We start from the raw sequence: 71,334 nt of genomic DNA, 5'->3' as shown, positions 1-71,334 counted from the left end.
AAAATTATTGGCATTTTTCATGATTGAATTAGTAGATCTATATCTTTTATGGTGGGTTTTCTGCTTATTCCTTTTATTTATGGAACCCTTAGTGTCTGGCTTCGTAATTTAAATGAACTCTACAAATGATCCGTCTATTGTTTGCTATACTGTTCAGTGGGGATATTTTTTCCCACTGTGTTTGCCTAATTTTACATAGCTATATTGCCAAAACTATAGCTCTTTGGGTTTATCTCATTCATGGATTTTCTGTGATCTGAGTTTTAAAGTCTGTCTCCCAGAATTAATTTTTTTGTTGTTGTTTTCTGTTTGTTTTTTCTTTTTTTCTGTTGTTTTCCATCCCGAATCAACATCCTTGGAGTTAATTTTGATATCTGATATGATATATGTCTGAGTCAATTTTTTTCTAATTGACAATTGGTTACTCTAGAAAATTTATTAGTAATCCTTAACTTTAAAAATTGATTTGAAATACCTTTTTAACCTAATAGCAGGAATCTATTTCTGGGCCATTTTACTCAATCATTCATCTTGCTGCTCCTTGGTTATTACCACATTGTTTTGATCATTGTAGTTTATTAGTGTGTTTTTATATCTTATAGGGCTTGTTTCATCTCATTTCTTTAGTTTCTTCTGAATTTTCTTCCATATTCTTGTCTTCTCTATCCTATGTTGGTGTTACAGATACTTTCTTTTTTGCTGTTTGCTTTATTTTTTCCTTTGGAAACAGGGTCTTGCTATTTTGCTTAGGCTAGGCTCCAACTCTCCATCCTTCCATCTCAGCCTCCCGAGGAGCAAGGATCACAGCTATGCACCACCTTGCCCAGTTACTCAGATGAGTTTAGAATTTTCTTGCCAACGTCCTATCTTCTCCTTTGGTGGGGGATGCCAGGGTGGGCTGGCCCAGGTGTTTTGGTCCCTAATGTCCCTAATGTCTGACACACACACACATATGTGTGTGTGTCAGACAGGCCTGCGCAGGCTGGTCACCAGAACAAGAGGTTTGACGTGAGTGTGCGTAGAACCGAGGAACAAGCTCCAAAACAGGGGCTTCCAACCAGAGAGAGGTGATTAAACCCGCCTTAGGGTGGGACTGGGTTGATTAAATTAAGGAGGTTGCAGGCATGGGTGGGGCTAAGTGGGACCTATTTAAGGCCTCTCATCTTCCCCGTTCTCAGACTAGTGGCTTAAAGCTCTGACTGAAGCCGTCTCCAGCTCTGAAGGGTCTCCAGCTCTGAAGGGTCTCCAGCTCTGAAGGGTCTCCAGCTCTGATTCCAGTGGTTTCCAGCTCTGATTCCAGCAGTTTCCAGCTCTGATTCCAGCGGTTTCCAGCTCTGCAGCAGTCTCCAGCTTGTAGTGGTCTCTAGCTCTGCAGTGGTCTCCAGCCCTGCAGAGGTTTCCAGCTCTGACTCCAGTGGTTTCTAGCTCTTCTGGACTGAATTCTTTCCAGGTATGAAGACCAATGCAGGGTATCTGGAACCTTCACCACAGTATAACTAATTTCTTCAAGTTCTGGGTGGGCAAAGGTGGTCTCTGGGGAGGTGGTGAAGGCTGGGGTGTCAGAGCGTCGTGTGGGGCTTGGAGTGATGAAGGAAGTTGGGGTGACCAGTCAAGGAGGTCCCCATTTTCTGGCCTGGCAGGCTCTCTGTGTGTTGTTGGGAGTGGAGCAAGGGGCCAGTCTCTGTGTCCAGTGAAATGAGAGTGTGTCTGTGTGTCAATGAGCTCCCCATGGGGCCTGTTGGAGAGCTTGGGTCTCATTTAGGAGATGATGTTCACAGATTCTTGCTGAGGCTTATGAGAGGTTGGTAGAGTTGTGAATCTGGTTTGAATCCTGAGTGGACCAGAAACTTGGGCAAAATCTAAACTCCCGAGCCCGACTCCTCATCTGCAAAATGGAGATAAAATTACCGACTAATCTAGGGTTGTTGTGAGAATTTAACAATTGAGGCCAGGCGTGGTGGCTTCGGCCGGGCATGGTGGCTCAAGCCTGTAATCCCAGCACTTTGGGAGGCCGAGACGGGCGGATCACGAGGTCAGGAGATCGAGACCATCCTGGCGAACACTGTAAAACCCCGTCTCTACTAAAAAATACAAAACTAGCCAGGCGAGGTGGCGGGCGCCTGTAGTCCCAGCTACTCGGGAGGCTGAGGCAGGAGAAGGGCGTGAACCCGGGAGGCGGAGCTTGCAGTGAGCTGAGATCCGGCCACTGCACTCCAGCCCCGGCGACAGAGTGAGACTCCGTCTCAAAAAAAACAAAAAACAAAAAACAAAAAACAAAAAACAAAAAAACAATTGAGTATTCAGGCTTTTGACGTTTATTGGAGACAGGGTCTTGCTTTGTTGCTCAGGCTGGGGTGCAGTGTTGTGCTCATAGCTCATTGCAGCGTTGGTCTGCTGCTCAAACAATCCTCTCACCTCAGCCTCCCAAATAGCTAGGGTCCCAGGTAGGCATCTCCCTGCCTAGCTGATCTTTGAACTTTTTGGAGAGGCAGAGTCTCCATATGTTGCCCAGGCTGGTCTTAAGCTCCTGGACTCACAAAATCCTCCCACCTCTGCTTCCCAAATTTGTGAGATTACAGGTTTAGAAATCAAAAGTTAAGAGATGAAAGTTTAGGCTGGGCGTGGTGGCTCATGACTGTAAACTCAGCACTTTGGGAGGCTGAGGTGGGTGGATCACGAGGTCAGGAGTTCAAGACCAACCTGGCCAAGATAGTGAAACTGTCTCTACTAAAAATACAAAAAAATTAGCTGGGTGTGGTGGTGTGTGCTTGTAATCTCAGCTACTCAGGAGGCTGAGGCAGAGAATTGCTTGAACCCAGGAGGTGGAGGTTGCAGTGAGCCAAGATCGTGCCATTGCACTCCAGCCTGGCAACAGGAGACTCCATCTAAAAGAAAAGAGATGACAGTTTAGAGGTGAAAAGTGATAAGTTTTGACATCTTGGTTTTACCATCTGATGCACGTAATCTGCAAAATGTGGATAATGGAATCCAGGGTGGTTGTTAAAGTTTTAACTTTTAAAAACTCTCTTGCTTTCTTCATCTTAAATTCAGTTTATAAATATTTTGTACTATTTATACATTTACTAAAGTTTAAACAATGCATTTTAAAACAATTATATTTTAAACTTCATTTATACTTTTAACATATTTAGTTTATTTTATAAATTATTGCAATTGTCTAATATAACAAAACTTCCAATCTATCTGAATAATTTTTATAAATCAAATGAATTAAACCTAAAAATGATGGATCTGAAGTTCTCATCGGCGTTCCAACATGGTTTACAAACTTAATAAGATTTCAACTTAATCAGAGTTGCAATGCAGAAAAACAAAATTTTCAACTTTAATTCACAAGTCTAAATCAATTATTCAATTACCTATTTTAAATGAAAATCATTGGGTTAGGCCGAGAGTTGTGGCTCACACCTGTAATCCCAGCACTTTGGTAGGCCGAGGCGGGCAGATCAGTTGTGTTCGGGAGTTCAAGTGCAGCCTGGGCAACACGGCAAAACCCCATCTCCACAAGAATTAAAAAAATGTAGCTGGGCATGGTGGCATATGCCTGCAGTCCCAGTTACCGGGGAGGCTGAGGTAGGAGAATTGCTTGAGCTTAGGAAGTGGAGGTTGCAATGAGCCGAGATCATGCCACTGCACTCCAGCCTGGGTGATAGAGCCTGACCCCACCTTGAAAAATTTAAAAAATTTTAAAAAAAGAAGCAGGACAACCTGGGGAGGGATGGGGTGAAGGTGGTTCATCGTTTCTCTGGCAATCGCTCTCATCAGGATTGGGAAGCATTTGCAAGCTGGGAGGTTGACAGCTTCAAAGAACATTTGGTGACACAGAAAAGTGTTCACAATATAATGTAGGGAAAAATAGGGAAATCAAAGTTTCTTCATGAAATGATAGCAATTCCATGAACATCTCCATTGGCCATCTCATTTCCATGCCAGTGGTGCCCAAATAACCTTTGTTCGAGAGGTGCCCCTGCCTAGTGCCATGCTTAAGTTATTTTTTGGCTCAGATTCTTCCAGCCTGCAGACAGCAACATGAGAATAGGAAGCCATATTGAATCTGGAGGTAAAAAGTTGACTTGGCTTCAAGTAGATAAATCTTAGTAAAAGCCAGCTTTGGTTCCAAGTGGAAAATTCATGCTAATGCGCCATCTGGATAGGGTGGGGTGGGTAAGCCATGACACTCCTGATGGAAACTTCTCCACACCTGCCCTTCTCTACATTTAGCCCAACTAGACAAAGGCTCCTTGAGAGGGTCGATTGCCACCGCTAACATTCTATCACTTTTTGAAATCAGGCCCCCCGCACACCGCCCCACCAGCTGGAACCCTGTTAAAAGGTTCTGGTTACGTCAGCACAGTGGTGTTTCTGGTTAGATTGGTTTTGTTTTGCAGGTGAATATAAATGCTTTAGGGCGGGGCATGCCATTTTCACTTTGCCTCAAGCCCCACATTTCCCTATGAGTTAACATCTGGCCATTCCATACATTGTCCTGCTTGCACTAAAGGCATTGAGTTTCTTTCTTTCTTTCTTTTTTTAAATCATCCACCCAGCCCCAAGTTTCGTTTATTAAGTCAATAAATATTCAAAGTATCTATTGTGTTATCAGGCACTTATTAGGCCCAATGAACAAGAAAGCACCCCCCCCGCCCCCCTACCCCACCATCACCACCAGAGAGTTTATGGTAAGCAAACAACCGGAAAAGTTGAAAATACATAACAATGTTATAAGTTTGAAGAAAAGGAAAACAAAGCAAAGTAAGGGGTTACATGGCACCCAAGTGGTGGTCAGGGTAGAACTCCCGGAGGAGGCAACATTTGAACAGAGACCTGAGTGAAGGAAGTTGTGCAAATATTTTGGCCATCTAGGAAGAAGGACCAGAAAGGCCAATCAAGGGTCCTGAGACAGGAGCATGCGAGTCAAGTTTGAGGAACAGCGGGAACGCTGTGGACAGAGTGGAAGGAAATGTGGTTAGATCAGTTTGGTTTAGTCTTAGAAAGATTTTTTGAGATAGAGTCTCCCTCTGTCACCCACGCAGGAGTGCAGCGGCCTGACCTCGGCTCACTGCAACCTCCAACTCCCGGGTTCAAGCGATTCTCCTGCTTCAGCCTCCTGAGTAGCTGAGATTAGAGACACGTGCCATCATGGCCAGCTAATTTTTGTATTTTTAGTAAAGACAGGGTTTCACCATGTTGGCAAGGCTGGTCTCGAACTCCTGATCTCAAGTGATCTGCCTGCCTCAGCCTCCCAAAGTGCTGGGATTACAGGCATGAGCTACTGCAACTGAACCAGGAAGACTTTTAGATTGTATTATAAGTGGGATGGGGAGGCATGGGAAGGTTTGAGTAGAAAAGGACAGTCTATAGTATGTCAAAGATCTCTTTGGCTGCTGTAGTGGAGAATAGACTGTAGAGGGGTTGGAATGAAGACACTAGACATAATCCAAGTGAGAAGGTAATGGCCAGGCTAGCATGGAAACAGACAGTGAGAAGCGAGTGCATTGGGGATGCATTATGAAGAGAGACATCAGAAGGATTTTATGACATTAGGTGTGGATTTTATGACATTAGGTATAGTCTCCGCTACAAGCCGGAGACTGCTGTCAGAGGCTGGAAACTGCTGGGCAATCAGAGCTGGAGAACCACTGGAATCAGGAGCGTGGGAACCTTCAGAGGCTGGCAGACCCTTCAGAAGGCTGGAGACCTTTCAGTTCAGAAGTTTAAGCCCACTATCTGAGAACGGGGAAGATGAGATCCCGCCCGGGGCGGAAAATGAGAGGGCCGTTAAATAGGTCCCACTTAGCCCCACCCATGCCTTGCCAACCTCCTTAATTTAATCAAACCCAGCCCACCCGTAAGGCGGGTTTAACACCTCTCGGCGTGTGGAAGGCCGGCCTGTTTTGGAGTGTCCTCAGTTCTACGCACACTCACGTCAAATCTCTTGTTCTGGTGACCAGCCTCGCGCAGGCCTGTCTGACACACACACATATGTGTGTGTGTGTCAGACATTAGGGACAATTTAGGGACCAAACACACCTGGGCCAGCCCACCCTGGCATCCCCACCAAAGAGAAGATAGGACGTTGGCAGAGAAAAATTCTAAACTCATCTGAGTAACTGGCAAGGTGGGTGCATGGCTGATCCTTGCCCTCGGAGAGCTGAATGAAGATGGAGAGTTGAGCCTAGCCTAAGCAAAATAGCAAAACCCTGTTTCAGAAGGAAAAAATAAAGCAAACAGCAAAAAAAAGAAAAGTATCTGTAACCTAACAGTAGGGATAGAAAGACAAGGATTATGGAAGAAAAACTTCAGAAGAAACTAAAGGAAATGAGATGAACAAGCCCTATTAAATATAAAAACACCACTAATAAACTACAACGATCAAAACAATGTGGTAATAACTAAGGAGCAGCAAGATGAATGATTGAATAAAATGGCCAGGAAATAATTCCTGCTATTAGGTTAAAAAAGGTATTTCAAATCAATTTTTAAAGTTAGGGATACTAATAAATTTCTAGAGTAACCCAGTTGTCAATTAGGAAAAAATTGACTCAACATATATCATACAGATACAAAATTAACTCCAAGGATGTTGATCGGGATGGAAAAAAACAGGAAAAAATTGTAAAAAAACATTATACTATAAAACAACAACAAAAAATTAATCTGGAGATAGACTTTAAAACCAGATCACAGAAACGATGAATGAGATAAACCCAAAGAGCTATTAGTTTTGGGCAATATAAGCTATGTAAAATTAGGAACACAGTGGAAAATATCCCCCACTGAACATATAGCAAACAAGTAGACGGATCATTTGTAGATTCATTTAAAGTTTACGAAGCCAGACACTAAGGGTCCATAATAAAAGGGAATAAGCAAAAACCCACCATAAAAGAATAGATCTAGCTAATTCAATCAGAAAAATGCCAATAATTTTTGAAATACATATTAAAACCGTGGAATAGGACACTTCTTCCTGCTAGTACAATTTGTTTGAAAGACATTAATGTCTAACAGTGGTGAGGGAGAAATGTGATAGATATTGGTGATTCACGTCAAATAGAACCTTTGAGGGAAAACTGGAAATATGCATTTATTAAGAAAAAACATGATTTTTTATCCTTTGACTTTAAAATTATCATTTATGGATACCCCACACTGAAAAAATATTTATCCTTAAGCATGAAATATTCTATAAAGAACAAAGATAGGAAAGACACAAACTACATGTCCAAATGGGAGAGTGACTTGAGTAAGGTTGTGACCACCTTTCACTAGATAAGGAAGACTTTTGCAGTCACTTTTAAAAAATGGATTATGGGCTGGGTGCAGTGGCTCAGGCCTGTAATCCTAGCCCTTTGGGAGGCCGAGGCGGGCGGATCACGTGGTCAGAAGATACAGACCACCCTGGCTAACAAGGTGAAGGACACAGTCTATAGTATGTCAAATATCTCTTTGGCTGCTGTAGTGGAGAATAGACTGTAGAGGGGTTGGAGTGAAGACACTAGACATAATCCAAGTGAGAAGGTAATGGCCAGGCTAGCATGGAAACAGACAGTGAGAAGCGAGTGCATTGGGGATGCATTATGAAGAGACACATCAGAAGGATTTTATGACATTAGGTGTGGGGTGAAAAAGTCAAAGGGGTGCAAATTCAGGCTGTAAGATTTTTGATCCAAGCAACTGGGAAAATCATGGCTGAGAAGAGAAGCCTGGGGGAGTCGGGAGTTGAGTTTGGGGCATGTGAAATTTGAAAGGCTGGTGGGGTGTGCCCATGAAACACTCAGGAGAACTGTCCCATAGCCTTTGAGATTCAGGTGTAAAGCTCGGCTCCAGGCCGGAGATTATATAAAGTTGAAAGTTGTCTGAACATAAAAGGCACTTGAAGACATTTAGAGATGAAGGCAGTGCTTTTCAAGCTATAGTAGTAACCTATTACTGGCTTATGAAGTCGATTTCATAACTCAATGGTCCTCCTGACCATCATTTTTAAGAGTGAAAAGAAAGAAAATAGAAAATTTTAGAGTGCAGTTTACCTAAGGTTTGTCATTGTTTTGTGAAATGTTTTAATTGTGTTTGTGTGCATGTCCATGGACTTGGTCAGGATGTGAAATGTATTTCTTACTGTGAGTCACGGTCAGGAAAGTTTGAGAGATGAGTGGCTCTAGAGAGCTGAGGGCTGAGCTCTGGGACACTTTGATATGTGGAGGTCAGGATGGGACTGCAGTAAGGGAGGCTTACTGGAGGAATATCAGAAAAGCAGAGTGATGAAAGCATTTGAAGTCAGCGCAAGGGACTACAGTATTTGATGCAGTTGATAGGCTGAGTCAGATGACTGAGCACAGAGCTTGGGTTTAGCAACATGGGAACCAGTGACGACCCTTGATGGAAGCACTTCTAGTGGCACACTGGGGACAAAAGACTGGACAGAATCGGTTCAAGGGAGAATGAGATGGAGAAAAGAAGCGGAGAGGGAATATGGACAACTCTTTCAAGGAATCTTATTGTAAAGAGGACCAAGATAAATGGGACAGTAGCAAAGAGAGATGGGAGGTCAAAGAGGGTAGGGATGGCTTCTAAAGATGGGAGCAAATCCAACAAGTTGTTTGCCAAGGGAAGAACTAAAAGATGCAGGAGGTGGGGCATTTATGGGAGCACATCAGAGGGGCGAGAGCATCGTGCCTCTGTAAGTGTCTGTCTATGATAGGAACAGACCTGTTTGGCCAGGTAGCAAGAGGAAATGCAGAGTATATGAGTATATGGTACAAATTCAAGGAGATCGGTTCATTTGGTGGAAGGATGGGAAGGTGTCTTCTGAGGGCTTCCATTTTTCTCAGCAAGACTAGAAAGAGTATTGCTAGTCCAGAATGAGGAAAGGGGAATTTGTGATCTCTGCTACTTGCTCTACAAAAACCCAAAGTCATCAATGGTTTGTAGCCTGCTGCTAAAGCATGCCCAGCCTCCCCTCTGAGCTGTTGGAGAATGCTTGGCGGAGGCCCACTGTGATGGCTGTAACTCTGGCCTCACCCTGGCTCTAAGTGTAATACCACTTTCCTACCCATTTTTCCAAGGGTCCTGGATCTTTCACTTATGCATATCCACACTAACATGCAAGGTCACCGAAAAAGGGCAATTGTGGTTCAAAACAGAAAGAAACCAGACCCATGGTGTCAGCCTGGTATAAGCTGAAATCTGTGCAACTACATAGTACTCCACCATCAGTCTTCTGTAGCAATTAGGAGGAGATTCTCTGACTCTGATTGGACACAGCCTCAGGTTGAAAAATAATAAAACCCTCTATATAGAAAAATGTAAGAACTGGAAGGGCATGCAGCAGAACCTCAACGGTGGCTTTTCGTTGATAGTAACTGCCCCGTTTTTTGGAAATTTCAGTTTCCGCAATGACTATAGATCATTTTATAATAGAAATCTTCAATAAGCTTTTTTCCCCCAAGTAAAAGGGTGGGATCAGATTTTCAAACAGCAACTCAGGAATCCCAGAATCCCACAGCTTTCTCCTGGATATGCACCACCCACCCTGCCCTCCCCATCTTTGTAGGTTATGCCAGGGCAGGAAGGGAGATGGAGAGGAAGAAAGACCGTGATAGTGTGGAGGGACGATGAGCTCCAGCAATTCTGCTTTTGTTTCATCTGTTTGCACTGGAAAAAGTCACCAGGCTTGATGGTTTCTATGGCTTACTCCAACTTCAACAGTCTGCGCTTCGGTGTTGCCTATAAATAGTTGATGGTCGCAGGACTACACTTTTATCTGAACAAAGGTTTTGGCAGAATTATACACAGGATGGTACCTTACATGCCTGGAAGGGAAGAGAGTGTTTTGATAGGTTCGTGGTGAGAAGGGGTCAGTGGGTACCACTGATCTGGATCAAAAGGGGTTACTCAGGAAGCTTCTGGGAAGAATTGACATTTGACCAGACTTGTTGTGAGAGAAGAGACTGACTCGTTCATGACCCCAAGTTGGGAAGGCTCCCTTTCTGAAATAGGATGAGAGTAGGTTGTGTCGCCCTCCTGTGTCTGCCCACTTGCACATTCCTACGAGTCACACTCAAGGATCCCAGATCCTGCAGGTCAGGAAGAATGAAGGAAGTTAGCTGTAGCAGTTAAAAATGGCAAGCCTCGTCCGCCTTTCTTAGGGGTTACAATGCCTGTAGCAAGGTACAAACATACATCAATTTTATGTAGTTCCTTTAAGGTCAAAGAACCTGTATTGTTCCTGTTATCGAGTGCTGTTCCTGGCATGTGATCCTCAGGACACCTGGTCAGCGTTAACATGGACACATCAAAGAGATGAACAGCCCCTCCCGACCCTCCAGTGATGGGATAGAACAGGAAGGGTTTGGGGTGGGAATGCGATGTCTACAATCAGGTGGGCTCTGTTAGTGATCCCAGAACTTCCTGAGATGAACGAGGTTCTGTTAAAGGGAGGAATTAGCACAAAGACAGGCCATGGTATTGGTGGTTTAGGGCTGTCCTCTGTGCCATTCATTCATTCCCACAAATGTCGGTTGAGCTCTGCTCCAAGGCAGACATAGGTTTGGGGGACACAGCAGTGAGTAAGAGACAAGCACCCCTATCCTCATGCAGAGTATCTTCTGTCAACAAAAAACTTGAGCACCAGGCAGAGGTAATAAGCTGGCAAGCAAGCAGCTAGTGGGCTGCATTTAGCTTGACATGGATTTTGCTTGGCTCCTACAGTTGCCTAAAAAAAAAATATATATATATATATATAACCACACTTAAATTCTGAACATTTTTTCATTTATTTTTAAATTATTTATTTTATTTTGAGACTGGGTTAAGAGACTGGTTAATTTTTGTATTTTGGTAGAGATGGGGTCTCACCATGTTGGCCAGGCTGTCCACAAGTGAACTGCCCACCTCAGGCCTCCCAAAGTGCTGGGGTTGCAGGTGTGAGCCACCGTGCCTGGCCAAAATTCTAAAATTTTACCTGAAAGTCTTAATTTCTAGCTTCTGAAATGTGAGAAAAGTAGCAAAGCTTGCCCCAATTCCCAACAGCAACAGTCAGGCAAAGTTGAGGAGTGGCTGCTCCTTTTAGGGGAAAATCAGTGCATCAGTTCTCTACTCTGAGATCTTTTTTTTCCCACCTGGCCTTTTTCTGTTTTCTTTTTTGAGATAGGGTATCCTTCATCACCCAGGCTGGAGAGCAGTGGCAATTACTGCTCATTGCAGCCTTGACCCCCTGGGCTCAAGCAGCCCTCTTGTCTTAGCCCCCTGAGCAGCTGGGAATACAGGCGTGTGCCACCACGCCCAGCTAATTTTTAAAAAATATTTGTGTAGAGACAGAGGTCTATGTTGCCCAGGCTGATCTTAAACCCCTGGGATCAAGGGACCATCCCGTTCCAGCCTCCCAGAGTGCTGAGATTATACACATGAGCCACCACACCAGGCCAAGAGCAGGGGGTTTTAAGGGACCATTTATAACTTTAAAAAACTAATCTCTCGGCCAGGCGCGGTGGCTCACGCCTGTAATCCCAGCCCTTCAGGAGGCTGAGGTGGGGGGATCACGAGGTCAGGAGTTCGAGACCAGCCTGGCCAAAATAGTGAAACCCCATCTCTACTAAAAATACAAAAATTAGCCCGGCGTGGTGGCGGACACCTGTAATCCCAGCTACTCGGGAGGCTGAGGCAAGAGAATTGCTAGAACCCCGGAGGCAGAGGTTGCAGTGAGTTGAGATTGTACCACTGTACTCCAGCATGGGCGACATATCGAGACTCCGTCTCAAAAACAACAACAAAAAACTGATCTCTGCCAGGCACGGTGGTTCATGCCTGTAATCCTAGCACTTTGGGAGGCGGAGACGGGCTGAGGCAGGAGAATCGCTTGATCCCGGGAGGTAGAGGTTACAGTGAGCTGAGATTGCACCCCATTGCACTCCAGCCTGGGCAACAGAGTGAGACTCTGTCTCAAAAAAAACAAAAACAAAAAAACAGCAACAAAAAAACCTGATTTCATGCTGGCAAGATTCAAATGTCAACTGAAGTTTGAGATTCGGAGGCCCTGATTCATTAAACCGATAGTTATGTATTGGACCTACCATGAGTTGAATGCATGCATACAGTGTGGTGGGAAGGGTCTGTGAGCCCTGAGACGCCAGAGTTTGAGAGTCTGGTGGTGCTTCTAGTCATAACAGCCACATAATAGGAAATAAAAGGAATAGTATTTATCTACTAGGTACCAGGCCTATGATAATGCTTTATATTCACTGACTTACCAAATAACTTATAAACTATACAAACTTTATTATCAGGAACTGTTAGTTATATTTAATAACTCAGGCAAAATATTCACATACTGTTACTAGTACTAATAGTCATTACCATGATTGATCTTTTAGGCTGTCTTTGACATACAGAAATGGACAGTGTCGTACGGTTCCACCTAATAAGTAGCACTTACCTCTCCTCTGTCTCAATCTTACTTCCCTACGTTTCTCTTTGCCTCTTCTTTCTCACTTAGTTTCGAATCAGTTATACTTTGTCAATTTGTAAGCTGTCTTAAATCATTTTAGGAGCAGCATACAAATAGAAAAATACAGTCTTCCCTATCCCACAACCAAATATAACCACTAAGAACATTTTTGTGTGTTGCTTTCCAGTATTTTTCTCTGCATATTTATGTACATATTGAAGCCAGGTTGAAGACAGCCTGTAATTATGTCAACCCTGTGTTCTGTTCCGTTAGCAATTCTCCATTTAAACCTGACTCTTTGAAGTCTAGTGCTGTCTCACGAGTATGTAACACATTATTTGACTTTTCTGGAATTCTGGCTGTATCTAAGGGGATAGGTTTCCTGTCACGGAGCCTGAATGAACAATTCTGAGATTATCAACACTGCCATAGGGCCCTGAAGAAGCATCTAATGAATGCAAAAGTTCAAAGCAGTTTTGTTCAGGTGTTATTTTTGGAGACACTTTCTCTGGCTTTTATGATGCAATCCACTTTGTGCCCCTTTCTTGCAGCAGCTGCGACCAGGAAAAAAGCACTAAGTGGGCTTGCTTACTGGTCCCCAAGAGTGGGTACCCTGGGCAGGCCAGCCCGGAAGTCAGTTGCCTCCTCTCCAGGCCCTGCCTGGACAGCTAAGAGTCAAGCAGACAGTTATTCGCCATCCCTACCTCTGTTCTGTCTTCAGTAACTGGCAGGTTCATCCTGACGGGGAGTTTGGAATGAGCTAGGACTTTCCCATCAGTCTGAATTCCTGGGTTTTCCCAGGCCTGGTGACTTAGAGGGTAAGGCACCGAGCCGAGGAAGAGAAAGGAGAACCTGGACTCCTGGGTGCCTTTGTCTCAGCACACAATCACCTCCCAGGAAGGCTGTCATCCACTCACTCTTGTGGAATCTCTCTGCCACTTTGTTGTAAAGAAAGTCAGCCCCAGTGAAGGGTAAAAAGAAGTGCCAGGGGGCCGTGGGGACAAGACATATGCTGGTAGAGAGGATACTGGGGCAGGGTCTGGACAGCTGAGAATGTGTCTAGCACCGGGATGAAAATCAGTAGTTCACAGAGCTGCTTTGTTTGGCCTACTCAGTATTTTTTTAATGGTAAATTTCACATAAAGACCTGTATATCTGGCTTCCCCAGAAAAGTCAAGATCTGACAGCATCTGACCATATTTTCTCATGCAATATCTGAAGCTGGGTAGCAGCCGGCCCCAAATGGGGTGTTTCCTCTCCAGATTAACACAGAGCCCACCAACTTGTGAAATCTCACCTCAGGACAATAGGCACAATCATATACTGAAATGAGTTGAAAAAATGGTAATACTTTTTTGATGAAAGTATTTTTTTTTTTTAATTTTTTTGAGACAGATTCTTGTTCTGTCACGCAGGCTGGATTGCAGTTAGCTCTCACTGCAACTTCCGCCTCCCGGGTTCAAGTGATTCTCATGACTCAGCCTCTTGAGCAGCTAGGATTTTTAAAATATTTTTGGCAGAGACGGGGTTTTGCCATGTTGGTAGATGGGTTTTCAGCTCCTGGGTTCAAGTGATCTGCCCGCCTCGGCCTCCCAAAGTGCTGGGATTACAGGTGTAAGCCACGGCACCCAGTCTCGATGAAAGTATTTTAGATGTTTGTGTTTACACGTAAGGCTCTACGTTTGAAGTACTAAATGGTGATAGTATTTTGTATCTCAGATGGAATAACGATAGGAAAATGTTCTTCAGCAAATTGTACTCCCCCAAAGGGAGAGATTATAGAGTGATGAACAGACACTCCATCTACCTTTCCTCCACACTTTGTAAAAAAATTTACCATCCCACACTAGAATCAGATACCATCCCTGATCTGCTACCAAGATCTATACACATTAAGAGAACAACATTCTGTATTGAACCTGTTTTGCCTTTTTAATTGGAACATAAAAGGGATACCTTTTCTCTTTCCAAGTTTTAAAATTTTGGTCTCCCTCCTACATTCACTCCTTGTTGAAAGTGATGGAAAGGCAATTAGGTCTGTGTCCTACATGAAAGCCCACAGTCAGGAGGGGAGTCTCAGTGAGGTGATTGTCCCGTTAAGACCTGTTCCTGTGAACCTCCAAGCACAGGGCAGAGCAGGACATGAACTAAGAGCCAGGTTTTGCCGAATCCGGGTCAAGTTCACCAAGAGCAGTGTGTGCAGCACCCTTCCTCCTCTGCACCCTGGCAATAGAGCCCTTTCTCACTGAAAACCCAAGTGGTGTCTGCAGTCCGCCTTACCCAGGTCTGGAGGCAGAGCTGAGCTTGGTGAACAGGTGCCAGGGGATTCCTGTCGTCACTGGACTCTGCTTTAGAAGCTGCTTATTGCAAAGGTACTGGTTGATCACTGTCTGAGAGTTGGATTTGAAGGCCAACACCCGCTAGCAAAACCATCATCCCTCTAATAACAGCAACCCAAGCCGATTTGATTTCTCCAGTGAAGGTTCCAGATAGTCTAATCAAGGCTTCCCACCCATCTTCTCCCAACACCAGAGGTTCCCTGTGTAAACGATCATGGTTAACTCGCACTGAATACTATTTATATGCCAAGTACCATTCCACATTCTTTACATATTTTAGCTCATTTTACTCTAACAGGGACCATTATTCCCAGTTTGCATATGAGCAAATGGAGCCAGGGAAAGCAAGGGGCAGAACAGGGAACTGATTTCCCGGAGTTTGGGCCCAGAGTCAGTGTGCTTAACCACGGCCAACACCAGACCCAGAGAGCTCCAGGCTCTGTGGTTTCTGGAAGTCGTGCTCCCGACTCCTTCCCCTTGCACAGTGGGGAGAACTCGGTGTTGGAATGAAACTAGCTAATTCCAATAGAGCGCTTCGGCTGTTGTGAGGAGCTGGGCAACGAGTAAGCTCGCTAAGCCTCACTTTGCTCCACTATAAAACCAGGAGAGTGCAGTAGAGGAGAGGGTCTGGGTTTCGGAATAAGCCGCGGGTTTTCTTCCTGCTTAGCAAAACTTGGGTAATTGTATCAAGTCCCCTAACCCCTTAAACCTCAGCTAGAGAGGGAGCCACTCTAAGCCCCAGGGAAGGCTTTCGTGTGCTCATTGGAGACAACCTCTCCCAGCAGTGCCCGGCACAGAGCTGGGGCAAGCTGTTGTGATAAGCACGGGGGTGCACTCTCCCTGGGACAGATCCTGTCTCACAGCGGTTTGGAGAACTGTTGTATACACACGCAGGTGGCATAAGGCAGAGCAGGATGTCCGCAGCAGGCTTAGGACTCAGTGGTGATAACAGCCCCCTTCCCTTTCCTCAGCCTGACGGTCCCAGCCTTTCCCATTGCGGACCTAGAGCCCAGACTCCCAGGGCAGAAAGCTCCCCACAGACTGATAAAGCTGAACAATCCAGGCTTTGTTTCTGACAGCTTTATCCCTGACTTTCCAACTGGTTTTTATCTGTGTCTTCACGTCTCTGACCTCCTCAGCCTCACAGGAATTAGACTAGGAGGTTCAAGTTCTTGAGGAGAAGGCAGGAGCGGGGGAGCCTCGCTAGCCCCTACTTGCGGGAATCTCGTGCGGACCGAGTTGGGGCGGGAGAGGGCGCGCACCAGCCAGGCTAGGGCGCACGGGGCGCCAAGGGGCGCGGGGCCGTTCGGGGCCGTTCGGGCCCGTTCGCGCGGCGGGGCCCGTCGGAGCTTTTCTGTCGGCAGCTTGGTTGGCCGCCCGTCTTCTCCGCGCAGCGGGCGAAGTCTCGATGGGCTCATTAAGGCGGCAGGTAGGCAGTGCTCCGGCGGCGGCGGCAGGCGGTCCTGGAATGTGCGAGGGGCGTGATGACAGCGGCCGCCGGCCTTTTTGCGCAACACCTTCGCCATATATACCCGGGGCGCTGCGCTCCACCTGGCCGCCGCCTCCAGCCCAGCACCTGCGGAGGGAGCGCTGGTGAGTACCGCCGCCGGGGCAGGGGCGCTTCCTCGCTCTTTCAAGGACTTTGATTCACTTAATTCTTGTAAATACCCCTCGATGCTGACTTCAAGGAACTTGGCTGGCTTTGGGCCACAGAAGTGAAAAAAACAAAGCTTTCCACAATGTTCAAGCTGTTTTCTTCTTAATGTTACGGTTACTGATTTTATTACAGCTCTTACTGCTACACTCTTACTATTGACAGTGTTATTAATCAACCACACTTGAGGATTCTAAAATGATCACTGTTTTGAGAGTCGTGGTTTGGAAGAGAAAGACCCAAGGGATAGAAGGCTCCACCCAGGAATCAGGATGGCTAGGCTCTTTGTGGCTGGGTCACCAACTAGCCATGTGACTTAACGCTAGTCCCTGTGAGCCCCTGGGCTGCCGTCTTCCACCCTTTATAAGAAGGGGAATGAGACAGCTCAGGACCATGAAAATTCTAGGTTTGTGGTGGCTGCCTGGTGATGCGACACTGCCCCCCCACCCAAGTGTGACTTCCATGTGCTACAGTGCTTGTTTGCAGTTATTTAGGGTACCTAGGAGACAGCCTTTGTTTCTATTAGGGCCCGTGGCCATCAGCAAAGGGTCCGTCCTTCAACTATTTTGGAGAGCAAAGCCCACAATTTCTGTTTTCCAAGCCAGAAATGGGTGAGCTGGCTGGGGAGATGACTTACAAAGAGATGTGCACAGAAGTGGTTGGCTTCGGGGACTGCGCATCCTTAGGCCAGGAAGTAGGGGGCTGCATGGCATGGAGGTAGTTCACGTTCCGTGGAGCGATGCCTGCCACGGGTGGCTAGCACTGCACTGAGGAGAGTTGGACTCTCGTTTTCTTTGAGGAGGTCCCTTTCTCAAACATGTTAATTTCATGGAAGCAGCTTATAGATTTCATCACTCTGAGCCCCTCTTCCTGTTCAGGTGCCCCAGGGGGTGTATGTGTTAGCCCTGATCCCTCTGGGCCTTGCTGTTCTTTCCTTTTTCCTTCTTCCCTTGTGTGCTGGCAGTTCCTGTCCTGGGTTGGGTATTCTTGGAAAACTGTGCCCGTAGGAGTGGCCCTTGTTTCAGATTGTTAAAAAAAAAAAAAAAAAAAAAAAAAAAAGAAAAAAGAAAAAAAACTGCTTCTTTTGTCCCATGCCAGCTGATCATGATCTTCTCTGCTTTTGTAATTTGGGAAATGGGTGATAAGAAGGGCGTGCTTTGTAAAAGGACTGGATACTAAACAAATTGCCCCATCCAAAACTCTGCCCAGATTGCTCAACCGTCTCACTGAAGCAACTGCCCTGTGGTATGAGGATGAGCTTCTGATTGTTGCTGTTAGACACAAAGGGGACACAAAAATAGCCCGAATTCAATGTAATGAGGAAAACAGCCTCTCAGAATCAGAGTACTTTGGAATAAACTGGGCTTTAATAACCAGTTTCAGGCATCTTCCATCCCTCCATCCTCACCCACACCCCCACTTCCATTATGGGGACAACAGGGAGCAATCAGGACATCCAAGGGAATTTATTCATCTCAGTGAATTTTAAAAATGCAAAGATACAAAAAGAGGGCTATAAAAAGATTGCAGTATGTTTAAGATGTTTATATTTACAAATTTAACTGCTTTAACTCCCCCCAATACAATGCAGCATAACTGATATAGTTACAAGTTATTTACAGGATTTATTTTAAGATGTCAAAAATACAAATTGATAGTGCATGGTGAGGGTGAGGTTTGGTGACATGGCCCAAGTTTAAAGTGATAGAATAGGCCAGGCGCGGTGGCTCAAGCCTGTAATCCCAGCACTTTGGGAGGCCGAGACGGGCGGATCACGAGGTCAGGAGATCGAGACCATCCTGGCTAACACGGTGAAACCCCGTCTCTACTAAAAAAATACAAAAAAACTAGCCGGGCGATGTGGCAGGCGCCTGTAGTCCCAGCTACTTGGGAGGCTGAGGCAGGAGAATGGCGTAAACCCGGGAGGCGGAGCTTGCAGTGAGCTGAGATCCGGCCACTGCACTCCAGCCCGGGCGACAGAGCCAGACTCCGTCTCAAAAAAATAAAAAATAAAGTGATAGAATAAATGTCTTTAAAATTTTATTAGGGTGTGACATCAAAAATGTAAACTGAAGTTATCTAGCCATGTGAGGCCCAGGCCAATTGCTTCTTTGACTCCTCTCATCACTACCACCACTGTGTCCTTGAAGAGATTATTATTAACAGTAATGTAGGGACAGGGTTTCGCTATGTTGTCCAAGCTGGTTGCAAACTCACAGGTTCAAGGGACTCTCCCACTTTGGCCTACCAAAGTACTGGGATTACAAGTGTGAGCCACCATCCTTAGCCTATAGGGGTGATTATTTTTCCTTGTGATGGCTGTAAGGGAAGCAGAGGAAAAAGAGACATGACCCTCTTGGGAATTTTTGAAACACGGAGTCATTCTTTCAAAGTACAAGAAAGTTTTCCTGGGCGTCCTGAGAACATTGGCCTGCATGAGGTTGAAATGATCCCTGCAGTGTTTGGTGCCTATGTGATTTGAAGCAATTAACTTCTCTGTGGCTCAGCTTTTCCCTCTTTAGAATGAGGATACTGTTCATTCTAAAGGAGACTCTAGTTTACATAGATACATGAAATGCTGTGAGTAAATTTGTGCACCAATTTGCAAGTGCCAGGCACAAAGTCCTTAATAAACACTGCTGGCTACCATGTGCCTGGCACTGTCCTATGTGCTGTGGATACAGTGGCCATACTCTACTCCCTGTGCTGGTGAAGGCCACCATCTGGTGGGAGACTGTGTGTCCATGTCCTGGTTCCTCGCAGGACCGCTGCCCTGGGCTTCCTCTTCTCCCCATTTCTTCAGATGGCCTTGACTGCTGCTCTGAATACAAGAGGCCCCGGAACAGGTCTTGGTTGGAGAAGCCCAAACAATGCGAATGTAGGGGTTGGGTGATTGCCAGGTGCCCTACATTCCCCTGCTTCCCAAGTCTGAGACGAGTCAAGAAAGTTCCTCTCCTGGGTCTTTGAGAAAGAATAAGAGCTCTTTCTGGCAGTGGGTGCCCATGTGGTACAGGAAGAGGGTGAGGCACACAGGCAACTCAGTTATAGAGGTCAGTGTGGGCAGCAGGGGAGCCCCTCCCTGGGCTTTAGTAAAAAGCTTCCAAATGATGACTTCTCCCTTCCTCTGCTGCTTCTGGTAGGTGGCAAGAACGTGCTGGAGTGAGGCCTTGGGAAGGCTGGGAGAAAACAAGGCAGTGGTTGTGCCAGGTCTATGGGGGTAGGAGAAAGGCTTCAGAGGGGCTCAGAGCTCCAGGGTACATTCTCTGCCTGCACCATGTAATACCCACCCCCGTCCCACCCTCCTCCCCCCACCCCCAACCGCATGCTCCTGCTCAGCCATTGCAACATTCTTGGGCGGGCATTTCTAGCATCTGAATGACCACGTGGGAGTGATCTGCAGACATGCCAGTCTAGCCAGCTATCCGAAAACACTCAGAGCCCTCAATGTGCCTAGACCTAAGGTCCTTGGGTGCCCTGGTGCTTTGAGGGCTGGAGAATTCCTCCTCCCACCTCTGCCCCTCGCTGTGAGATCTATGGAAAAGCTTCTGGCTTTGGAGCCAGCAGTCTTGGGTTCATATCCTGACACCAGCTCCAGGTAGCTGGGGGCAAGCTTCTTTGTTTCTCTGTGCCTCAGTTTCTTTGTCTGTACACTGAGAAGAAAAACTCCTTCCTTATTAGATTTAATGAGGTCACAAACTGCATAGGACACTCCCCTGCCACAAAACAAATGTTAGCATCTTTCTCTCACAGGCTTTGGGTTCATTTATTCAAATATTGACTGAAATTCACTACCATGCTGAACATTGGAGATGAAGAGCTTATGGTGTAGGGTACACACAGTGCACCCACAGTGCATTTCCACATAATAAACACTCTTGTTTATTGTTCATGACACAGTGCATTTCCACATTGTGTCATGAAGAATAAACAAGAGTTCTGAGTGTTTATTCTGGCAGGCACCATGCTGCAGCCTCACCTACACTTATTAACCAATTAGTCCTCGTAACAGCTCAGTAAGCGAGATGGTATTGTCCCCATTTTTGAAATGATGAAACTGAAGCTCAGAGTGGCTCAGGGTTGCATGTAGTGAGAGGCAGGCCTCTGCAGAACCAGCCCTCCCCCACTGTGAGTCCCTCTCTCCAGGTATCACTGAGCCATCTTACCTTTGTGGGTTTAGGGGTTGAGTTGCATCTTTTAAAAGAATTTGAAAATTTTAGAAGAAAATTTTAAAAATCATCCACAGTCTCACCACCCACTTTAACCCCAGAGAACATTTCTGAATCTTGTCTGCCTTGTTGAGATGATGCTGCGAATGGGAAAAAGAAGTGCTTTAGATTCACGGTTTATCTAAAGCATTTTCCTATGGTTTTACGGATGCAGTATAACGTTTTTAATGGCATGCTCTTACAATGTATGGACATACTAGTTAGAAAGAGCAATTTCTCCTTTTTTATTTTATTTTTTAACACTGTAAATGATAGAGCAGCAAATATCTTTCTGGTCTACATCCCATTCATTCTGTCATAAATATGCCTGGCAGAGCTTAAGACCTTGAAGATGAAGTAATGAACAAGACAAAGTCTCCTTTTTGGTAGGTTTTGCAGTCTGGTAAGCAGGAAATAGGTTGAAGAGGAAAGGGGTCAGGTGGACTCACGCTCTAGAAAGCCCTCTTGGAAGAGGCGATCAGTGCAGTTTAGGTATTTCTGAGAGCAAATATTCCTAGCTTCCTGATTCCTAGAGTGAAATGACTGGATCACAGATGTGTGATGAATGTAAGGCACTTTGGACAGTTTGCTAACTTTTCCAGAGCTTCTAGCAGTGTTCAACTCATAACATCTTTTCCAGTATAGCATAATAAACTTAAATTCTTTTTGCTACTTTGATAGTTGTCACTGTTTTAATTTGAATATATTGGATTGCTTCTTTTTTTTTTTTTGAGATGGAGTTTCACAGTTTTTGCCCAGGCTGGGGTGCAATGGTGTGATCTCGGCTCACTGCAACCTCTACCTCCCAGATTCAAGTGATTCTCTGGCCTCTGTCTCCTGAGTAGCTGGGATTACAGGTGCGTGCCACCACGCCTGGCTAATTTTGTATTTTTAGTAGAGACGGGGTTCCACCATGTTGTCCAGGCTGATCTTGAACTCCTGACCTCAGATGATTCACCCGCCATGGCCTCCCAAAGTGCTGGGATTACAGGCGTGAGCCACTGCACCCAGCTTAGATTGCTTCTTTTTTAATAGACATTTTAGCCATTTGTTCCTTTTCTGTGAATTGCCTTTTTCCAGTCCTTTGGACTGCTTTGTCTAATGGACAAGGACTAATTGTCTAATGTCAAAGAAAAAGGACTGTAAGGACTGGAATGTGAGGTGTGTCAAGTGCCATGTAACTGAGAAAGGCTTTGTGAAGAAAATGGATTGTAGGAAGGTCTTTTTTAAAGGCTGAAAAGAATGTGGTTCTAACAAAGGATGATTAATCCAGACACCATGACATAGTAATAATTGCTGCTATTTATTGGATGCCTCCTCAATGCCAGTCACTTTCTAGACTTTTAATTTCACCATTAGTCTCATAACGCTGCAAGAACTGTTCCATTTTATAGATGGATAAACTGACAGTTTATGCTCAGAGGCATAAAGGGACTTGCCTAAATACACACCCACTAATAGGTGGCACTGCTGGATTTTAAAACCAGGTCCATCACACTTTTCACAGAAGCCCTGGGTGGTAGGTAAAACACGTAGATGGTATACAAACACTTGCATATATATATATATACATACACACACACACATATATATATATATATAAATTTTTTTGTTTTTTTTTTTTTGAGACAGAGACTCGCTCTGGATCCCCCATGCTGGAGTACAGTGGCATGATCTCAGTTCACTACAACCTCTGCCTCCCAGGTTCAAGCAATTCTCATGCCTCAGCCTCCTAAGTAGCTGAGATTACAGGCACCCACCACCACCCCCTGCTAATTTTTGTATTTTTAGTAGAGACAGGGTTTCAACATGTTGCCCAGGCTGGTCTCAAACTTCTGGTCTCAAACTGCCCACCTTGGCCTCCTAACGTGCTGGGGTTACAGTCCTGAGCCACATCGCCTGGTCCCTGCATATATATTTACATATACACTAAGTTGTATAAATCTGTTAAATTCCACTAGATAAAGTTTTGCATAGATCTGCAGTGCACTTGTCTTGATATAAGAAGTAGATGGGGTTCCATTGAAGGGTTATGAGGATTTGGCATGCTATGAGACAATAAAGATGAATGGGCTTGCACTCTGCCTTTTTTTTTTTTTTTTTTTTGAGGCAGAGTTTCACTCTTGTCACCCAGGCAGGAGTGCAATGGCACAATCTCGGCTCACCACAACCTCTGCCTCCCAGGCCTCCCAGGTTCAAGCGATTCTCCTGTCTCAGCCTCCCGAGTAGCTGGGACTACAAGCATGTGCTACCACGCTGGCTAATTTTTGTATTTTTAGTTGCCATGTTGGCAAAGTTGGTCTCGAACTCCTGACCTCAGGTGATCCACCTGTCTCAGCCTCCCAAAGTGCTGGGATTACAGGCATGAGCCATGGCACCCGTTGCTCCCTGCTTTTGACTGAAGGAGAGAGTCAAGACAAAAACAAGTTTAAGAGATTAAAGGTGGTGCGTGCAGCTCACTCAACATTGTAAGAAGTAGTTTGCTTTAGTGACTGGGTGAGTGAGGCAGAACCACAGAGGACTGAAGATGCCACACTTAGGGGGCATAAGTATGAAATCCTTCCCTTCCTTTTACTGCTGCCTCCCCCTCAACTCCCCACCGAGTAGACGCTTTGCAAACCGATGATTCTTCCTCTTATAGCATCTCGGTGCACCTCCTTTCCATGACTGCTACTTTAAACTGTTTTCTCATCCACAGACCATGGCTCCCTGGCCTGAATTGGGAGATGCCCAGCCCAACCCCAATAAGTACCTTGAAGGGGCTGCAAGTCAGCAACCCATCACCCCTGATAAAAGCAAAGAGACCAACAAAAGTAAGTGTTGATCGTTTGTCTGCAGATCGGCCTCTTATGAGGGGTCTGCAGGAGACCCGGTCTGATTCCTCATGACCCCTTTTGCTTGTTTCAGCAGATAACACTGAGGTACCTGTAACCAGGATTGAACTTCTGCCGACCTACTCCACGGCTACACTGTTAGAGGAGCCCACTGAGGTGGACGACCCCTGGAACCTACCCACTCTTCAGGACTCGGGGATCAAGTGGTCAGGTAAAAGTGAAGCCAGCTGAGACATTCAGGAAGGAAACAGGAAACTTCTTGTGGTTCACGGTGTCACCATCCTCGTGTCGCTCCCCCTTTTCATTGTTCTGATGCCCTTGAAGCAAGGGTCCTGGCTAGGGATGTCACCCTCCCATCTTCTTTTTTTTTTTTTTTTTTTTTTTTTTTTTGAGACAGAGTCTTGCTCTGTCTCCCAGGCTGGAGTACAATGGTGCGATATTGGCTCAGTGCAACCTCCGCCTCGTGGGTTCAAGCAATTATCCTGCCTCAGCCTCCCGAGTAGCTGAGATTACAGGCTAAATTTTTGTATTTTTAATAGAGATGGGGTTTCACCATGTTGGCCAGGCTGGACTTGAACTTCTAACCTTGTGATCCATCCGCCTTGGCCTCCCAAAGTGCTGAGATTACAGGCATGAGCCATGGTGTCTGGCCACCCTCCCATCTTTGAGGTTGAGTCAAAGCATGTTGGAGTAATTGGGGGTCACTCATTCACATTGTCTGGCTCCTTATGATTCGCTGTGGGAGAACAGTTTCCAGGTACTGGTTTGGAGATGCTGTGGATACAGTGATGAACAGAAAAGGCCCCTCTTCTCAGAGAGATTTCAGAGGGGTCCCCTCACCCAAATATGGGCATTAGGGAAGGTTTCTAGAAAAACAAAATATGCAGCCAGACAGCTGGGTGCAAGCAATCACTGTTTCATTTTCAAGTGTATGCAGGGCAGAAGGTCTGTCAGTGAACTAGACAGCAAGGAGGAAAAATGAGATTTGGATGTGGGGTGGGGAGGAGAGGTAGGAAGGAAAGAACTGGGAGGGGTAAGATGAGAACCATTTTAAAAGCCAGTGGAGTAAACAGCAGTTAACAATGTAGCATCCCAGGATGTATGATGCCCCAAGCCCTCCATAAATTGAGGCTGATTGCTGCTGTGCAGCTGCATTCTAGAAAATACTCTCTGCTGTTCAGAACGTGACAGCCATTATCTCCGACCCTGCACTTAGCAGGTGGCGAGTGCTGTTAACTGCCTCACTCAGCGACACTGTGGCTCAGTTGAGCATGGAGCCTGGTTTTTCTGTCACAGACCACATTGAACTCCTCCTCCCAAATGCAAATCCTTTAGAGGCACTTTACCAGGGGTTTCAGCTAAATGGACCACCGTGGTAACTGCTTTGAAAGCTACAGCGATGGCTGCGTCCCATCTGTAAGCCTCGCTAGACATAAGAACTTACGGCTGCCAGGCTGGGAAGGGAGGGGAGGCAGGGGGAGCTCTGAGCTCATTGCCAAACTTCTCAGTGTTTCCAACACTAAAAGTTTCATGCCTTTCTCTCTCTCCCCCCCACCCACCCCCCTGCAGAGAGAGACACCAAAGGGAAGATTCTCTGTGTCTTCCAAGGGATTGGGAGATTGATTTTACTTCTCGGATTTCTCTACCTTTTTGTGTGCTCCCTGGATATTCTTAGTAGCGCCTTCCAGCTGGTTGGAGGTAAGAATGAAAGACTGAGAGGTCTGGGGGCGAGGGGCGTTATCATGAAATGTGGTTCCGAGAAAAAAACTCAGCAAGCCCTCTCCAGCTGCAGCCTCCTGGAGTGTTTTAGGACTGGAACCCACCTCAGATCATTTATGAAGTCTATGCTTTCCGTTAGGGAAGAGAAAACCGAGGCCTATACAAAGGGCTATGACTTGGCCCAGGTGGCTTAGGCCAGGAACTGGGGCTAGAGCCTATTCCAAGCTATCAGCCAGTTGAGTTTGTCCACAAACCCCAGGCAGGAAGTTGTTTGACATAAAGACTTAGCTGAGGAATTCCTATATCCTCCCCACCAGAGAGGATTCTGGAATGAGAAAGAGTGCCCTTTCAAAGGTGGGACCTTGCTGGGGGAAGGACAGAGCCCCTTCTCTGGGCTAGAGGAATCTGGATCCATTGTAGTTACCTACACAGCCCTCAGGGCTGCATGTGCCCATGCAGTGTGAGAACCCAGAAGTGAAGTCACCATGTGCTTGGTTACCTTGGTACCTCAATGGTGACATCAGAAACAAACAGGTAGCACTCTGAGTGTCTACTGGGTGCAAGCATTTTTGGGGGCCCTCTATCAAACATTCTTTCCCAAAGCCCATTTACGGAGAGATCACGAACCAGCCCTGAGACTCACAGCCTGTAATTAGCAGAGTAAGATTCAATCTCAGATCTGGGTGTCACAAAGGACCATGGATTTCTGCAACCTTGGTGCCTCTCTTGGGAACCCATCTGTGTGACTTGAGACAATTGGGGAGGTGGGCATTCATAGGAGAGCATGAGGGGCAAAAATTTCCTGAACATTGCTTTTTTTTTTTTTTTGAGACAGAGTTTCATTCTTGTTGTCCGGGCTGGAGTGCAATGGCACGATCTTGGCTCACCGCAACCTCTGCCTCCCGGGTTCAAGCAATTCTTCTGCCTCAGCCTCCTGAGTAGCTGGGATTACAGACATGCACCACCATGTGTGGCTAATTTTTGTGTTTTTAGTAGAGACGGGGTTTCTCCGTGTTGGTCAGGCTGGTCTCCAACTACCGACCTCAGTTGATCTGCCCGCCTCGGCCTCCCAAAGAGCTGGGATTTCAGGCATGAGCCACTGCACCTGGCCTCCTGAACATTGTTTCTGGGCTCCCTGGTCCATGGGAACATCGGCTATGGGCTTTCCTGTCTGGTTATCTCAGACAAGTCACCTGCATCCTCTCGGCTTCCATCTTCTTTATACAATGGACTTGGGAATGCATTGATGGTCTCAGGCACACTCTTGAGGATAACTCTCCCAGCATTCAATTATAGGCTAGTGCTAGGGCTAAGGATGGATAGAGAGATCTACTCTTGGAGGATAAATCTGAATTGGGTATACACCCCAGAGACATCCAGGAGGCTCACTGGCACCCACTGGTCTCAGTACAGAGTTGAGGCTGGGTTCCTGAGCACAGAAGGGCTTGCTGACCGAGGAGTGTTTGAAGAGTGGGAGGATGCAGGGTGAAGGAACAAGAGTAACCAGGGGCTCACAGTGGGTCGGGAACCAGGGCAGAGAGACAGAGACAGGAGGCACGTGTGGGCAGCCCGTGGGTTTCCTGCCTTATCAAGGCAGCACTGGGAAGAGACATGGGGAAGCAAGATTCCCTGGGTGACTGCCGGGATGGAGACTGGAGGCTGGACTCTCCAACCCACAGCCAGCTGGCCTTAGATGGAGGCTTCTGTTTACTCATTGCCTACCTAATCCCCCTCGATCACGTTATGATTGTTTCTTGTTTTTTTCCCAGGAAAAATGGCAGGACAGTTCTTCAGCAACAGCTCTATTATGTCTAACCCTTTGTTGGGGCTGGTGATCGGGGTGCTGGTGACCGTCTTTGTGCAGAGCTCCAGCACCTCAACGTCCATCATTGTCAGCATGGTGGCCTCTTCAAGTGAGTCAGGGCACCCATGAGCCCACCTGCATTCCAGACACTTTTCTGTCTATCTGAGGGCGGGAAGGGGTGGGCAGGAATTCACTCTGAATATGTCCAGGCCTTGTTACCGTTGTCTTCCTATCTTGTCCCGGCTACAGTGTGTTCCCCTCTTGATCCAAGGCAACTTCCTGTTTCCATTTCGATGGCAGGATCTGAAAGTAGACCCTGCTGCTGGAGTTCTCAGCTCTGAATTCTCTAGGACTGTGCTTTTCAGACCTGTAGCCACTAGCCACGTGTGGCAATTTAATTTTATTGAACCTTAATTGATTTAAAATTAAAATATAACATTCAGTTCCTCGGTTGTACTAGTTAACGTTTCAAATGTTCAAGAGCCACCTGTGGCTGGCAGCTACCCTACTGAGAAGTAGAGACATAGAACATTTCCATCACTGCAGAAAGTTAGTTCTTTGGGACAGGGCCACTCTCAGGGCTAAGAAGAACGACAACTAATCTCATCACAAATTGCTCTGGGACAACTGAGCTTGGGGAGATGGAACACTAAACTTGTACCTGCCTGATGATTGCTGCGGCTAGGTTGGACAGACTCTGTGAGGGGGACCAGTTTGAACTGATTATTATTATTCTTTTCTCTATTTTCTTTTTAAATAGAGACTTGGGTCTCACTGTGTTGCCCAGGCTGGTCTCAAACTCCTGGGGTCAAGTTATCCTCCCACTTCGGCCTCCCAAAGTGCTGAGATTACAGGCCTGAGCCACTGCCCCTGGCCAGAACTATTTTTCTTCCCAAGCCAGCATCGTAGCCAAAATTAACTAGAATGTTTCTGGTCCAGTTAGAAAAAGGTATTACACTTTCCAAATATTTTACTTGTTTATGTCAAAAAAAAGTACAGCAATATGCTGATTTTGTTTGAAAAAGTTACACTGCCTGGAATTAAGTGTCTGATACCTAGCACAGAAATGATGCTTCCTGGCTGGGCCCAGTGGCTCATGGCTGTAATCCCAGCACTCTGGGAGGCTGAGACCATCCTGACCAACATGGTGAAACCCTGTCTGTACTAAAAATACAAAAATTAGCTGGATGTGGTGGTGCGTGCTTCCAATCTCAGCTACTCAGGAGGCTGAGGCAAGAGAATCGCTTGAACCTGGGAGGTAGAGGTTGCAGTGAGCTGAGATTGCGCCATTCCACTCCAACCTGGGTGACAGAGCAAGATTCGTCTCAAAAAAAGAAAAAAAAAAAGGAAAGAAATGATGCTTCCTTAAAAGCGAGTCTTTGTGCCATGTACAACTGACTCACCTGTACATGCAAGCCCTAGCACTCCACCTAAGTCCTTAATCAGTGGGTGCCTCCTGGTCTCCTTCAGGCTAGCCTTGGATCTGCAATAGGGAGGAGGGAGGAATCTAGAAAGGCACTTTCATCAGATTCATAGTGAGGTGCATAGTGAGGTGCAAAAAAAAAAAAAAAAAGTTTAAGAATTCACTTGCATAGGAGATAAAAACTACTTCTTTAGAGGATATCAGCATGGGTGACTTTAGCCTGCCTCCAAGCTGCCTTTCTAAGCTTGCTAATGGCACTTTTCCATCCTCTAGTGCTCACTGTTCGGGCTGCCATCCCCATTATCATGGGGGCCAACATTGGAACGTCAGTCACCAACACTATTGTTGCGCTCATGCAGGTGGGAGACCGAAGTGAGTTCAGAAGGTAAGAGGCTCAAAACCAGCCTTTGCGATATCAACTCTATTGTTCTCGGCCATGTTGTTGTAACTACTTTTAACCAGTCAAAGATAACATGCTTATCAGGTTCATTCCCAGAGTTCCTAGAAGTAACCATAGGGAGGTATGGCTAGGGTTGGATCACATACTCACCAGCTGATTAGACTCAGCTCCGTGATGGGCAGAGCAGGGATAATACTATCTATCACCACTGCGTTGTCATAGGATTAAATATACAATCCAGCAGGTAAGTGTTCAGAGCACCCAGCACATTGAGTTCGCTAAATAAATGCAAACTCTAGCTAGAAACTTAGCCACTGGGTGGCGGAATTGAAACAAGGCCAGTTAGAAGAGTAGAATTTATTAGGACTGGGGGTGGTGGCTCATGCCTGTAATCCCAGCACTCTGGGAGGCCAAGGTGGGCTGATCGCCTGAGGTCAGGAGCCTGGCCAACATGGTGAAACCCCATCTCTACTAAAAATACAAAAATTATCCAGCCATGGTGGCAAGTGTCTGTAGTCCCAGCTACTCTGGAGGCTGAGGCAGGAGAATCTCTTGAACCCAGGAGGTGGAGGTTGCAGTGAGTCGAGATCACGCCACTGCGCTCCAGCCTGGGTGACAGAGCGAGACTCCATCTCAAAAAAAAAGAAAAAAAAAGAAAAAAATTAATAAATAAATATTGTTTTGTTTGGTCATAATTATAACTTATTAAAACTTCCACTTCGGTCAGCTCAACCCATTCCTACCTTTTCTTTGGTTCTTCAGCTTACACAGTTAGATAAAAAAACAAAAAGGCAGTTCTGGCATGCATAAAATCGAAAATAGAGCAAGTAGGACAGTGTGGAAACTCTTTCTCCTTTCAAAAATTATGTGGAAAATTAAGGTGTTTTCAGCTTCCGGCGTAGCTAGAGTTTTTTTTTTTTTTCCCCTTCAGTGTTGGGGGGGTTGTTGAAGGGTAAGGGAAGCTGTTTCACTGAAGACAACATCCAGAACAGAGTTTTTTAAATCTAGAGATAAGATGGAATCGAGCAGGAATCTTTGAACCTCCTCAGATGGATGCAAAATATTTTAGCTTTGTTTCCTGTGGAAACTATTCATGTTTCATCACTTTCAAGATCTTAAAAAAAAAAAAAGTTTAAGAATTCAGTTGCGTGGAGGTCTTTTTAAGTCAAATTTTAAAAAATTGCTTTGGGGATTTATGACTTCTATGTGTTTGGAACAATTGAAAACTCCTCATAGAGGGCTTTGGTTGCCTTCATACTGGTCCCCAGCTTTCCAAAAGAAGGTAGGCTTCAATATACATGATACAAAAGTGCCGTTGATGCAGTTCTTCGAAACAGTGATTGCTGAGCTAATTATTCCAGCCGTAACATGCTTGCTGGCCCGCAGCTTCCTCATCTGGCCAACGGGAATATAGATACCAGCCACTTTGGGGATTGCTATGAGAGAACAGAAATGAGATTGCATACATGTGCACACTTCCATAGGTGACACCTAGCAGAGGGTGGCAGATGATACAGGTAATGACCCACCTCACATGGTGCCCACTTGGTTATTGACTAATCTGGCTGTCGGGGTTTCCCTCCCATAGAGCTTTTGCAGGAGCTACTGTCCACGACTTCTTCAACTGGCTCTCTGTGTTGGTGCTGTTGCCTGTGGAGGTGGCCACCCATTACCTTGAGGTTGTAACCCAGCTTATAGTGGAGAGCTTCCACTTCAAGAATGGAGAAGATGCACCAGATCTTCTGAAAGTCATCACTCAGCCCTTCACAATGCTCATTGTCCAGGTAACTTGGCTCCTTCAGAGAGAGAAAGAGACAAATTTCCTATCCACAACATCCCCTGCCTGAGCTGACAGATATAGAGTGTCTACAACACTATTCTGGTCCTGGCACAGTGGCTCGCCCTTGTTTTCCTAGCACTTTGGGAGGCCGAGGCGGGTAGATTGCTTGAGGTCAGGAATCCGAGACCAGCCTGGCCAACATGGCATAACCCCATCTCTACTAAAATACAAAACATTAGCTGGGCATGGTGGCGTGCACCTGTAGTCTTAGCTAGGTGGGGGGCTGAGGCAGGAGGATCGCCTGAACCCCGGGAGGTTGAGGCTGCAGTGAGCTGAGAATTGTGCCATTGCACTCCAGCCTGGGTGACAAAATGAGACTGTTTTTAAAAAATAAATGGAAGAATAAACACTACTCTGTAGCTGCCTCTGGAAAAGGCCAAGGGAGGCAGAACTTTAGGGCCACCTGATAGAGTGACCTTGACGGTTACTTTGACTTCCATGATACGCCACCTTTATTGGGGTGGAGGTGCTTCTTAAGACTGGACACTTGAGACCACTTTGTTCCCACTACTGTCCTCAACACCAGTGGATTTAATAAAGTATGTTCTACCCTTTCCTGCCTAGAGTCATCTCAGCCCCTTCTCCCTGGGTCCTTGCTAGGACCTTGTGTTTTCACTCTTACTGGTTTTCTCGGCCATTCAGTCATCCAGAAAATACCTACTGCCTACTCCCTAGATATCAGTGCCTCTGCAGATAGAGCGAGTCCCACTTTGCCTCTCTGGGGGCTCATAGTCACATTTATCTCCTTAGAGCCCCTCTCACTGCAACCCCCTGGGTTTCTGTCCTAAATCGGTTCTGAGGATGTGCTGATGGTCTCCTGTGTACTGTTTCCACAGCTGGATAAACAAGTTATCAACCAAATTGCAATGAACGATGAAACCGTGAAAAACAAGAGTCTTATCAAGATTTGGTGCAAAACTTTTACCAACATGGTACGTTTCCAAGATATTCCCGGGTGGGTGAAGCTTTGTATCTCAACATTAAGCCAAATCTTGCCTTCAAGGAATTTAAATAGAAAGTCAGGGGAAAGAAATATTGGGAGCTCCTGAAAAATCAAAAGTGAACAGTGGATGCCTTTAGAAAACAAGTCCCTGAATGAATGCTGAATGTAGGTAAACAGTAAGACAGACAGACTCCCTTTTGCCCCATCCCAGGGATACATTATTCCTGGTTTGTTATTTCCATGCCTCTTGGAACAAGGCTTAGCTCTGCCTGCCATTCTGTTCTCATTTTTGGAGGGACTTGTGGAAATAGTCCAGCATGCCCTATGGGTATTGGCAGCAAGTATCCTCTCTCTTACTTTCCAGACTCTTCCAGAGTATTCTCCCTGCTCGGGCCCAGAGCATTCATGTCCTCTGTCAGGAACCTACCCAGCCTGCTTTGCACCTGGGTTGTGGCTTGCCCTTGCTGCTGGGGTGTACGTGTAATTTTTTTGTGGGGTGCTAAAGACTGGAGACTAAAACAAACAAATTAGATGTTTTTAAATGGTGAAGGCTGATTTCAGTTGTCCTCAGTTATTGTAAGAGATCTCTAATAAAGGTGACAAACAAGTCTTCAAGAGAAAAGAACTGTTCTGTTGGGACCACACTACATGCACCGTGTGTGGTGTCTGTGCCTGTTCATTCCCACCCCCGCCATTGCCTCCTATTCCCCACTAAAAGCCAACGTGGTGGGCATTTGTCATGTTTGTCATCCAGACACAGATGAACATCACTGTTCCCTCGACTGCTAACTGCACCTCCCCCTCCCTCTGTTGGACGGATGGCATCCAAACCTGGACCATGAAGAATGTGACCTACAAGGAGAACATCGCCAAATGTGAGTGGAGCTCAGTGGATTGGCCACTATGACAGGCGTTGTCTGGGGGTGATGTATTGATCTGTGTGAAGTCCCAGTAAGTGAAGAAAAGGACAGTAGGAGTCACTAAGCACCTGCCCTACGTCAAGCAGGAGCCACACACTTTCACAGCAGAGGAAACTATGGCTTAGGAACTGAGGTGACAGGCCCAAGGTCCCACAGCAAGGGCAAAACTGGAACTTGAAGTCCATTTCCTTTGCCAGCTCCACACCACCTCAGAAAAGCCAACAGATTCTATAAGGTTTCCTCTACGTGCTTTGTTCAGACTCCTTTAGTCAATAACTCTAGGGGCCAGGCATGGTGTCTCATGGCTATAATCCCAGCACTTTGGGAAGGCCGAGGTGGGCCAATCACTTGAGGCCAGGGGTTCAAGACCAGCCTGGCCAACATGGTGAAACCCTGTTTCTACTAAAAATAATACAAAAAGATTAGGCAGGCATGGTGGCACAAGTCTATAATTCCAGCTACTTTGGAGACTGAGGCATGAGAATCGTTTGAACCCCAGGAGGCAGAGGTTGCAGTGAGCCAAGATTGCACCACTGCACTCCAGCCTGGGCAACAGGGAGATAGCTTGTCTCAAAATAAAATAACTTTAGGGAGACGACAACCAGATTTGAAGGAAGATGTGCGACCCACATAGAACAGATGTATTCACTCAATTAGTCCCTAACTGTACAGCGGGCCCCATTTTAGGGCACTGGGGCTATAGCACTGGAACAGACAGTGAGCTTGCATGATGCTCTGATTATTAAGAAGCTGTAATGTTTTTTCCAACCCAGCCACCCTTTGTTTTTCTAATTACTCCTTACATATACTTTTGTATATCTCTGCTTCTCTCTTCCCACCCTCCCACTGCATTAATTTTGAGCAGTATACTTTAATACTCTAGGTATGATTACCCCAAAGAATCAAGTTAACATACCACCTCCCACATTCTAGGCACTATATAATGGTTATACATTAATTCATATAACCATGTTTTGCTGGAATTATCTAGGGGATACGGAAGGGGCTTTATAATTAGCAATGCCCCTTACTTTGACTTACCCATCGAACCCCTCAAAGCATACTTATCATTAGTAAAAAAATTAGACCATCCACAGCATGGTCTTTAGAGACAGAACTGGGCTGGGTCTGCCCCTGAGTAGTTGTGTGATTTTTAAAGTCATCACTTGATCTTCCAGCCTCATGCGATCCCACTGATTATGACATAATCTCAGTGGTGCCCTTTGCTGCAAAGGAGGCTGAGAAGGGCTGTCTTGATTTGGGGCTGCCATATGTCAAACTAACAACCAGGAATCTGTTCGTAGGAAAGATAGGATCTGGGGGAATAAATAACAATCTGTAGCCCTGATGACTCCATGCCCTCCTGACAAGGTTCTTTGTGGTCTTTTTAGGCCAGCATATCTTCGTGAATTTCTACCTGCCGGATCTTGCTGTGGGCATCATCTTGCTCATAATCTCCCTGCTGGTCCTCTGTGGTTGCCTGATCGTGATTGTCAAGATCCTGGGCTCTGTGCTCAAGGGGCAGGTTGCCACTGTCATCAAGAAGACCATCAACACTGGTAGGTACACTGCCCTCACTTGTGGGCCTTGAGGGATGGTGTCATCATGGCCACTGCATGGGGTGTGAGGGTGCTTTAGATTCCCATCTAGCAATGGCCTCTGCATGAAGTTTCTCTCTCAGATTGGATCAGCAGCAGAAGTGAAGATGTCATTCACGTGGAAATGTTCTTGGTGTCCTGGGTGGGGTCTAGGGAGCAGGCCCAAGCTTCCATTGCATGTTGGCAAGGTCCTGAGAAGGAGTTCCTATCTGGAGAACTGTGAATCAGGCCTTCCTTCCTAGTGGGTTTCCTGTATGCTCAGGGCTTTACTGGCTCTGTCAAGATGCCTTAGAAAAAGGATCCCAGGTGTCCACCCTCACCCCCACCTCCCTTCACTCTTGTGAAGGAAAGGTGACATGTAAATACATCAGCATCTAGAGGTGGCCAATGAGACTGCTGGCCAAGAGGATTTCCTGCCAAGTAGGGTGTCCTGGCCAATGAGAGCTCACTAAGCCAGTGACATCATCACTCCATGACAACTCAGTTAAATCTAGCCAAGAAAATTAACCCCCCACCCCAGGTTGTCTTGGGGGAACAGAGCAACTCTGAGTGCTTGTGGGAAATGCAGGGCCTGATGTGGTGCTGGTTGGGTGGAGGACTCAGTTAGTAGGCATGTTCCAAGCTGCTGCGTTTTCCTGATGCTCCTTCAGGCAGACATGAAGGTTGAAGGTCGAATGTGGGTGCTAATGGGAGGCCAGGGCAGGGGAGGAAGCATGCTCTCAGTACTTTCTGGAAGGAGAGTGGTTACTTGGGTGGGTTCACTCTTTCTAACCTGACCTCCAGGGAGTCTGTGTTTTTGTTTCCATAACACTTACCTGCATCCTTGGTTTTTCCATCTGAATATGTGGAGCAAAAGACAATGGGGAATGAAACTGGATTCTAAAACTCTACTCTGTAATCTGAGACCATATATGGGATGAGGAGGTGCCTGTACAACTTCACCCGTAAGCCCAGCCCCTGCCCCAGGCCACCAGCCCATTCCTTCTCCAGAGAGGCCATGACATATCTTCCTTCTGCCTTCCAGATTTCCCCTTTCCCTTTGCGTGGTTGACTGGCTACCTGGCCATCCTCGTTGGGGCAGGCATGACCTTCATCGTGCAGAGCAGCTCTGTGTTCACGTCGGCCCTGACTCCCCTGATTGGTGAGTTATTCCTGAGCTTCTCCTTCTGGCCACCACTGCCATTTCCTGTCATCCCATGGGGCTGATGTGTTTGTGTTTCATTCCCCCCAAGGAATCGGAGTGATAACCATTGAGAGGGCTTATCCACTCACCTTGGGCTCCAACATCGGCACCACCACCACCGCCATCCTGGCTGCCTTAGCCAGCCCTGGCAATACATTGATGAGTTCAATCCAGGTGAGGACTCAGGGCCCGGGGGCAGGGGCCCTGGGGGTGGGACCACACATGGTCTTGCAAACTGGTCTCTAACAAGAGCCAGGCTTTTCTCTGTGCTGTCCAAAAGATGGAACTGATATGTGGAGGGGAAGCCACGGGTAAAGTTTTCAGGACCTTGATGTGAGAACAATCAAAACTATCAGTTCTGAGAGAGGCAGTAAGACTCCCATAACTGGTGGTGGTTTCAGCAGAAGTGGGGTGGCCCCTTGATAGAGATGTAGAAAGGGTACTTAAGAAGCACAGCCACCACCTCCCATCTCCTCACTGCCTCCTGTGGGGAACTTTACAATTAGGAGAACTCCTTGGCGTGGACCATCTAGGTTACTTTGTGCAAGACTTTTGGGATTTGAATTTATTTTATTTTATTATTTTATTTTGTTTTATTTTATTTTTTTGAGACAGTCTCGCACTGTTGCCCAGGCTGGAGTGCAGTGGTGCGATCTCCACTCACTGCAACCTCCACTTCCCAGATTCAAGTGATTCTCCTGCCTCAGCCTCCCGAGTAGCTGTGATTACAGGCACCTGCCACCACGCCTGACTGATTTTTTTGTATTTTTAGTAGAGACGGGGCTTCACTACGTTGGCCAGGCTGGTCTTGAACTCCGGACCACATGATGTACTTGCCTTGGCCTCCCAAAGTGCTGGGATTACAGGCGTGAGCCACTGCACCCAGCCTGAGATTTGAATTCTTATCTCACCATTTACATCCCAAGTGACCTTTGGCAAGTGATCTAATCTGAGCATCAATGCCCTCATCTGAAAGATGGAGGATATAACCCCTATCTCATTAGGATTATTATAACGATCTGATGAGGCAAAGCAATCTATGCAACAGAAATAGAAGTTCAAGCATATACTATACATTAACCGCATATGTCATCCTAAAAGATTTTAGCAGATACATTTTTAAAAGTAGAAACAGGCAGATTCATTCTTCAATAATGTGTTTGATTTAAACCATTATCACTTTAATATGCAATCAGTCTGTCAAAAATTGAGATATTTCACATTGTTCTTTTCTGGGACTAAGTCTTTGAAATCTAGTGTGTATTTCATACTTAAAGCAAATCTCAGTGTGGACATGCGGCTAGTGTATTGGACAGTGCTGGTTCATAGCCTGGGCATGGTACTTTGCACCTTGGCAGCCTTGGAAAAGTGACTAAGCGCCTGGCCTCTGGAGCCAGGCTCCCAGGATGTGAATTTCCACCTCTTCCATCTCCCACCTGTGGGACTTGAGGAGCCTCCATTATCTCATGTCAAGAAATAATGGTTGCCACTCTGTAGAGTGTTTTTTGAGGATTGAGCTAATGCACAGTTGAGTGCTCCTGGCCCTCCCAGACATGTAGTAGGTCCTCATGGAAACCAGGTACCCTCTGGGCTGAACTGTAAAGACAAGGAAGGCCTGGAAGGCCTGAGACTGTGCTACCTGTGATGCCTGCTAGCTTACCTCCCCTGTCCCCTCCTCTCTGCTGCCACCCCCATTAGGCAACAGGCCCCTCACCTGTCCAACCTCTTGTGTTGCAGATCGCCCTGTGCCACTTTTTCTTCAACATCTCCGGCATCTTACTGTGGTACCCGATCCCGTTCACTCGTCTGCCCATCCGCATGGCCAAGGGGCTGGGCAACATCTCTGCCAAGTATCGCTGGTTCGCCATCTTCTACCTGATCATCTTCTTCTTCCTGATCCCGCTGACGGTGTTTGGCCTCTCGTTGGCCGGCTGGCCGGTGCTGGTGGGCGTCGGGGTTCCCGTCGTCTTCATCATCATCCTAGTACTGTGCCTCCGACTTCTGCAGTCCCGCTGTCCACGCGTCCTGCCCAAGAAACTCCAGAACTGGAACTTCCTGCCACTGTGCATGCACTCGCTAAAGCCCTGGGACGCCCTCATCTCCAAGTTCACCAGCTGTTTCCAGATGCCCTGCTGCTGCTGCTGCCGCGTGTGCTGCCGCGTGTGCTGCTTGCTGTGTGGCTGCCCCAACTGCTGCCGCTGCAGCAAGTGCTGCCAGGACTTGGAGGAGGGGCAGGAGGCGCAGGGTGTCCCTGTCAAGGCCCCTGAGACCTTTGATAACATAGCCATTAGCAGAGAGGCTCAGGGTAAGCTCCATGCCCCAGACTCAAAGACCGAAAGCACAGCCTTGTAGGAGGAGGCCCAGACTGTCACAGGTGCGGGGATGGGCCTTGAGTTTTGCATGCTCTCCTCTCTCCCACTTCTGCACCCTGCACCCTTTCACCACCTCGAGGAGATTTGTTCCCCATTAGCGAATGAAATTGGTGCAATCCTACCTAACTCGATTCCCTTTGGCTTGGTGGATAGGCCTGCAGGGCACTTTTATTCCCACCCCGGTCACTCAGTAGTCTTTTACTCCAGGAAGGCACAGGACAGTACCTAAAGAGAATTAGAGAATGAACCTGGCTGGACGGGGGTCTAATCCTGCACCTAGCTGGGTTGGTCAGTAGAACCTGTTTTCAGACTCAAAAACCATCTTCAGAAAGAAAAGGCCGAGGGAAGGAATGTATGAGAGGCTCTCTAAGGTAAGGAAGTGTATTCTCCATGACTATCAAGCTCAGGCCTCTCCCTTTTTTTTAAACCAAAGTCTGACAACCAAGAGCAGCAGCTCCATGGCCTCCTTGCCCCAGATCAGCCCGGGTCAGGGGACATAGTGTCATTGTTTGGAAACTGCAGACCACAGGTGTGGGTCTATCCCACTTCCTACTACTCCCCACATTCCCCATCAGGGTTTCCTCACGTGGACAGGTGTGCTAGTCCAAGCAGTTCACTTGCAGTGTCCTTATCCTCATGCTTTGGGAATGGGAGCCACACTTGAACTACAGAGAGAGTTCAGGCTGGATACACGTGCTCACCTGCGCTCTTGTCTTCCTAAGAGACAGAGAGAGTGGGGCAGATGGAGAAGAAAGTGGGGAATGGGTAGCATAGCATTCAGGGGATATGGTTTTTCTGCCAAAAGGGCCTCAGGTTCTTAATTTAGCAAACTAAGAAGCCAAATTAAAAAGCATTGTGGCTAAAGCCTAATGCTCCTCTCTTGGTCAGCTAACAAAAACCTTCCCTGTTGGATCTTTTGAAATAAAACGTGCAAGTTCTCCAGGTTCATAGCCTGCATGCTGCCACCTTGAAACCCAGGGAGTATCTGCACCTGGAATAGCTTCTCCACCCCTCTCTGCTTCCTCACTTAATGTGCAAGATGACTTGCGGGGTTGACTTCCTTCTTTCCATGCACCCACCCAGTGGAATCTCTTTCCAAACATTTTTCCATTTTCCCATTTTCCCATTTTCCCATAGATGGGCTTTGATTAGTTGTCCTCTCTCCATGCCTGCAAAGCTCCAGATTTTGGGGGAAAGCTGTACCCAACTGGACTGCCCAGGGAACTGAGATCACTGAGTCCAGTGGAGCACACGTATGTCCCCAGGTCAAAGGGGTGTGCTCCTTCTCATCCTAGATGCCTTCTCTGTGCCTTGCACAGCCTCCTGCCTTATTACACAACTGCCCCCGCCCCACCCTCAGCCATTCCAATTCTTCCCGGCCAGTGAGCTCCAGCCTTATCTAGGAAAGGAGGAGTGGGTGTAGCTGTGTGGCAAGACTGGGGCCTCCCCCATCCCAGCTTCTCCACCATCCCAGCAGGTCAGGATATCAGACAGTCCTCCCCTGACCCTCCCCCTTGTAGATACCAATTCCCAACCAGAGCCGAATACTCAATATTTATAGTCACACCCCTGTACAGCATTTTTCATAAATTATATAGCAAACAGTCTGGATGATTTGTGCTTCTAGTGCTCTCATTTGGAAATGAGGCAGCGTTCTTCTATGAAATGTAAAGAAAGAAACCACTTTGTATATTTTGTAATACCACCTCTGTGGCCATGCCTGCCCCACCCACTCTGTATATATGTAAGTTAAACCTGGGCAGGGGCTGTGGCCATCTTTGTACTTCGGTGATTTTTAAAAAGTGAATCTTTGTACTTGCATTGATTGTATAATAATTTTGAGACCAGGTCTCACTGTATTGCTCAGGCTGGTCTCAAACTCCCGAGCTCAAGCAATCCGCCCTCCTCAGCCTTCCAAAGTGCTGAGATTACAGGCGTGAGCCACCACACCAGGCCTGATTGTAATTTTTTTTTTTTTTTTTTTTTTACTGGTTGTGGGAAGGGATAAATAAAATAATCAAACCCAAAAGGAGTGTGTTGTTTTTAATTACAGGGAAATAGGGACCTCCTTGGATCTATTTTATGAAGAAGTGAGGTCTCTTCCCTTACCGAATGTCACTACCCACCACTTACTATCTGACCCTCTAGCTGCATAATTTGTGGAGCCTCTTGTTCAAAAACCTGGGGAAAAGTGTAATTTTATACTGTGCAATGCCAATTTCAAACACAAACATAAGACCTGTTAACTCGCCTGTGGAATCACTGACATGACGTAGCTCTTACGTGTAGCTCACACACGTATTTTATTCCTAAAAGAACAGTGAGAGCATTGCACAAAACTAACTCAATTGTTTTCATTTCACTAATTTTTTTTTTTTTTTTTTGAGACGGTGTCTCGCTCTGTCGCCCAGGCTAGAGTGCAGTGGTGTGATTTCTGCTCACTGTAACCTCTGCCTCCAGGATTCAAGCAATTCTCTTGCCTCAGCCTCCCAAGTAGCTGGGATTACAGATGGTTGCAACCACACCCAGTTAATTTTTGTATTTTTAGTAGAGATGGAGTTTTACCATGTTGGCCAGGCTAGTCTGGAACTCCTGACGTCAGGTGATCTACCCGCCTCGGCCTCCCAAAGTGCTGCGTGAGCCACCCTGCCCAGCCTGATTTCCCTTTTTGTACATATTCTGCCAATGCTCTCTGCCTTCCTGATGAGTAAGGAAGAACTGAAAGGAAAAAGAGCAATGGGCCACCCTTTCCAAGTTAGTGTTTTCAGCCTAAGTGAGAAAACAGGATAGAGTTTCTTAGTTGTTCCTTGCTTGTTTCCTTGGAGTGCCACTACCTTTTTGCTGCATTCAAAGAAAGTTCTGGTTTGAATGGAAAGTATGGCCTTTCAGTGCTGTGCATTCTGCCAACCACCTGTGCTAGTCAAAATAATAACATGTTGGATGGGTGCGGTGGCTCATGCCTATAATCCCAGCACTTTGGGAGGGAGGCCGAGGCAGGTGGATCACTTGAGGTCAGGAGTTCAAGACTAGCCTGGCCAACATGGTAAAACCCTGTCTCTACTAAAAATACAAAACTAGGCGGGGCGCAGTGGCTCCCACCTGTAATCCCAGCACTTTGGGAGGCTGAGGCGGGTGGATCACAACGTCAGGGGAGATCAAGACCATCCTCGCGCTAAACACAAGGTGACAACCCCCATCTCTACTAAAAATTACAAAAATTAGCTGGCGGCGTAGGGTGGTGGGCACCTGGGTAGGTGCTCAGCTACTTTGGGGAGGCGAGGGTAGGAGAATCGCTTGAAACCTGGGAGCGTGCGAGCTTGCAGTGAGTCCAAGATCACGCACTGCACTCCAGACCTGGGAGCGACACGCAGTGTGACTTCATCTTAAATAAATAAATAAATAAATAAAATAAATAATACAAAACTAGCTGGGCGTGGTAGCGGGTGCCTGTAATCCCAGCTACTCATTAGGGTGAAGCAGGAGAAACACTTGAACCTGGGAATAGGAGGTTGCAGTGAACCAAGATCGTGCAGCTGCACTTCAGCCTGGGCAAAAAGAGCTAAACTCTTAAATAAATAAATAAATAACTTGTTACGGAAGAGCTGACTTTAAGAAACATTTACAGGACTAAGCAGGTCACACCTCTTTGTAGGTCAGCTGTACTGAGGGCTTAATCCGGATTGCAGAGCACAGTGAATTTGGACTTGGAATCACTCAGGTTGCTGGGTTTCACTCGTAGCTCTGTCATTTACTGTCTCAATAGCAACTTCCTCATCTGGAATATGGGACAGTAACACTTGGTTTCCTGTGATTATGCAAATGAAGCAATATATGTAAATATTTAGCCAGGGTGGGTTTACTGTAAGTGCTTGGCATATGGCTCTGCCTCAAAATATAGGGGATGAACATGCATGGCAGATGTACAAGACACACTTCCCACGCTTGTTTGCATTTTTCTCCCTCTGAGTATTTCCAAAGTGACATGCCAAGTCAAGAAGGCTGCTACCAACCCAAGAAACTGAGGCCAGCACTGGCTTGGGATTATTAGGATGAGCTGAATAAATGCCACATGGCCTAGGAGCAGTCCTCGGACTGGGCTCTGCAGCCACGGGACAGGAGCCAAGGACCACTCAGCATTTCCAGAACAAATCGTTTCTCTGTAAACTCACTTTCTAGTCCCAACTAATGGCATGGTGAGTGTTATTTTAAACGAGGTTTTGTTTTTGTTTTTGAGTCAGAGTCTTGCTCTATCACCCAGGCTGGAGTGCAGTGGCATGATCTCGGCTCACTGCAACCTCCACCTCCTGGGTTCAAGTGATTCTCCTGCCTGAGCCTCCCAAGTAGCTGGGACTGCAGGTGCCCACCACCATGGCCGGCTAATTTTTGTATTTTTAGTATAGTCTCGAACTCCTGACCTCAAGTGATCCACCTGCCTCGGCCTCCCAAAGTGCTGGGATTACAGGCGCAAGTCACAGCGTCTGGCCTTAAAAGGGTTTTTTACATTATTATTTGTCAAGATTGAAGAGCACACATGTCTGGCCGGGCGCAATGGCTCATGCCTATAATCTCAACACTTTGGGAGGCCAAGGCAGGCAGATCAGTTGAGGTCAGGAGTTTGAGACCAGCCTGGCCAACATGGTGAAACCTTATCTCTATTAAAAATACAAAAAATTAGCCAGGAGTGGTAGGTGCCTATAATCCCAGCTCCTTGGGAGGCTGAGGCAGGAGAATCGCTTGAACCCGGGAGGTAGAGGTTGCAGCGAGCCGAGATCGTGTCACTGCACTCCAGCCTGGGCAACAAAGCAAGACTCCATCTCAGAAAAAAAATCAAATGTCTAGAGATGTACAATAAACAACATTGCCATTTGCTCTGCTCCCCGTTCTGTCCAGTACTCCTGTCTGGCTCTCCAGGGGCAATCATCCTTTCCAGCTCTTTCAGTGCTTTCTTCTGTATTTTGTTCTGCAGTTATCACATGATTATAGTGGCTTTTTCTTAATGCAGCCATTGATCTGTTTTGGAGCAGATAGAATTTAGTTCTCATGTCACTCACCCTCACTATCAATGACTCCTTCTCCCAACCAGTAGTTAATATTTACAAAATTATTACTATATAGATGTGATAAACTGCAGAACTAAACAGTGCATCAACATTTTCTTTCTTTGTTTTCATCAGTGCTGTCATCTACCTATAAATAATCTTCCCCAGTTGCTTTCAATCATCTGACAACCTTTTGGCTTCTTTCCTACCCTCTCTCTTCCCCTTCCCTCACCCCCTCTCCCCTTCCTCCCTCTCTCTGTCTCTCTTTCTTTCCCTCACCTTCTGCACTTCCTCCCTCCCTCTCTCCCTCCTTTTTTCTTTCTCTCTCTTTCTCTCATACCCAAGAAAGGATACAGAGAAAATAAAATGTTTGAGTCTATGCATTGAGTCCACGTGTGTGTGAAAATGTATTTTTGCCCCAAGATTGATCAATAGTTTGAAAACCACTGCCTTGGCATAAGGAAAGTATTGCTCCATTATCTTCTAGAATCTTGTGGATAAGAGAACAGGAGCAGAGACAGGCCCAGCATCCAGTCAGCACTGTCACCAGACATGCAAATGAAGCCACCATAGAGCATCCAGCCAGCATCCTGCCTGACGGATGGGGTCAGCAGAACAGCCCAGAAAAGCCCATCCCTGATTGCTGACCATGGAGTAACCAAATAAAGTGGTGATTATTTTTAAGACATTACAATTTTGAGGTTGTTTGTTATACAGCACAAGATAACGGATACAGAATTCAACACTGAAGTGTAGACTGTGGCTTCAGTCTGCTGTATTTCCTGCAGCTCATCACCCACCCTTTGTGTTTCTTACTGTGGCTCCTTTGGTTAATTCCTTCAGAGAAGAAACCTCCTGTCTCTTGCCTGGCATGGTGACACAGGTTCACCAGGGTACATTATTTAATCATTAGCTTCAGGCCAGGCACAATGACTCAACCTCGCAATCCCAGTGCTTTGGGAGGCTGAGGTGGCAAAATCACTTGAGCCCAGGAGTTCAACACCAGCCTGGGCAACAAAGTGAGACCCTGTCACTACAAAAAATTGTTTAGGCCAGGCGCGGTGGCTCGTACCTGTAATCCCAGCATTTTGGGAGACCGAGGTGGGTGGAGCACTTGAGGTCAGGAACTCGAGACCAGCCTGTCCAACATGGTGAAATACTGTCTCTACTAAAATACAAAAATTAGCTGGGCATGGTGGGGGGCACCTGTAGTCCCTCAGTAGCTCCTCGGGAGGCTACTGAGGAGACTGAGGCATGAGAATTGTTTGAACCTGGGAGGCAGAAGTTGTAGTGAGCCAAAAATCGTGCCACTGGGTGACAGAGTGAAACTGTGTCTCACAATGACAACAATAATAATAATTTTTAAAAATTAGCCAGCTATGATGGTGTGAGCCTGTAGTCCCAGCTACTTGGAAGGCTGAGGCAAGAGGATCACTAAATCCCAGGAGTTGGAGGCTGCAGTGGTCTATGATTGCGCCACTGCACAGCAGCCTGGGCAACAGAGCAAGACTCTGTCTCTAAAAACAATTTTTTTTTTTTTTGAGATGGAATTTTGCTCTTGTCTCCCAGGCTGGAATACAATGGCATGATCTTGGCTCACTACAACCTCTGCCTCCCAGGTTCAAGTGATTCTCCTGCCTCAGTCTCCTGGGTAGCTGGGGTTACGGGCACACAGCACCACATTAAGCTAATTTTTGTATTTTTAGTAGAGACGGGGTTTCACCGTGTTGGCCAGGCTGGCCTTGAACTTCTGACCTCAAGTGATCCACCCACCTTAGCCTCTCAAAGTGCTGGGATTACAGGTGTGAGCCACCATGTCTGGCCTAAAAAATATTCTTTTTAGTTAAAAATAAATCACTAGCTTCAGCTTCAAGTCATTGGTGTGCCGTATTAGCAGAGTGAATCATCCTCTGCAGGCCCTGGTTAACATATGGCCTGTGAGGACACTATAAATTATGCTGCCATGAAGTAAAATTATGCCTTCTCATTTGGCTCAGGTTAATTACCTAGGACCCAGAGGGGCTCTGGAACCTGCCTGTTGGTGCTGAGATTGTAGTTTTGCATTTTTCACTTCGTTGGAGTCTTAGGAAGTCAGTAAATAACACCCCTTTCTTCCCTTACAGAATTTATTTATTTATTATTTATTTATTTTATTTATTTACTTATTTATTTTTTCAGGCCGAGCCTTGCTCTATTGGAGTACAGTGGGGCCACCTCAGCTCAGTGCAACCTCCGCCTCCCAGGTTCCAGTGATTCTCATACCTCGGCCTCCCAAGTAGCTGGGATTACAGGCATGCACCACCACGCCTGGCTTCTTTTTTTTTTTTTTGTATTTTTAGTAGAGACAGGGTTTCACCATGTTGGCCAGGCTGGTCTCAAACTCCTGACCTCAAGTGGTTCACCTGCCTCAGCCTCCCAAAGTGCTGGGATTATAGGAGTGAGCCACCACACCTGGCCACCTTACAGAATTTAGAATCAATTGAAAAATAAGACACACAGGACAGAATGATAGAGATGAAAATATTCATTTTATTATTTATTAAGGAAGGTAATTGTAAGATGTGGCATTTAGAATTGCCAGGAGGTGGGGACAGGGGAACTTACTAACACTTTACCTTTGAATTAAACCAATTTTCTCACCCAGGCTCAGGCAGAGGTGAATCTACAGGACTTTCCCATGAGAATGGAGCCTGTCATGCGGTTCCCCAGCTGACCCATGGGTGAGCGAGCTCCAGAGCTCAGCATGCTCTGTTTCTCCTCCCAGACTTGACAATCAGATGCCATGGAGGCCCAGATGTGACAGCCGTGGATGCTCTGGGTGGTTGAAGGTCCCACTCTAACATCCTAGTAAGGTCGGGCGCAGCGGCTCATGCCTGTAATCCCAATACTTTGGGAGGCTGAGAAAGGCGCATCACTTGAGGAGTTCAGGACCAGCCTGGTCAACATGGAGAAACCTCATCTCTACTAAAAATACAAAAATTAGACAGGCATGGTGGTGCATGCCTGTAATCTCGGCTACTCAGGAGGCTAAGACACGAGGATCGTGTGAGCTTGGGAAGCGAAGGTTGCAGTGAGCCAAGATTGCCACTGTACTCTAGCCTGGGCAACAGAGCAAGACTCTGTCTCATAAAATAAAAAACAAACAAAAAAACATCATAATAGGAACTGCAGGTGACTTCCCTAAATAGGCATTTTCTTTCTTTTTTCTTATATAATCCTCATTATTTTGGAGGCATTTTCTTTTTTTTTAAAAAAAATATATTTTTTCAGAATCGGTATCCCTCTTGTCACTCAGGCTGGAGTGTTGTGGCATGATCATGGCTCACTGTAGCCTCCAACTCCTAGGCCCAAGCAATCCTCTCCCCTTAGCCTCCCAAAGTGCTGAGATTACAGGTGTGAACCACTGCACCCAGCCCTACATAGGCCTTCTCCATTCATCACCTCACTGACTCATCATATAGCCTGAGAAACAGGAGTTATTTATCTCCATTTAGTAGAGAGAGAGATGCAGAAGCTTCCAGGGACATAGCTGAGGGTCCCAAGATTAGAGGATTAAGATCCACAGCCCACCCCTCGGACCACTGAATTGTGCTGCCTTGGGATTCACTGACCTCACAGTAATCACAGTTGTTAGAGCAGGACAGACGCATGGGAGTTGAAGGGTCAAGGTGTCTGGAAGGAAGGACTTCGAGAAAGGCTGCAGAGCCACCCAGATATAAGAGTAAAGGCCAGGCCAGGTGCGGTGGCTCATGCCTGTAATCTCAGAACTTTGGGAGACCGAGGCACATGTATCCCTTGAGGTCAGGAGTTCCAGACCAGCCTGGCCAACATGGTGAAACCCTGTCTCTACTAAAATACAAAATTAGCCACGTGTGATGGCATGGGCCTGTAATCCCAGCTACTCGGGAGGCTGAGGAAGAGAATCACTTGAACCCGGGAAGTAGAGGTTGGAGTGAGCCGAGATCACACCACTGCGCTCCAGCCTGGGCGACAAAGTGAGACTCTGTCTCAAAAGAAANGAGCCACCCAGATATAAGAGTAAAGGCCAGGCCAGGTGCGGTGGCTCATGCCTGTAATCTCAGAACTTTGGGAGACCGAGGCACATGTATCCCTTGAGGTCAGGAGTTCCAGACCAGCCTGGCCAACATGGTGAAACCCTGTCTCTACTAAAAATACAAAAATTAGCCACGTGTGATGGCATGGGCCTGTAATCCCAGCTACTCGGGAGGCTGAGGAAGAGAATCACTTGAACCCGGGAAGTAGAGGTTGGAGTGAGCCGAGATCACACCACTGCGCTCCAGCCTGGGCGACAAAGTGAGACTCTGTCTCAAAAGAAAAAAAAAAAAAAAAAAAAAAAGGTCAGAGACTCAGAGACTCAGTCTTACTGAAAATCATTAAGCCCCAGCTTCCTTGTCCTCGGGAGTGACCTGGTCCTTGCATTTCACAACTGCATGAAGTATTTGTGGGACACGTTGTGTGTCAAGGCAGGAAGGTCACTTCCCAAATATCCACGACTGTGGGGAAAGGGAATGAGGTTATCACTGCAGGCCGCCTTGGAACCAGGTGAGAACCTTGAGGTTAGCTGGTGGAGGGAAGAAGCTGTCACGCTTTCCTTTGGAGTTTATCATCCCTGGTAGCCAATGAGGACATTTGTTTGTTCGCTTGTTGTTTTTCTCAGTTATGTTAACTTTATTTAATAGCATGAAACGGTCTTAAAATTTTTTCTCTTCCTCATCAGATGTTTGCAAAACTTTTGGCCTTTGAGCTTAAACCTGGAGCTTTACCCCACCTATAATATGATTTTCCTGCTGTAGTGCATTCTGAAGTTCTGAAGAAAACTGAACCCACCCCAAACCTCTGTGAAAGCCAGTCTCCTTGTCTTGACACTGTGGTCCAAGGAATTTTTCTCACAAAAGCAACTGGCCGACTGATACTTCTATGCAGCGCCATGGCACCTGTCCCTGCTAAGGCTGCCATCTTTAGACTATTTTTTTTTTTTTTTTTCTGAGACAGAGTCTTGCTCTGTTGCCCAGGCTGGAGTGCAGTGGCACAATTTCAGCTCATGGCAACCTCTACCTCCCAGGTTCAAGTGATTCTCCTGTCTCAGCCTCCTGACGAGTGGGACTACAGGTGCCCGCCACCACACCCAGCTAATTTTCTGTATTTTAGTGGAGACGAGGTTTCACCATGTTGGCCAGGCTGGTCTCGAACTCCTGGCCTCGTGTGATCCGCCCGCCTGGACCTCCCAATGGGCTGGAATCACAGGCCTGAGCCCCCAGGCCGGGCCACCAATGGGAAAATTTGGTTAGAAAATTGTGTCCACTTCTGGCCCTGTTCCTGCCCCTGGTCCCCCAACATTCTGTATGAAAACAGTGAGAAAATCTTGTTCCTTCTGTTAAAATAATTAAATGACAGGCCATTAGCCTGAAATCCTACATAGGCAAAGGGAAACTTAACTCCGAATTTAAAGGAAAAGGAAGCTTAAACTCAGCCCAGCACTGGTGGCTACCTGGGCATTGGTTGTCTTCCCATTAACCTCCCACTGGGATAGGCCAAGTAAAGCAATGGCTCAAACTTGAACCAATCACAGAGTTTCTTTGCTCTGCCTCTTCATTCACCCTATAAAAGCTTCACCTTCATGCCCCTGCCTGATTCATCCTTGCCTGCTCAAATAAACTCTACTTCTTTTCCCGTTTAGATAACAAAAAGTGCAGCTCACTGGCAGCGCTCATTTAATTTTACATAAACACACTCTCGGAGGCTGAAGCAAATCTGACTGATTTTCAACGTAATAAGAAGATATAAAAACTGTTCCTGGAGTTCTTTCTAAACATAGCTAGCATCAGAATCCTCTGAATCATCAGAATAGTCTTTTTTTTTTGAAAAATCAGATTCATCAAATGAATCTGTGGCCAACAAGTATTCAAGAACAATGCTAACATCATGCGTAGGAATGTTTTGTTTTCTAGGATTTCACATTTTCAGTGATTGAGAATGACTATATTTTGTCAATGGAAATACCACTACTGAAAACAGAAGGCTCTAAGTAGAATGATGGCTTTCGTTTCCAAAGTCTATATAATAGAGCAATGCAAAAACGATTTCAAAAAGCGCCAGGTGCGGTGGCTCACGCCTGCAATCACAGCATTTTGGAAGGCCGAGGCGGGTGGATCACAAGGTCAGGAGTTCAAGACCAGCCTGGCCAAGATGGTGAAACTCCATCTCTACTAAAAATACAAAAAATTAGCCGGGCGTGGTGACAAGCGCTTGTAATCCCAGCTACTCAGTAGGCTGAGGCAGAGAATTGCTTGAACCTGGGAGGCGGAGGTTGCAGTGAGTGGAGATGGAGCCACTGCACTCCAGCCTGGGTGACAGAACAAGACTCTGTCTCAAAAAAGAAAAAAAAAAAGAAAGCGAGATCTTTTGTGGCAAAATTATCTGAGGGTAAACACTGTGGCTGCAAGTGCCACTGGCGAGTATTTTGGGGGGCAAGCAGGAAATGGGTTGAAATTTTAACATTACCAAGCTTATTTTATAACACTTCTTTGATCTTCCTATCACTCTCATTCTTATGCCCCAGGGAAAAAAGGAACAGAAGTATTAAGACTCAGTATGTGGTGGATGGAAAACATTATCAAGAGGTATTTTTAGACAAAGCAAGAAGTGTGGGCAGAAGCAGGCCTGGCTGTTGGTGGCCCAAGCTAAGCTGAGGAATGTTGACTGTGATCACTAACCTCCTGCTCCCCACCCCTCCATATGTTTTCATCTGAGGGCCAGTCCAAGATGGGTACTATGATTGGAATATCTGTCCCCTCCAAAACTCAGGTGAAAATCTAGTCCCCAATGCAACAGTGTTAAGAGGTGAGGCCTTTAAGAGGTGATTGAGGCTGGGCGTGGTGGCTCACACCTGTAATTCCAGCATTTTGAGAGGCCGAGGCAGGCAGATCACAAGTTTAGGAGATCAAGACCAGCCTGGCCAACATGGTAAAAACCCATCTCTACTAAAAATACAAAAATTAACCAGCCATGGTGGCAGGCGCCTGTAGTTTCAGCTACTCAAGAGGCTGAGGCAGGAGAATTGTTTGAACTCCAGAATCAGAGGTTGCAGTGAGCCAAGATTTTACCACTGCACTCCAGCCCAGGCAACAGAGCAAAACGTCATCTCAAAATAAATAAAGAAATACGTAAATAAATACGAGGTGATTGGGTCATGAAGACTGCACTCACAAATGGATTAATCCATACATGAATGAATGGATCAATGGGTTATCGTGGGTATGGAACTTCATAAGAACTTCATAAGAACATAAGGAGACCTGAGCTATCATGCTCACTCCCTCACTTTGTGATGACCTGTGCCACCTTGGGACTCTACAGAGTCCCCAGTGGCAAGAAGGCCGTCACCAGATGTGTCTCCTCAACCTGGGACTTCCCAGCCTCCATGGTTGTAAGAAATAAATTTATTTTCTTATAAATTACCCAGTTTCAGGTATTAAAATGCAACAGAAAATGAACTAAGACAATGGGCATGCTTCCTTCTCCCTCGAAGTCTAGTGAGATAGCTTTAGTGGAATCCTTAGAGAGCTAGGTAGGAGTTCTCTGCAACTGGAAGCAGGAAGGTCTGCTACCTGACTTGTGTCCGAGAAGAAAAGGTTGCATTTAAGAAATAACCAGCCGGGCGCAGTGGCTCACGCCTATACTCCCTGCACTTTGGGAGGCCGAGGAAGGCGATCACCTGAGGCCAGGAGTTCAAGACCAGCCTGGTCAACATGGTGAAACCCCGTCTCTATTAAAAATACAAAAAATAGCTGGGTGTGGTGGTGGGCACCTGTAATCCCAGCTTCTTGGGAGGCTGAGGCAGGAGAATAGCTTGAGCCTGGGGAGACGAAGGTTGCAGTGAGCCTAGATCGTACCACTGCACTTTAGCCTGGGCAACAGAGTGAGACTCCATCTCAAAAAGCAAAACAAAGCAAAACAAAAACACCTCACTATTATTCTGGTCACTCTTAGATTTTAAAGGAAGTTTTATTTTGTAGTCAATATAAAGTATACTAATGAGATATTTTGCATTCCTTTTCATACAAAGGCTTCAAAATCCAGTGTGAATTTTACATTTACACCACATCTCAATTCAGATGCTAAATGATCACTGGAAATACTTTACTTGTTTTGTGACCACTCTAAGCATAAATCTCATGGATTAAAGAAGGCCACACATGTTTTGCCATTCTTCCACTGGAGAGGTGGAATTATATATATATATATATAATTTTTGTGTGTGACATAGTCTCTCTCTGCCACCCAGGCTGGAGTACAGAGGCACAATCACTTGAATCCCAGGTTCAAGCAATTCTCCTGCCTCAGCCTCCTGAGTAGCTGTGACCACAGGCTTGTACCACCATGCCCAGCTAATTTTTGTATTTTTTGTAAAGATGGGGGATCTCGCTTGGTTGGCCAGGCTGGTCACGAACTCCTGATCTCAGGTGATCTGCCCTATTCAGCCTCCCAAAGTGCTGGGATTATGGGTGTGAGCCACCATGCCAGGGCTCTACAAAATATATATTTTTAAAATTTAGCTGGATATGGTGATGTGTGCCTGTAGTCCCAGCTACTCAGGAGGCTGAGGTGGAAGAAATCACATCACTTGAGCCTAGAAAGTCGAGGCTGCAGTGAACCATGATCATGCCACTGCACTCCAGCTTGGGTGACAGACCAAGATCTTGTCTCAATAAATAAATAAATAAGTAAATAAGGGCATAAAGCTGCCTGTTCAGTACAGCAGATTGTAGCCATGTGTGGCCGCTGAGCCTCTGAAATGTGATTAAGGTGATTGAGAAATTGAATTTTTAATTTTATTTAATTTTAATCTATTTAAATATGATTTTTAAATGATTAATAATTTTTTAAATAAATTCATGGGATGCAGCTTAAGTGGTGCTTAGAAGGAAGTGAATAGCTTTTTTTTTTTTTTTTTTTGATAGAGAGTCTCACTCCGTCACCCAGACTGGAGTGCAGTGGCGTGATCTCTGTTCACTGTGACCTCTGCCTCCTAGGTTTAAGAAGCTCTCGTGCCTTAGCCTCCCGAGTAGCTGAGATTACAGATGCCTGCCACCATGCCCAGCTAATTTTTGTATTTTTGGTAGAGGCAGATTTTCACCATGTTGGCCAGCGGCTGAGCTTAAACTCCTAGCCTCAAGTCATCTGCCGCCCTCGGTCTCCCAAAGTGCTGGGATTTCAGGCGTGAGCCACCATGCCTGGCCGGTATTAACAAATTTTAATTTTGTGACTGGTATTATCAAATTTTTAATTTTGTGACTCTATTTCTTCAACTTCTTCAACTAGATTTTATGATATCTAGACACAGATTATTTCCAATGACATTTTAGCATCTGAATGGAGATGTGCTGTAAATGTGAAATTCACACTAGATTTTAAAAACTTGGTTTGAAAAAAAGAATGCAAAAGATCTCAATATATTTTATATTGAATACATGATAAAATGATATTACTTGGGATATATTGGGTTAAATAAAATATATTAATTAAAATTAATTTTGCCTATACCTTTTTATTTTATTTTATTTTTTGAGACAGGGTCAAACTCTTGTCACCCAGGCTGGAGTGTGTGGCGTGATCTCGGCTCACTGCAACCTCTACCTCCCAGGTTCAAGCAATTCTCCAGCCTCAACCTCCCGAGTGGCTGGGAGTACGGGTGCACGTCACCACACCCAGCTAATTTTTGTACTTTCAGTAGAGACAGGGTTTCACCATGTTGACCAGGCTGGTCTCCAACTCCTGGCCTCAAGTTTGGCCCTCAATGCTGGGATTACAGGCATAAGCCACCGAGCCTGGCTGTATCAGGGGAACTAGCCCCCAATATTTCAATGTAGGTTCTTTTCTATTTTCCCAAAGTGTCAGCCGGACTGAGAAATAAAAAGAAAGATTACAAAGAGAAGAATTTTACAGCTGGGCTGCCTGCCAGGGGTGATATCACATATCGGCAGCTTCTGTGATGCCCACCTGAGCTGCAAAACCAGCAAATTTTTATTGGGGATTTCAAAAGGGGAGGGGGTGCACAAATAGGGAGTGGGTCACAGAGATCACATGCTTCAAAGGGCAATAAAAGATCGCAAGGCAAAGGGCAGAGCAAGAACATAAGGCAAGTGTGAAATTAGAATTACTGATGAGGGTCCATGTCCTGCTGGGGACACATTGTCTTGATAAACATCTTAACAGGAAGCAGGGTTCGAGAGCAGACAACCAGTCTGACTAGAGTTTACCAGGCTGGAATTTCCCAATCCTAGTAAACCTGAGGGCACTAGAGGAAACCAGGCGTATTTCATCCCTTATCTCAACTGAATAAGACAGACACTCCTAGAGCAGTCATCTATAGACCTACCCCTGGGAATGCATTCCTTTCCCAGGGTATTAATTATTAATATTCCCTGCTGGGAAAAGAGTTCAGTGATATTTCTCCTACTCACACATCTGTCTATAGGCTTTCTGCATGAAGAAAACTATGGCTCTATTCTGCCCAACCCCACAGGCAGACAGACCTTGTGGTTATCTTTCCTTATTCCCTGAAAATTGCTGTTATTCTGTTCTTTCTCAAGGTGCACTGATTTCATATTGTTCAAACACACACGTTTTACAAACAATTTGTATAGTTAATGCAATCATCACAGGGTCCTGAGGTGACATATATCCTCAGCTTACGAAGATAACATGATTAAGAGATTAAAGTAAAGACAGGCACAAGAAATTATAAGAGTATTAATTGGGGAAGTGATAAATGTCCATGAAATCGTCACAGTTTATGTTCAGAGATGGCAGTAAAGATAGGGATAAGAAATTATAAAAGTATTAATTTTGGGAACTGATAAATATCCATGAAATCTTCACAATTTATGGTCTTCTGCCACGGCTTCAGCTGGTCCCTCCGTTTGGGGTCCCTGACTTCCCACAACATGGCCACCTTTTTATTTTTTTAATCATGGCTACTAGAAACTTTTAAATCACATATGTAGCACAAAGTAAATTTCTCTTGGCTATCAATGCACTCCAGCCTGGGCAACAAAAGCGAAACTTCATCTCAAAAAAATAAAATAAAATAAATAAAGTTTTTCTAGTACTCGTAGATTACTTTAATTATACAGTTGATCTTGAACAACACAAGTTTGAACTTCAAGGGTCCACTTACATGCAGATGTTTTTCCACCTCTAACCTCCCTGAGACAACAAGATAAACCCTTCCAGGGCTGGGCATGGTGTCTCACGCCTGTAACCCCAGCACTGTGGGAGACTGAGGCAGGAGGATTGCTTGAGCCCAGGAGTTTGAGACTAAACTGGACAACATAGCAAAACTCCCATCTCTACAAAAAAAAAAAAAATTAATTGGGTGTAGTACCTCATGTCTATAATCTCAACTACTTGAGAGGCTGAGGTGGAAGAGTTGCTTGAGCACAGGAGTTTGAGACCAGTCTAGGCAACATAGCGAGACCCCATCTCTACAAAAAATTTAAACTATCTAGAATTAATGAAAAGAGTGTTGGATTAAAAACAAAATAGATAACACTTTACTTGTAAAATAAAGAAAAAAATAGTGAAAAATCTCAAATATCAAATATTAAATATACAAAAATAGCCCACATTTACCAAGTATTTCCTGTTTGCCAGGCACTGAACTAAGCATTTGTCTTGCCCTAGCTCACCTCCTAGTTCAGTGTCCGTATATGGTCCAAGAATTATTATTTCTGTTTTACATTTTCTCCATTTCAGGAAGCCAAGCACAGAGAAGCTGCAATAACTTGTCTAACCAAGCTCATCATAAGGGTGAGTGGTAAACTGAGACTTTAACCCAGATCCTCTGGATTTAGATCTTGCCATTTTAAATCTATACACTGCAGGGAGTAGTAGCTAAAATCACACATACAGGCCAGGCGTGGTGGCTCACACCTGTGATACCAGCACTTTGGGAGGCTGAGGTGGGTGGATCACTTGAGGTTAGGAGTTCCAGAGCAGCCTGACCAATGTGGTGAAACCTCATCTCTACTGAAAATACAAAATTAGCCAGGCGTGGTGATGTGCACCTGTAATCCCAGCTACTTGGGAGGCTGAGGCAGGAGAATCGCTTGAACCTGGGAAGTGGAGGTTGCAGTGAGCTGAGATAGTACCACTGCATTCCATCCTGGGCAGTAACAGCATACAGATGGGCCAGGCATGGTAGCTCACGCCTGTAATACCAGCACTTTGGGAGGCTGAGGCGGGCTGATCACTTGAGTCCAGGAGATAGAGACATGCCTGGATCCCGTCTCTATCAAAAAAAAAAAAAAACACAAACATTAGCCAGGCATGGTGGTGTGCACCTATAGTCCCAGCTACTTGGAGGCTGAGGCAGGAGAATCTCCTGAGCTCAGGAGGTGGAGGTTGCAGTGAGTCAAAATTGTGCCACTGCACTCCAGCCTGGGTGACAGGAGTGAAACTGTCTCTAAAATAAAATAAAATAACCAAATTACACATACAGAGATTTTTGAATTCTATGTACACCTCGGCGCTAATTCATTTGAAAATCTTTAGGAAGGGAATGATTCTGTAGTAAAATATAAATGATCAAACTTGAATCAAGACATGATAATCTACACAAAGCAATGACCATAACAGAAAAGTTGATGATTACCTCCGCAGAAAACACTGGGTTTAAGTGATTACAAGAGAAAATGTTTTATAAAAGACCTTCAAGGAATAGAAAACTTTCATGACAAAGGAGCAGTTTTGTTGTTGTTGTTTTGTTTTCTTTTTTGAGATGGAGTCTCGCTCTCACCCAGGCTGGAGTGCAGTGGCGCAATCTTGGCTCACTGCAACCTCTGCCTCCCGAGTTCTAGCAACTCTCCTCCCTCAGTCTCCCAAGTAGCTGGGATTACAGGCACATGCCACCACGCCCAGCTAAGTTTTGTATTTTTAGTGGAGACAGGGTTTCACCATGTTGGTCAGGCTGGTCTCGAACTCGTGACCTCGTGATCCGCCCACCTCAGCCTCCCAAAGTGCTGTAATTAGAGGCATGAGCCACTGTACCTGGCCAAGGAGCAGTATTAAACACAAAAGTTTTAAACAAAACTCAAGTGAATAAGCCCAGAAGTGTATGAAATACCAAATGATGTTATCTTAGAAACCTAAGGAAAGTTTAGTATGAAAAACCTACTCGTCAAATTCAATCAATATGGCCAGGCTCAGTGGTTCATGCCTGTAATCCCAGCACTTTGGGAGGCTGAGGCAGGCGGATTCCTTGAGGTCAGGAGTTTTACACCAGCCTGACCAACATGGTGAAAGCCCATCTCTAATGAAAATACAAAAATTAGCCAGGCCATGGTGGCGTGCACCTGTAGTCCCAGCTACTTGGGAGGCTGAGGCAGGAGAATCGCTTGATCCCGAGAGGCAGAGGTTGCAGTGAACCGAGATCAGGCCACTGCACTGCAGCCTGGGCAACAGAGTAAGACTGTCTCGAAAAAAAAAAAATTAATCAATATCTGTTCTCTTGAGAGATTTTGTCATTTGATGAATTTAAATATCCATTTCTAATTTAATATTTAAAAAAATTTTTAAAGATTTTATTCTTTAGGACAGTTTTACATTCACGGCAAAATTGAGTGGAAAGCACAAATTTCCCATATGCCCCCTGCCCCCACATGCACAGCACCCCCCACCCTCCATTATCCACATCCCGGTCCAGAGGGCACACCTGTTAAAATCCACGAGCCTACCTGACACATCATTATCACCCAAAGAGTAGAGCTGACATCAGTTTCACTGTTGGTGTTGTACATTCTATGGGTCTGGACAAATTTATAATGATGTGAACCCACCATTTTTTTTTTTTTTTTTTGTAGACGGTGTTTTGCTCTTGCTGCCCAGGCTGGAGGGCAATGGTGTGATCTCAGCTCACCGCAACCTCCGCGTTGAGAACCCACCATTATAATACCATGCAAAGTGTTTTCACTGCCCTGAAAATCCTCTGTGCTCCACCTATTTATCTCTCCCTCCCCTCAACACCTGGCAGTCACTTATGTTATCATTTTTCTTTTTTTTTTTTTTTTAAGACTGTGTCTTGCTCTGTCACCTAGGCTGTAGTGCAGTGACGCCATCTTGGCTCAAGGCAACCTCTACGTCCCAGGTTCAAGCGATTCTCCTGCCTCAGCCTCCAGAGTAGCTGGGACTACAGGCGAGCACCATCATGCCCAGATAATATTTTGTATTTTTAGTAGAGATGGGTTTTCACCATGTTGGCCAGGCTGGTCTCAAACTCTTGACCTTGGGTGATTCACCCGCTTCAGACTCCCAAAATGCTAGGATTACTGCTGGGATTACAGGCGCGAGCCACTGTGCCTGGCCTCTAATGTGTGTGTGTGTTTTTGTTGTTGTTGTCGTTGTTTGTTTTTTTGAGATGGAATCTTACTCTGTCACCCAGGCTGGAATGCAGTGATGTGATCTCGGCCCACTGCAAGCTCTGCCTCCCAGGTTCACTCTATTCTCCTGCCTCAGCCTCCCGAGTAGCTGGGACTACAGGTGCCTGCCACCACGCCCAGCTAATTTTTTGTATTTTTGGTAGAGACGGGGTTTCACCATGTTAGCCAGGATGGTCTCGATCTCCTGACCTCATGATCTGCCCGCCTTGGCCTCCCAAAGTGCTGGGATTATAGGCGTGAGCCATCATGCCTGGCCCTCTAATGTGTTTTAATTGGGATATAATTCACACACCATAAAGTTCACATTTTATTTTGTTATTTTATTTTATTTATTTTAGTTTTTTGAGACAGGGTCTCTTTCACCCAGGCTGGAGTGCAGTGGTACAATCATGGCTCACTGCAGCCTTGACCTCCTGGGCTGAAGCAATCTTTCTTTCCCAACCTCCCAAGTAACTGGGACTATGCATACACACCCAGCTAATTTTTGTATTTTTTGTAGAGACAGGATCTCACCATGTTGCTCAGGCTGGTCTCGAACTCCTGGGCTCAAGCTATCCTCTTGCCTTGGCTTTCCAAAGTGCTAGGATTATAGGCATGAGCCACCAGTCCTGGCCTACACTTTCTTTATTATTATTATTATACTTTAAGTTCTAGGGTACATGTGCACAACGTGCAGGCTTGTTACATATGTATATATGCGCCATGTTGGTGTGCTGCACCCATTAAGCCTAGGTTTTCTTCTAGGGTTTTTATGGTTTCAGGTCTGACATTTAAGTCTTTAATCCATCTTGAATTAATTTTTGTATAAGGTATAAGGAAGGGATCCAGTTTCAGCTTTCTACATATGGCTAGCCAGTTTTCCCAGCACCATTTATTAAATAAGGAATCCTTTCCCCATTTCTTGTTTTTGTCAGATTTGTCAAAGATCAGATGGCTGTAGATGTGTGGTATTATTTCTGAGGACTCTATTCTTTTCCATTGGTCTATATCTCTGTTTTGGTACCAGTACCATGCTGTTTTGGTTACTGTAGCCTTGTAGCATATTTTGAAGTCAGGTGGTGTGATGCCACCTGAGGACTCTATTCTGTTCCATTGGTCTATATCTCTGTTTTGGTACCAGTACCATGCTGTTTTGGTTACTGTAGCCTTGTAGCATATTTTGAAGTCAGGTGGCATGATGCCTCCAGCTTTGTTCTTTTGGCTGAGGATTGTCTTGGCAATGTGGGCTCTTTTTTGGTTCCATATGAACTTTCAGGTAGTTTTTTCCAATTCTGTGAAGAAAGTCATTGGTAGCTTGATGGGGATGGCAGTGAATCTATACATTACCTTGGGCAGTATGGCCATTTTCATGATATTGATTCTTCCTATATCAATATCATGAGCATGGAATGTTCTTCCATTTGTTCATGTCCTCTTTTATTTTGTTGAGCAGTGGTTTATAATTCTCCTTGAAGAGATCCTTCACATCCCTTGTAAGTTGGATTCCTAGGTATTTAATTCTCTTCGTAGCAATTGTGAATGGGAGTTCACCCATGTTTTGGCTCTGTCTGTTATTGGTGTATAGGAATGCTTGTGATTTTTGCACATTGATTTTGTATCCTGAGACTTCGCTGAAGTTACTTATCAGCTTAAGGAGATTTTGGGCTGAGACGATGGGGTTTTCTAAGTATACAATCATGTCATCTGCAAACAGGGACAATTTGACTTCCTCTTTTCCTAATTGAATTACCTTTATTTCTTTCTCCTACCTGATTGCCCTGGCCAGAACTTCTAACACTATGTTGAGTAGGAGTTAGTGACAGAGGGCATCCCTGTCTTGTGCCAGTTTTCAAAGGGAATGCTTCCAGTTTTTGCCTATTCAGTATGATATTGGCTGTGGGTTTGTCATAATAGCTCTTATTATTTTGAGATACATCCCATTAATACCTAATTTATTGAGAGTTTTTAGTATGGAGGGCTGTTGAATTTTGTGGAAGGCCTTTTCTGAATCTATTGAGATAATCATGTGGTTTTTGTCTTTGGTTCTGTTTATATGATGGATTATGTTTATTGATTTGTGTATGTCGAACCAGCCTTGCATCCCAGGGATGAAGCCCACTTGATCATGGTGGATAAGCTTTTGATGTGCTGCTGGATCTGGTTTGCTAGTATTTTATTGAGGATTTTATATCCCTATGTGTATTTTATTGAGGATTTTTGCATCCCTGTATATATGTGCATCACCTGGAGTTGCTTCCTGGCCAGCACGTCCTTGGCCTACCTCTATGCTTGGCCAGCCCCTTCCTCTCAGAGCTCAGCCTTGCTCTAATCTTGCCTCCCCACAGGCCCAGGGGCCTCCAAACTCCCCACATCCTGGAAGTCCATAAAAAAGCCCCAAATCAATTAACATTGTAGCAGGTCAAGCAGGCATGCTCACCCTGAGCAGAATGGTTGAGTTCTTTCCTCAGAACTGAAGATCTCCTCGCCATGCCTGGGCAAAAGCATTTAAGTAGTTTTTTCCCCCCATCCACAGAAAGCCATCCTCCACCCTCAGGATGATTTCTGTGGGCCATGTATTCCAGTAATACTCTCAGCTTTGCAGAACCTCAGGCCCCATCCCACAGGCTGTAATTCAGTAGACTGAGGGCTAGAAATCTGCATTTTTAGAAAATGCCCCAGATTTCACAGGTTCTCAGGTTTTGGAAAATAAAAATAAAAATAAATTAAGGCTGAGTGCGATGGCTAACACCTGTAATCTTAACATTTCGGGAGGCCAAGGTGGGTGGATCACCTGAGGTCAAGAGTTCAGGACCAGCCTGGCCAACATGGTGAAACTCCATCTCTGCTAAAAATTCAAAAACAATTAGCCAGGCGTGGTAGCACATGCCTGTAATCCCAGCTACTCGAGAGGCTAAGGCAGGAGAATCTGGGGGGTGGAAGTTGCAGTGAGCCGAGATTGCGCCACTTCACTCCAGCCTGGGAGAAAGAGCAAATCTCCATCTAAAAAAAAAAAAAATTAAATTTAAAAAAAGAAAATGCCCCTGCGTAATTCTAATGCAGGTGATTCTCAAACCATACTTTCAAAAACCCTGACTCCAGCAAAGGGCAAAAACCAAGACCTTTTTTCTTTCTTTTTTTTTTTTTTTTTTGAGACGGAGTCTTGCTCTGTCGCCCAGGCTGGAGTGCAGTGGTGTGATCTCGGCTCACTGCAAGCTCCTCCTCCCAGGTTCACGCCATTCTCCTGCCTCAGCCTCCCGAGTAGCTGGGACTACAGGTGCTCACCACCGTGCCTGGCTAGTTTTTTGTATGTTTAGTAGAGACGGGGTTTCACCATGTTAGCCAGCATGGTCTCAATCTCCTGACCTCGTGATCTGCCCGCCTCGGCCTCCCAAAGTGCTGGGATTACAGGCCTGAGCCACTGCGCCTGGCCAACCAAGACCTTTTTGAAAACACAATTTACCAGGCCTTCTCTTCTCCTTTCCTACCTTTCCCTCTCTTCCTCCCTTCCTGCCTTCGTTGTCTTTTCTTTCTTTTTCTCTTTCTACTTTCTTTTTCCTCTTCCTCCTCTTCTTCTCCCCTCTCTTCCTCTATTCCTCCTTCTCTTCTTCCCTCTCTTCCTCTCTTCCTCCTTCTCTTCTACTTTTTTCTTTTTTCTTTTTTTGAGTTGGAGTCTTGCTCCGTTGTCCAGGCTGGAGTGCAGTGGCGTGACCTCGACTCACTGCAACCTCTGCTTCCTGGGTTCAAGTGATTCTCCTGCCTCAGCCTCCCAAGTAGCTGGGATTACAGGCACGCACCACCACACCCAGCTAATTTTTGTGTTTTTAGTAGAGACAGGGTTTCACCATGTTGGCCAGGTTGGTCTGGAACTCCTGTCCACAGGTAATCTACCTGCTTCAGCCTTCCACAGTGCTGGGATTATAGGCATGAGCCCCACGCCCGGCCTGTTATAGGTCATTTTAATTTTTCTATTTAATTTTTCTACCCTCTTCCCATTTTTTTCCACCATGAACTTCTATTATTTTGTCATTAGCAAGACAATATAATGAAGCATAAAAAATTTTGAATTGATACTGGATTAGGGTGGGCACTAAATTTTCTTTAAAAAATGAAAAAGAAAAGAAAAAGAAAACATAGGCTGGGTGCAGTGGCTCATGCCTGTAATCCCAGCACTTTGGGAGGCCGAGGCAGGCAGATCACCTGAGGTCAGGAGTTTGAGACCAGCCTGGGCAACATGGCAAAACCCCATCTGCACTAAAAATACAAAAATTAGCCAGGCATGGTGTTGCATAACTGTAATCCCAGCCAGTCAGGAAGCTGAAGCACAAAAATTGCTTGAACTTGGGAGGCAGAGGTTGCAGTGAGCCAAGATTGTGCCCCTGCACTCCAGCCAGGGCAACAGAGTAAGACTCTGTCTAAAACAAAACAAAACAAACAAACAAACAAAAATAGCTGGGTATGTGGCAGGTGCCTGTAATTCCATCTACTCAGGAGGCTGAAGCACAAGAATCGCTTGAACTCTGGAGGCAGAGGTTGAAGTGAACCAAGACTGTGCCACTGCACTCCAGCCTGGACAACAGAGTGAGACTCTGTTTCAAAAAAAAAAAAAAAAAAAAAAAGAAGAAGAAGAAGAAGAAGAAAGAAGGAGAAGGAGAGAAAGAAAATCTTACATGACTCCCAGGAAGCATGTCAACTGGGAAGCTGGGTTTTGCTCAGAAGCATCCTTTGCTCAGGGGAAACACATCATCTCCTTATATCTTATCTCAATAAGGGACATGTTTCTAGGAATCCAAAGAAACATCCCAAGTGATAGTGTGTACTCAGGACAGGAAGTTCCTGTGGTTTGGGGCTGCTGAGGTCAGAGCCTAGAAAGAGAAAGGGTACTAGAGGTTAAAGAACATCTGCCTCCCAGGTCTGCAGAGCAGATAATTTTCTTATCATTCTCTGTCCTTCCCTCTCTATCTCCCATCCTCCTACCCTCTCCTGCCCCACCCTCCAACACATCTCTGGGGCCTTTCTGGTCTCCTGTCAGTTTGATCCTACACTGCTTTTCTCTTAGCCTGAAGGCCAGAGTCATTATCGTGCTCTCTCCTGTGAAACAGAGAAGAGGAATAATCATATTTTCTACAGAAGGGTGTTGGAAGAATTAAATAGAAATGCTTGTGTGGCTGGGAGCGGTGGCTCACACCTGTAATCCCAGCACTTTGGGAGGCTGAGGTGGGAGGAATGCTTGAGCCCAGGAGTTCGAGACTAGCCTGGGTAACAAAGAGACACCGTCTCCACAAAAAAATTTTAAGAAGAAATTAATCAGGTGTGCAGCGCGTACCTGCAATCCCAGCTACTGGAGAGGCTCAGGTAGGAAGATCACTTGAACCCATGACATCTAAGGCTACAGTGAGCTGTGATCACACCATTGCACTCCAGCCTGGGTGACAGAGCAAAACCCTGTCTTAAAAATAAATAAATAAATAAATAAAATAAACAAACAAAGAAATAAATAAAGGCCAGGCACGATGGCCCACACCTGTAATCCCAGTACTTTGGGAGGCCAAGGCGGGCAGATCACCTGAAATCAGGAGTTCGAGACCAGCCTGGGCAACATGGCAAAACCCCATCTGCACTACAAGTACAAAAATTAGCCAGGTGTGGTGCCACGCTCCTGTAGTTCCAGCTACTCAGGGAGGCTGAGGTAGGAGAATCGCTTGCACCTGGGAGGCAGAGGTTGCAGTGAGCCAAGATGGTGCCACGCACTCCAGCCTGGGTGACAGAGCAAGACTCAAAAAAAAAAAAAAAAAAAATGCTCATGAAAGTGCTTCGTAAATTGTGCGAAGACAAGCCACTGGTCCCTCCCTCTTGCAGTCATTCATTCTCTCTACAGAATCCTAGTAAGTGTGACTGTGTTTCAGCAAGTACTCCAAGCACTAGGAATCCCACGAGTCATGAGATGTACTGACAAGGCACATTCTAGGGAGAAAGACAGAGAAGTAGACAGTTCCCAGGGGGTAAGTTTTGCTAGGAGGCTGGGCAGAAGAAGTCACCCCAACTGCAGATCCGATTTATACCCTCCACTTAATCGTTCTGTATGTTTAGGAGAGTTATTTCACCTTTCTGATCCTTGGGTTTCTATCTCAACAATGTGAACAAGATTTCTATTTCACAAAGTTATTGTAAGGATTAAATGAGATTTCCTGAAATCTCAGGTATTAGCATTCTCCCTTAGAATGCTTGCTGTATCTCCCTGCAGCCTCTACAATTGATTAACAATGCCACCTACTTTTGCTTCATCCTGAGTAATATTTGTGAATCATGGAGTTAGTGTTCAAGTCCTATCGTTTTCCTAATAAACAGTAAAGCAAATGCTTAGCTGTTAGCATTTTAACCGTTCAATAGGGTCCCACCTAGAAATAGCTCGTGTGTCCCAAGGGTATGAGTACTGAGATCCATAATTAAAGCACGATCACATTGCATTGCTTGGTATTGGTAGGGCTTAAATACATACAATTTTATTGATTCTAAGAAGTAAGAATGGAGTAGATGAGAGGACTCAATGCATAGAAGGAGGGATGAGGGGAGGGAAGAAAGAAAGACTTCCATTGGGGGTTGGGAGGCGGCATCAGAGCATAGCCCTGGAGCCTGCAGATCACCAGCCAAGTAGAAAGTGGTTGAGGACTGAAATGGAGGAAAAGGAAGTACTTTTTAAGGAAAGAACAAAGATCAACTGGGCTGGGTGGCTCAGGCCTGTAATTCCAGCACTTTAGGTGAAGGATGAGCCTGGGGCTATAGATAAGCTGAGGTCTGATAAAGAAGGGCTTGCATGGCGTCTGGGAAGTTTGGACTTGATCCTGATGGATATGGTGAAATTCAGCAGGCGTTTGAGGCCTGAATGCCACGTGTTCCAATGATAGCCTAAGAAGATCTCAGGAAAATTATTTAGAGTTGGTCAGCACAAGAGGTACGCAAGGATGCATGTACCAAGGTTTCGAGCCTGATGCATTTGTAAAAATACCTCTTGTGCTTCTGATTCTCACTTCTTTGTGTTTTCCCTCCTTGTTCTTTAACAGAGGCTTCCAAATAAATCAGTCCGTATGGAGGTATACATTTATTTCAGCAGAAATAAGCAGTGTGTTTCTGATATAAGCATCTACTATCTTAAACAGCCACAGCTCTTTGAGAAGTCAGAGGCTGATGAAAGTCAGAAACCCAGGATCTGTCTTCAGTTCCTTCCGCTGTCCCACCCTCCTGGGGGAGACCAGGGTCAACAGGCCTATCCACTGCCCCTCTCTTTTTTTATTTGTATTTTTTCTATTTTGAGACGGAGTCTCACTCTGTCACCCAGGCTGGAGTGCAGTGGCGCCATCTCAGCTCACTGCAATCTCTGCCTCCCGGGTTCAAGTGATTCTCCTGCCTCAGTCTCCTGAGTAGCTGAGATTAGAGGTGCACACTACCACACCTGGCTAATTTTTGTGTTTTTATTAGAGATGGGGTTTCACCACGTTGGCCAGGCTGATCTCAAACTTCTGACCTCACGTGATCCTCCTGCACTGGCCTCCCAAAGTGCTGGGATTACAGGTGTGAGCCACCGTACCCGGCCTCAACTGCTCCTTTCAATACCCATCAGTTCTAGTCCTTCCTCGCTGCTCACTACCCCTGCAGTTCCTACCCTCATTGTCTCTTATCTCAATGCTTTGTAATGGTCTGTGAACCAGTCTCAAGGCCGGTTTTATCTCAGTTCCTCGACTTAGGAGTTAAGAATTCTGAGTAGCTAAAGGATCCTAAGCAAATCCTTCAATCCTACTGTCTCAGTTTCCTTGCCTGTCAAATAGAGATAATAAATGAATATGTCTGCCTCATGGGTTGTTGTGGGGATTATGTGAGCTACTGAGTTGAAACACTTATTATACTACATGGGACACAGTAGAAGTTCAGTAAAGGCTTAGTATTAATATTATCACTTCACTCTCACCTCCCATTTTGTTCATTAGAATGCCTAAAAAAATCGAATAAAATAATTGCCAGGCATGCTGGCTCATACCTGTAAATCCCAGTGCTCTGAGAGCCCAAGGCAGGCTTACCTGAGGCCAGGAGTTTGAGATCAGCCTGGACAACACAGCAATAACCTGTCTCTATAAGAAATTAAAAAGAAAAAAAAAAAAAAAAAGCTGGGTGTGGTAGCATAAGCCTATAGTCCCAGCTACATGGGAGGCTGAGGCAGAAGGATCACTGAGCCCAGGAGTTCAAGGCTGAAGTTAGCTATAATTGTGTCACTGCACTACAACCTGGGTGACAGAGCAAGACCCTGTGTCTGAAAAAAAAAAAAAAAAAAATAGAACCAGTAAGCCAGTAGTATTATTAATTGGACATGTGGGGGCTCGCACCGTAATCCCAACTCTTTGGGAAGTCGAGGCCGGAGGATCACTTGAACCCAAAAGTTTGAGACCAGTCTGGGCAACATGATGAGCCCCTACCTCTACCAAAAGAAAACAAAATTTAAGGGCTTAAAACAACAACGATCATTGAATATTATTATCTCTCAGGGCTCTGAAAGTTGACTGGGCTTAGCTTGGTTGTTCTCTCAGGGTCTCAAGAAGTTTCCAGTCAGACGGTGGCTGAGATTGGAGTCAGTGAGTAGGCGAGTCAGTCTTGCTTACTCACGTGTCTTGTAGCTGATGTTGGCTGCTGATGTCCTAGGACCTTCGCTGAGGCTGTTATTCAGAAGTGCATGTGGCCTCTCCTTCTGGCCTGGACTTCTTCACTGCATGGTGCCTGGGTTTCAACAGATAGTGTCCCAAGAAAGAGAGTCAGATGGAAGTTGTATCACCTTTTGTGACCTAGCCTCAGAAGTCATTTCTACTACTTTTGAAGACTGAGTTCTGATTTTTTTATCTTGCCCAAATTCCTACCTAAGGGGTCTAAGGAGTCATGCCTTATAAACCATAAATTCTCATCAGAGGGGTTATTTGGCCCTATGTATTGTGACTTAGTTTTCAGTCTGACTCTGGCATAACATTATGACACAAGGAAAAATATTTAACCCCAAAATATATTTCCATGTCATACCTTGCAATTGCCCTGCAAAGCCTCTTGGGGAAAATTCACATTCTATAGAGAATCACCTTTCCCCTTTGTTTTTCTTCCTTTCTTTCCAAATCCAGGCGATAATCAACTAAGAGCCAGGCAACCTTTTAGGTCCCATAAGAAATATTTTACAGCTGGGTGCAGTGGCTCACTCCTGTAAGCAGACTTCAGAGAGAAAGCAGGTTGTAAAAACGTTTCTTTTGCTGGGTGCAGTGGCTCACTCCAGTAATTCAAGCACTTTGGGAGGCTGAGGCGGGTAGATCACAAAATCAGGAGTTTGAGACCAGCCTGGTCAACATGGTGAAAACCGGTCTGTACTAAAAATACAAAAATTAGCCAGATGTGGTGGTGTGTGCCTGTAACCCCAGCTACTCGGGAGGCTGAGGCAGGAGAATCACTTGAACCTGGGAGGCAGAGGTTGCAGTGAGCCGATATTGCGCCACTGCACTCCAGCACCCTAGTAGCTGGGACTACAGGCATGCACCACCATGCCCAGTTAATTTTTGTAGTTTTAGTAGAGACGGGGTTTCACCGAGTTGGCCAAGATGGTCTCGATCTCTTGAACTCATTATCCGCCTGCCTCCGCCTCCCAAAGTGCTGAGATTACAGGTATGAGCCACTGCACCCAGGCAAAAGAAACATTTCACAACCTGCTGTCTCTCTGAAGTCTGATATCTGAGAGATTCCTCTGCACAATAAAACTTGGTCTCCACAATCCTTTATCTTAACCTGAACATTTTTTTCCATTGATTCCAGGTCTTCAGATAAACTCAACCAATTGTCAACCAGAAAATGTTTAAGTTTACCTATAGCCTGGAAGCTCCTGCTTTGAGTTGTCCCACCTTTCTGAACCAAACCAATGTATTTCTTAAATGTGTTTGATTGATGTCTCATGCCTCCCTAAAATATATAAAACCAAGCTGTGCTCTGACCACCTTGGGCACGTGTTCTCAGGACCTCCTGAGGGGTGTGTCATGGGCCATGGTCACTCATATTTGGCTCAGAATAAATCTCTTCAAATATTTTACAGAGTTTGACTCTTTTCGTAGACACTTTCTTTCTTTCTCTCTCTCTTTTTTTTTTAATTGAGATGGAGTCTCACGCTGTTGCCCAGGCTGGAGTGTAGTGGCATGATCTCGGCTCACTGCAACCTCTGCCTTCTGGGTTCAAGCGATTCTGCTGCCTCAGCCTCCTGAGTAGCTGGGACTACAGGTGTGCACCACCACACCTAGCTAATTTTTTGTAGTTTTAGTAGAGATGGAGTTTCACCATGTTGTGCAGGCTTGTGTCGAACTCCTGACTTCAAATGATCCACCCACCTCAGCCTCCCAAAGTGCTGGGATTACAGGTGTGAGCCACCGCGCCCCGCCTTCATTGACACTTTCTATTCACTGGTGGGTAAATCACTAAAGCCAGCCCTTATCCAAGGGGAGTGGAAGTAGACTCTACTGCTTGATACAAGACTATCAACAAATTTGCAAATATGTTTTAAAATCCCCCACGTTCACCCTCTGGTCACAATTTATTTACATTCCTCGCACATGCAAAATACACTCATGTCCTTTCAAGACCTCCATAAGACTCTTGTAGTACAACATCAGGCCAAGGTATATAGTTCAGGATATTGTTAACTAAACCGGGACCAGGTGTGGATGCAGCTCCTTGGGTGTGATTTCTTGGGTATAGCTCCTTGCATATCATTCCTCTCAATCTGAAGTCCTGTGAGCTAAAAAAACAAGTTGTCTGCCCTTTGCACATCCAACATACAATGACAACACAGGCATAAATTTATTTAATTTAATTTAATTTAATTTTATTTGTTGAGACGGAGTCTGACTCTGTCACCCAGGCCAGAATGCAATGGTATGGTCTTGGTTCCCTGCAACCTCCGCCTCCCAGGTTCAAGCTATTCTCCCGCCTCAGCCTCCCGAGTAGCTGGGACTATAGGCACGTGCCACCACACCTGGCTAATTTTTGTATTTTTAGTGGAGACTGGGTTTCACTATGTTGACCTAGGCTGGTCTTGAACTCCTGACCTCGTGATCCGCCTGCCTCGGCCTCCAAAAGTGCCAGGATTACAGGCGTGAGCCACTGCGCCCGGCCAACACAGACATAAATTAATAGACTCTCCCCTTGGAAATGAAGAAAACAGGAAGCACACACAGTCACTGATCCATAGCAACTCTGAAATTCAGCTGGTTACATGCTGCCGGTTTGTTGATCAGGGTGCAATCCCCCTGCTTGGGTGTAATTCTCCACAGGTCTTGGCTCCACTTTCTGAACTCATGCTTCTGTCCTCTGAATTAGTTTTCCTTTTCTTTTTCTTTTTTCTTTTCAAGACCGAGTCTCACTCTCTTGCCCAGGGTGTAGTGCAGTGGTGTGATCTCGGCTCACTGCAATCTCTGCCTCCCGGTTCACACGATTCTTGTGCCTCAGCCTCCTGAGTAGCTGGGACTACAGGCTATGCCCAGTTAATTTTTGTATTTTCAGTAGAGACAGGGTTTCACCATGTTGGCCAGGCTGGTCTCAAACTCCTGACCTCAGGCGATCCGCCTGCCTCGGCCTCCCAAAGTGCTGGGATTACAAGCCTGAGCCACCAGGCCTGGACTAGTTTTTCTTTTCTATAAAACACAGCTTTGGGTGGAGAGCAGTGGCTCACACCTGTAATCCCAACACTTTGTGAGGCTGAAGTGGGAGGATCACGTAAGGCCAAGAGTTTGAGGCTGCAGTGAGCTATGATAGTGCCGTGATCTCCATTCTGGGCTATAGCACAAGATCATATCTCTAAAAACAATAATAACCATAAATAAAACATAGCTCATTTTTGCAACTGAGTATGCTTCCTCCCTGAAGACATTTGAGAGCCCATAATTTTCTCTTTTTTTTTTGAGACAGAGTCTCACTCTGTCACCCAGACTGGAGTGCAGTGGTGTGAGCTCAGCTCACTGCAACCTCCACCTCCCTGGTTCAAGAGATTCTCATGCCTCAGCCTCCCAAGTGGCTGGGATTATAGGTGCGTGCCACGATGCCCAGCTATTTTTTTATGTTTTAGTAGAGGTGGAGTTTCACCATGTTGCCCAGGCTGGTCTTGAACTCCTGAGCTCAGTCAATCCACCCGCCTCGGTCTCCCAAAGTGTTGGGATTATATGCGTGAGCCAACATGCCCGGCTTTCTCTTTTCATTCCCAAAGTGGGAGAATTGCTTGAGCCCAAAAGTTCGAGATCAGCCTAGGCAACATATTGAGACCTTGCCTCTACAAAATATATATATATATATATACACACACACACACACACACATATATACACAGACACACACACATACATATATGTATATATATATATATATAAAACAATAAAAATCAAATTTCTTCTTTTATAAGAACACCAGTCATATTGAATTGGGCCCAGCCTGATGACTTCATTTCAACTTGATTGCTTTTATGAGAACATTATCTCCAAATAATGTCACATTCTGAGATACTGGGGGTTCGAAGTTCATCATAGCTTTTTTTTTTGGTTGGCAGGTGAGCAGAGAGGTCAATAAAATTTAACCCATGACAGCTACACTCAGTTAGGTGGTTCTCACTCAGTATCTCTCAAGCAATTACTGTTAGATGCTGGCTTCAGCTGGCATCATCTCAAAAGCTCGCTTACTCACATGGCTTGTGGTTGATTCTGGCTGTTGGCTGGGATCTTGGCTGGGCTTTCAACCAGAATTCTTACATGTGATCTCTCCACATGGTCCAGGCTTTTTCAGAGCAATGCAGCCAGTGACAAACAATCAGACCCTGCCCCTTGAGGGGAGAAGTGTCAGTAAATTTGCAGACAGATTTTAAAATCACCACATCCTCCATCTCCTAATCCTTTCACAGTGCTGCTGACAGCAAGAGCGTGGTTTTTCTGAAATGCAAATCTGGCCATGCTATTTTCTTTCTTATAACTCTTCAATAGTGCCTGATTTCTTTCTTTTTCTTTTTCAGATGGAGTCTCACTCTGTTGCCCAGGTTGAGTGCACTGGCACATTCTCGGCTCACTGCAGTCTTTATCTCCTGGATTCAAGTGATTCACCTGCCTCAGGTTCCTGAGTAGCTGGGATTACAGGCATGCACCACCATATCCGGCTAATTTTTGTAGTTTTAGTAGAGACGGGGTTTCACCATGTTGGCCAGGCTGGTCTCCATCCACTTGCCTCGGCCTCCCAAATAGCTGGGATTACAGGTGTGAGCCACCACCCCAGGCCTCGTTTCTAGTGAGAGAGAGGCCAACCCCCTCAGCATGACCTTCGAGGCCTTCATTTCTGCTGTCCTCTCTACCAAGAACCACATTGATACCTGGGAGCCTGTCACTATAAGGCCTCTTTTCAGGGCATTGGAAGTCATGGAATATGATTGCTGTTCAAGAAAGGTAAATTTGCAGATAAATACAAAATGAAATTGAAGCAGAGATATGCAGTCACCCAAAAGAGACAGAATGGTTTCCAGGCCCAAATACTTTGCTGTAAAACCAACTGAAAGGGCTGTCATGTCCGAATTGAGATTGTGCTCATCAGAAGCGGAGCTAGGCAGCCACGCAGGCTGACAGCATCCACTCCAGCTTTGTCAGCAGACAGGAAGCCCTGGCCCAAGGGCCTGGCCTGATGATTCTGAAATTTCTACTATGGAAATAAACTATTTGAATACCCTAACTCATTGGGACTAACTTACTTGTTCCAAAGATGCATGTAGCCACTCTGATTATGATCCGGCTTCCCATGTAGCTGATTATGGGAGAGAATTAGACTGCTATGATGGTCCACATACTTCTATAAATGAATAAACTAGCCTTCTGGAGTTAGTCATCAGCTTCCGAGATTGTATTAATGGGAGTCTGTCATGCTCTGCGTGCTCAGCTGATTTCTGAGTTCATGTGGCTAAGGATGAACAAGGGTGAATGTAGGGTGGGGCGAAAGAGGCATCTTGGACACAAAATTTAAGGAGGCACTCATTCTCAGGGTCTTGCAAGTGTGTTTTACTCTGTTTCCTGTTGCTGTGCCATAATACCTGAAACTGGATAATCTATAAAGGAAAGAGATTTTTTTAGCTCA

The 71,334-nt window shown here is 45.7% G+C and overlaps 1 protein-coding gene across 3 annotated transcripts; it reads left to right on the top strand.

Annotated features, from left to right (window-relative positions):
- The first annotated feature begins 16,118 nt into the window (after nt 1–16,118).
- Nucleotides 16,119–39,729, top strand: SLC34A2 (solute carrier family 34 member 2). 3 transcript variants are annotated; one of them, XM_017866685.1, is made up of 13 exons: nt 16,119–16,398; nt 23,363–23,477; nt 23,575–23,709; nt 25,068–25,196; nt 26,987–27,130; nt 28,718–28,829; nt 30,433–30,628; nt 31,521–31,616; nt 32,382–32,502; nt 33,939–34,106; nt 35,170–35,286; nt 35,378–35,502; nt 37,066–39,729. In XM_017866685.1, the coding sequence occupies exons 2-13, from the start codon at nt 23,366–23,368 to the stop codon at nt 37,678–37,680; spliced, it is 2,070 nt and encodes a 689-aa protein (XP_017722174.1). In that variant the 5' UTR covers nt 16,119–16,398; nt 23,363–23,365; the 3' UTR covers nt 37,681–39,729. The 3 variants fall into 3 exon arrangements, with proteins under 3 accessions (XP_017722174.1, XP_017722170.1, XP_017722176.1); XM_017866681.1 differs by having other exon boundaries at nt 16,303–16,398; nt 23,572–23,709; XM_017866687.1 differs by lacking the exons at nt 16,119–16,398; nt 23,363–23,477; nt 23,575–23,709; nt 25,068–25,196 and adding an exon at nt 25,815–25,877 and having other exon boundaries at nt 37,066–39,725.
- The last annotated feature ends 31,605 nt before the right edge of the window (nt 39,730–71,334 follow it).

Source organism: Rhinopithecus bieti, unplaced genomic scaffold (assembly GCF_001698545.2).
Source record: "Rhinopithecus bieti isolate Rb0 unplaced genomic scaffold, ASM169854v2 scaffold_1599, whole genome shotgun sequence".
Classification (NCBI taxonomy): Eukaryota; Metazoa; Chordata; class Mammalia; order Primates; family Cercopithecidae; genus Rhinopithecus; species Rhinopithecus bieti.
Note: the sequence above shows the minus strand (reverse complement) of the source record. Positions and strands in the feature narration are given on the sequence as shown.

What these genes read in the sequence shown, in the direction of transcription:
- SLC34A2 (XM_017866681.1), top strand. Translation starts at nt 23,366, where the DNA reads ATGGCTCCCTGGCCTGAATTGGGAGATGCCCAGCCCAACCCCAATAAG. An exon ending in CAAGAAGACCATCAACACTG is followed by an intron (nt 34,107 to 35,169) that starts GTAGGTACACTG and finishes TCTGCCTTCCAG; the next exon opens with ATTTCCCCTTTCCCTTTGCG. An exon ending in CATTGATGAGTTCAATCCAG is followed by an intron (nt 35,503 to 37,065) that starts GTGAGGACTCAG and finishes CTTGTGTTGCAG; the next exon opens with ATCGCCCTGTGCCACTTTTT.